The following is a 70,919-nucleotide window of genomic DNA, read 5'->3' as shown; positions in this document are numbered from 1 at the left end:
CACTGCACAATTTTTTCAGAGGTTTTTGTTCTTGATGAAAGCAGACTTCCCCTTCTGCCAGGCAGGGGCAGAAATGCTCGAGGGCAGAAGCACTGCCCCTTTCAAGCCAGTCACCCACGAAGGCAGCTCCAGATGACCCACAAGCAATGACACAGCCACATCTTGGAGCATAATGCTCTTGTAAGGCTGCTTATGGTAATAGAAACTTAGCATTCGCTATGAATAATCACAGATTTTATTTATAGTGACAAAATGAGAGGGCCTTTTATGCAATATTGACTCAGGTTACCCAGGTCAATAGCAGCCAAGTCATAGTGACTCATACTGTGGAATTAAATATTTTAAACATAGCACAGTTATAGTCTGAGCCTGACTTGCCTTCAGTAACTGCCTTGATCTCATTTTCCTCCTTCCTGCCCCAAAATAGACTAGAGAATTCAAAGTATCCCATGCAATACAGCACCTGATGATCAAAGACAGGCAAAGGAGTGCTCATGCTGTCTTTTGGAAGTCTTGCCTAGTGATCTATAGCAAACAGGGGACACATGTAGGATGCAGCTGTGATGCCAAGACACAATTCTTGCAGGGTCATGTTGTTGCTGCTTTTACAGTAAGGTTACTTGAGGACTCAGGTAGCTGAATGATTCATGCAAGGTTGTTGGGAAAACCAAACAGAGGAGTGGGGGATGGAGTTTTAAAGCTCTGAGTTCGAGGCCTCACCAGGGACTTGCCTGAAAGTTTTACAGTTCAGATGACTGAAGGGAAAGTAATGCTTGCTGAAGCCTTCCAACCTCTCTTTACAAGGTAATAAAGGACTTGTGCTCTTGGTCCTGGCATGGGTCCTGCTGTGCCAGTGTAGCTTTAATGATGATGTGGTAAAGAATCCCCCACTGGAGGCGCAAGTTGGTACCAGCAGTACCCTAAAGCAAAGGCTGGAACAAAAGCAACAGAGAAGCAGCACCACTGGGGCTGGAGGACTTTCCTCACCTGGGACCTGAGGCTTATGCTGTGAAAAGCTCAGACCCGACATCAGAAAGGAGCTGAGTTCTGTATGGTAAAAGCCTGTGTGCCAGTGTGTCCCCAGTCCCAGGAGGCTCCATCTGGCCTTGCCCATTGCTAGGAACAGAGGAGAACCCCTGCATGAATCTACCAGAAATAAGGAATTTAATGGGGACACAGGTTTTTTGTGATTATAAATAACCCTCTCTACAAGCTTTCATGCAATGACAGATAATACATTCTTTACCTTATGGGGTTAACTTTGGCTGTCCCTGAATACACAGACCCAAACTAGAGGCCTGAAACAACTTACAAGTCAGGGCAAATTAGGAATGACCCCACTGGATGCTGCAGTGCCTCGACTGCTGGGAGGCAATTCAGGCTCCGCTCGCCTCGTACAGCTTTGGGGCACTGATCGATGCCAGCGTGCCAAGCGTGCTCTGGCACAGCAGGCACTGGGGCAGAAAGTTCAGGGGCTGTGTCAGCCCCAGGAGGAGATGTGTGCTCTGCAAATGGTTTTTAAATATGCCATTCAACATGGCTTCACAAGACCACAGAGTCGGCAAGCTGCAGCCATTTTTCACACTAACGTGTTTTCAGTGTGCCTTTTATTTTTCCTCCCAGTAAAACTGACCAGAAGAGAAACTACACTGAGACAAGGACTAAATTGCTCTGATTCAAGTCTTTCCCATTTGGAAGGGGCATTATTGGAACAATGGATGTAATAAAGTGATTCTTGTTTACATGACTTTTCCATTAGCAGAGGAGGATTTGTGGGAGATGTAAGCTTCTCCAGACATTCAATTACAGCTGTTTAATGAAACATTATAACCAAAGCATCAGGGTATAAGAGGGTGATTTACCACAGCTTATTGCTTAGTTAGAGGAGAACACTTTAAGTGAGTGAGAGTAGGAGATGGAGCCCACAGTCTCTCTCCACACATCACAGTAGCTAACAGCACACCCAATCTTCTGTGACCAGAGAAGACCAGAGTCATTATTTCCCAGACCACAGTCATTATTTCCATGAGGCCCACGGCAGCCTCACTAAGTCTGCTCAGAGAAGGAAAGGCTTCACTCAGCAATCTCTGGTTACATGGCTAGGTCCTTCAAGGGCAGCAGTGTCTGTGTTGGTGAAGGCATCATTGCTATGTAGCAATGTCACGTAGCATCCTTGGCCTGAGCAGTGGAACCTCTCTTACTAAAAAAAATAACAAATGTTCAGCTAAAAACTGAAGTAATTTGTTCCCTCTCCAGCAGAGCCACTTCTGCAGCAGGGAGGTGCAAAAGGACTGTCCATTTATTCTGCTACCAAAACATTGTTTACCTCTGAAGGAGTAATAACTCCCTACAGCTGCCCTAACACAGTCAAAGTGGTGTGAAAACAAAACTTTGTCATAGGGCTTGAACAGCAATATGACACCCACCACTTGGGATCTCATTGAAGGGATTTATTGTGCTCTGTTCTGTCCAGCCAAGCCTGTTTGGCTGCTGAGTAAAGACAGCCCTCAGCATTTCTTGGGTCAGTGGGATACCAGGAAAAAGCTCTCTCCTACAGCAACAGCAGTCATCTTACAGGGTGTGTCAGTGCTCATTGCAGGGGAGGATGCCTAAAGCAGGAGGAATTTGTAGTTCACCATATTGATAAACCTATTGACAAGGCAGCATGCTGTGGAAGAGCCCAGTGCACGTGGAAATGGAGTCAGAGTGGGTCAGGATGCTCCCCTAATGGTTTGAGTATCAGAAAGCACAGATAGCCACCGTGCTACCATGTGGAAGCATCATTTGCTGCAAGTCAGTTATTGATCCTTCCTATAGCTTCTTCTTGTTTAATTAAGTCTCTGGAGATGATAAAGGAGAAAAATAACTTCAGAAATGAAAAGTATCAATAGCTGCAGCTGAGGTTCTGAAGAGTCTTATGAATTCAAGGCGATGGAATAATAAACACCATGAGCTTTCTTGCAGAAAAATTTTGTTCATACATAAAAAGTCACCTGGAAGTCAGATTAGGGCAACTGCTACTTCAAATGGAGTTATAAAAGGGAGAAATTTTACCTTTGGGAGGAATTTAGTTTTGCCTTTGGACATATCTTTATACAAGTTCTGCTGAGAATCTGCTGGATACAGCAGCCCATGGTTGGTCCGGCTCTCCCTGGAAGGGCAAAGGTGTTTTGCCCTAGCACTAGTATATGTTTCAGACCCTCCAAGCAAAGCTTCTGTGGCCTCTCTTTCAAGCAGCTTCCCACTAGAGTAACTCAATTCTAATAACGAAGTTGCACTGCAGCATCACCAGACTGAAAAAGTGAGCACTTCTATTCTAAAAGCCCTGGCTTTTCCACACCAGCAAGCCAGCAGCACTAATAGCTGCCATTAGCTAATAGCTCTTGGAACATCTTTGTGGGTCAGCTGTGAGTTTGTGTCTGACATCCATATGTGACATGAGGAAAGAAGTTCCCTGTATATGAAACTAAGAGGAAAAAATAGTGAAGAAAGCAATATTGGAAGTAGAACACATACAGGAAATACAAGTGGTAAGGTGACATCAACATGGCCAATGTAGTTCTCACACATTTTGAAGGACTTGATGACCCCACGGTTCTTACATTTGGCATTACAAAACTGGGAAATGCTGCCACAGGAAAAAAATGTTAAATGCACTAAGATGCTCTCAGAGTAAATGTATGAATAGCTTGATTTGTGTTGATGGATGGATAGACATTGTCACAGTTCACTTCATCTGACAGAACTAAGACTCATATATGGTACAAATTGATTCAGAAAAGAGAAGACTGTCACATGCTATTACTGCTACATTTGATCTTAATAACTATGTACTATAAACAGATTTTGGTGCACGGCTGCTTCCAAGGGAAAAAATGAGGAGTAGCCCAGCAAGAATCAAAAGCTCTCCTGACTATGTTCCCCTTTGCACACCCTGAGCACTTTGAAGGGTGGGAAGAATCCAGTTAAATCTTGTTCTGCTTTCCCCCTTTCATCCACCTCATCATCACTGAATTAGGATACTCCTAAAGGATTTGTTAAGGAACTCAATCTGTGCTGCATGTGTCTTCCTGATGTTAAAACCAAACACTCTACAGCTGTTAGTTCTTCTTCTCATGCCCTGTTTAGAGAAGAAATTCTGGGGTTTGTTCATCTTCTCATGCAAGACAAGAAGGATTTTAGGGCTTTTCCTGTATCCTCCAGCCACTTGTCACAGTTTCATATCCTGTACATACAGAATGGCTGCATCTTTAAGGAAGAGGAATTTAAATAAGGAGTGTCATTGAAGAGTAAATGTAAAGCTCTCAAACACAAAATCTAACAAAAGAGAAAGGAAAATAGGCAGTGACAACACAGAAGCCCAGGTAACAACCTCCACCCCCTCACTCACTGCATGTCACAGCAAAGGCTGGGCAGAGGAGCAAATTCTGCAGCTGGTGACATGGTTCACTGCTGGGAGATTTTCCAGCAGCTCAGGAGAAGTGTCCAGCCTGGCACAGAAAGCTCTCCCCTGTGTTCAAAGAGGTGACACTCTGTCCTTGGCCCTGCCCAGCACTTGCAAGGTGACTCTGGATGCATCATTGCCTGTCTCCTTGCCAGCAGTGGAGCAGCCTCCCATGAGGAATGGAGGGAAAAAAGACGTATTTGTTTTTACGGGATCAGTCACTGAATAGATTCGCTGCTTTTTTTTTTTTTTTCTCATAAATAGCTCTTATTTCTTCTTGGGTACTTCCTGCCTACAAGAGCAGAGGAGGAGAGAAACAAGGTATAATCTGAGTGCTAGCAAATGTCACCCTTTGTAATCAGAAAAGCTCTAAACATCTTCCTTTTTCTTTTTTCTTCCTTTTCTCTTCTGAAGCAAACAATCAAATGCTATCCACCGGGGAGTGAGATTCATAATAAAATCTCTCTGTCTAATCAGCATGCCCAAAAAGACTTTTGTCTTCTTATAATTACATAGAGCACAGAGGTTTTAGCCGTGGTCTTTCCCAGCGTACATGAGCCAAGCGAGACAACCCTTGAAGTCCCACAGCCCCTTATCTGATGGGCAGCCTCATTCCTGGTCACAAAGCAGAAGTTTAAATTGGTTTCATTACTGTCAAGGGCAACTGGTCTGATGCCAGAACATCACATTTCTTCCCTCTTCCTGCTCCTCTCCCCATCCCAACATTTGTGGACACAGCCACAGGTCCACTTGGACACACTTAGTTCCCTTATGTGGATCTTGACACCGACAGAGGCAGAGGCAGTGAGCTGGGCATCTTTACCAAGAAAAGCACTTAGCTGCAGCATGGCAAGCTAGAAGGTGAGGGAATTGGAAGGACATAATGAAGAAAGCATCAGCAAATGAAAAGATGGAGAGGATAAGTGGAGAAGAAAGAGCCTTTAACAAAAATGCACAGCAAACAGAGGAATGCGGAAGATTGTTTCTATGGCAATGTAAGTAAGACGGCGAAACTGCTGCCTGCAAGCAAATGTATTTAACATGAAACATGAGGTAACTGAGGTAACACAGGCTGTGTCATTAATGGCAAAGCAATTTAACATCACCAAGTCTTCAGCATCCCCCACACCATTGCCACAAGGTGCAATGTGACCACCCAGGTTTTAGCACAGGGGACATTGTCCGGGCAGCCATGGCCAGGGAGCAGCACTCAGGTCACAGGTCTGCAAGGGCAGGCAAGAGAAATGAGTCTACTCCCACATGGATCAGGCTTGTGTCTTGATCCAGCCATGCTGACTTCAGTAATCCCTTCCTGCAGTTTTTGGCAATCTTAAAAATTGAGCATTTTAGACTCCTGTTGAATCCCTGGTTGAATGAACTCTTTAATGGGATTTACTCCTCTCTCTCTCTGGCTGCTGCATTCTCAGCCAAACCCCTGCTTGTACCTGGCCTCTGGGGCCAGGGAGCCCTTCTGGAAAGGGGTGACAGGACAGGGAAGATGGGCAGGTAGCCCCATAAAAACAGGAGCTGCCTCCTCTCTCGTGACCCCAGTGCCATCAGCTCACCAGCTCCCTGTTGAGCCCTCCCCTTAGCTTGCCTTAGACAGGCGACAAGAGATTGTGAAGATCTTGAAGCTGTGTGCACATAGCATACTCTAAAATAAAACATGTTACTCTGTATGTGGTAGATTAGGATAATTTTTAGGTCAAATAGACTGAAGTAAAAGCTTAGAGGGGAAATGAACTCCAGTACAACTACCTGGCTGTATGAGCATGTTCCCAACCTGCTGCAAGGAAGGCAAGATTATTAAAAATTAAATCAGCATTTCTTCAATATGACCTTTCTTTGAGACCCTTGCCATTCTTTCCTGCAGACATACAAGACCTTCCTTTCCAAACCAGGACTCAAATGAGAAGCCATGCATGCACTGGAAGGCAGCTGCCAGCAGCTCCAGCCCTTCCAGACTCTCCCACTCACCCCCAGCAAGCTGTCTGTGCTACACCAGCATCAGAAGCAACAGGCAAAAGATGACAGGTACACTTGTCTAAATTAAATGTTGCTGAGTGGTTCTCAAGGAAAGGGCTCACAGCAAAGTGTAAGATGTAAATTGAAGTGCAGAGAGTGCCTCAACAGACCTTCTTATCAGTTGTGCTGCTAGACACCCTTTCCCAGCTACGTGACATTTCAGCTCCCTAAACTCTATTATGACCCATTTATTTCCATTTTCTGAATAGTAAAAGCTGTAACATAGCACCTCAGGCACTGGTCTGAGGCTTTGGAGAGTTGGGTCTGCCTTGTTGCTGTGCATGCAGCATGGCAATGCCTTTACTGAAAGAACAAGGATAACACATCCATGCTGCAACTAAATCCAGATTATAAGAGCTCCATATGAGGGCCCATTGAGTGCTGAGGGCTTATGGTGCTACACATATTGGTATGGAATAAAACTCAACCTTTTTGCTTTTTTTCTTTTTAATGTAAGATAGCTTATTTACTCTCAGTGCTCTTATTTGTGCTATGCCAATGCCATTTATCAAAATGCAGTTGGTGTCAGCTATATTTCTCTGCTGTTGACCTGAACAAAACAGCAGTGAATGAGGCCCTTTCCTTTAATTATCTGCCTTTTTTCCCCCGTCCAAAAAATCTGTATCTGGATAAAGTTTCCACTATATTAATCAAGGGGTACAGAGCCTTCCCACTCTCTCCAAGATGTTGCACAGACACCACTCAGCTCCTCTGTCTGTTTTCTGCTCAGTATGGAAGAGCTCCCATGACTATAAATCAATTATGCATGCAAGGAAGGAAGTAGTTTCAGAAGTGTTTCAGGCTGGTGCCTGAAACATTCTCAGGTGAGGTGATACCTGCTTTTGCTTCTCAGTGATCTGGAGTTCACCCACACTCTTCCCTCCAGCCTTAGAAGGCAAAGCTACCCTCACCTGCTGGTAGTTCAGGCTGGAAGACACCTCTCCTGGTAACATCAGATACCGCCAGCCCTCTCTTTCCGTCTCCCCTTCAAGTTCAGGATTTGTTTGGTAGCTGGGGTTTTCTGTTTAAAAACAGTCCTAGCGGAAGCAGCCTGCTTGACAGCCCTGCTGGCTAAAATCTGCTGTTTACCCACAGAATAGAACCTGGTGTGCCACAGAAGCTTTCTTATTCTCATCACTTACATGCCGCAGGTCTGCTCTGCCGAAGCACCTCTAGGGGTGAGCGCACGCTTCTGTCTCTAAGCTAAATTCAATCCCTGATCTCTTTGCAGAAATGAACAACAAGGGAGAAAGTTGGCATGACTGATGGGAACCAAATGAATAATTCATGGCAGATCATTTATTTTGATGAATTTTATCCTCTTTTTCTGTTTGCAAATTGTCTGCAAGTAGCTTATGAACATCTCAAATGTATATGGGATTTGAAATTAACTGCTGGATACTTTCCGCAAATAACTCCTAGCTTGTAGATTGCTCATGAACCATTCAACAGAACCACCTGAAATTTCAAATTCTAGCCACATCGATTAGCTTTGATTGCTTTCGTGAGCCAGAAGCTCATCTACAGCGCTGGTATAAATGCAAAGGAATTCTGTGGACTGCACTGAGGCATGACTCCAGGTTGACATTGGTGTTCCTAGCCCCACGGTCTGGCCCCAAAACCTTTCTGTTCTCTGAGCAGGAAGACAGCATTTGAAATCAAGTGTCCTCAGTGACTGGCAGAGGAGAAAGTAAAACAAAATAGTTTTATGTTTGCATTTATTTTACATGAAACGCTTTGTTCTAGTAACATTCCCTGCCAAGTAAATATCCACATCTTTAACATGCCTGGCTATCAGTCATGAAACCTGTCATTTCTTACCTGTTTACCTGATGCATTTCCCATCAGTTACTATGACATTTCCACTTCTAGAAATCCATTCAATTCGTTTGCTAAAGCAAATGCAGGACTAGATTCACCATCAAAATGTCACAGCTCCATGACAGTGATGCTGCACTGAAGCCAGGAGTGTAAAACTGGCAGGTTTCAACAGAAGATTCCACTGAGGGAAATAACTTTTATTTTAATATTTATCAATAGTCTTGTAGCAAAGCAGAACGAGAGAGCTTTGGTTGATGGGAAGCTATTTTGGGAATACTAAAACCTCTCATTCAGCTGGATAAATCTTGATCTATGCCCATTTAGTGAATGCTTATGCGATATTCATCTGAGCCTGGTGGTAGCTGCGCCAAATTCCTGCTGGCTTTCTAGGGAGCACCCTGTCTGTTCCGCACAATGCCATAAATGCCCAAGCAGCTGGTGGAGCCTGTCAGCCCCCGTCACGCTATTTGTGTGGAGTACATGTGAGCAAACACCCCGGCAGTGAAAGGCCAAGCCAACAGCTCCCAGCCTCACGGTTGTCAGCCAAGAGAACAGAAATGAGTTTGTCTTAACTTACAGCTGAAAATCAGACTGCAAATCCTCTCTAATCAGGTTCTCTCACTTCAGCAGGACTCCGGCTGCTCGAAAGGCAAGACACGCTATCACACACATCAAGACACAGCCCATCTGACCTCTGAGCAACAGCTGGATATTGGTTTTCTCCAAATTACTCTGGCTGCAAGCACTATGCAGCACAGTGAGGGGAACAGGGAACTCTTCATCAATGGGAATTAGCAGCTGATGCTGCTCTCCCTTTACCTTTCTACATCTCTGCACCCTTGAAATCCCTGACATCAGACCCGCTGCCAGCCCCCGAGTACTTTTTGCTTTTGCCACAGCTGTGCTTTGCCAGGCCTGCTGCATCATACTTGTTTTCTCACTCTGGTCCTATTGCATCAGAAACCCTGGGATGGAGGAGGAGGTAGGATGACAAACACAAGTACCCTTTGCTGCAACACCAACAGAGGCGGAGGAAGGTGCCGTGCCAGGGTGGGGGGGTGGCATTTCCTAAGGGCAGGGTAAAAGTTGTGTGGCACTCCCAGCCCACCCCACATTTGTGCCAGCCTTTTGCTGACATACTTGTAAGCTTGTCGTTGCTGAAGTCTTTTTGGCAGCCAAGTCTTAAATATAGTCTCTAATCACAACTGCACATGCTGTACAATCAGCCTAAAAACTGATTAACTTTTGTATAAGCTTATGTTCAAGGGGCAATTCAAGATTTGGAAGCTGGCACCAGCTCAGGGTCTGAGACTGTGTCTCCTTGACATGCATACCATAAAAACAGAGTATGGCAGACTTAAAAGAGAACCAAATAATATATAATGGGAAATTAAGAGGGAGAACCATGAAACAGCCTTCATAAATTAGGTGGACCATTGGCCTACATATACATAATACATAATCTGATGGAACAAACTGCTGTGAAAATGCTTATTTCACCTAGGAGTCTTCACATGTTTTATTATTCAGTAGGGTTTTTTTCCACAAACAGGAAGGTTTTTATTTAATTTTGAGAAAAAGGCAGGAGAGAGAAAAAAGCTCTCCAGTTCATTTCATTTCTGTGGAAGGAAAAGGATGGTGTGGGAGGAGGCATTTGTACTTATCCAAGCCCATCACCAAGGCACCCTGTGAGTTCAATTCAGACACATAGGGGAGATGTCAGTAACACAGCTAGTTAGGACAGCAGTCATACCTCATGACATAAGCTGATCTACAGCAAGGTCTACAGCTGAGGCCCAGAAAAATAATTCCCCTCTGGAACTGGACTCCAGAAAAATCTTCACCTTTGCTTGAAAGATTTAGCTCTCATCCTGCTGGGAGGCACAGAGTTTGACTGGATGGCCCTTTGATCTCTCCTGGTTCTCAGAAACACCATGTGTTTCTGAGCAACTGGATATTATTTTCCATGCGATTCTCCCTACAAAAACACCCCCTTTATTGGTCCATAGTTCCCACTGGTCATATTTCATATCCCAAGTCCCCAGTGCTCAGTGCCACTTGGTGCACCGAAAGTGAACTGTAAAGCAGCTAGTGTTTGAACAGCTGCCAGGAAGAGCTCCTACTCGAAGGGCTTGCTTTCCCAGGCAGTGGGTGCTTCATCTTTAAAATCAATCTGATGCATTGGCACAAGCCCAGAGAGTGTTAGTCCATCTGCTGCCTAACTCTCCCAGTTTGTTTGCAGAGGCTTGCTGTCAGCTGTTCAGATCCCTCTTTTTCCCCTCCAAGGAATTTCCTTTTTTTTTTTCCCCCCGCCCAAGCCTCCACCAGGATCCCATTAATCCCCACTTTACTTTCACTCTTTTAATCAGCTTCCTGAAAGCCAAGGAAAGAAGCTTAGGAGCACACAGAGCAATTAACACCACATCTTATTCAGCTGGCATGGTGAGCACTGCACAATGGGGTAGGTGAGGCAGGAGAAACTCAGGTTTCTGAGTTTTGCACGGTCAATCCTCAAGCCAAACACTATTTCCTTGTGGAGCTAGAGAACAGGATCCTACATCCCACACTTTCCTCCCACCTACTGCAGAAAACAGTAGACTTCAAATCATTCCTGGTAAGAAACCAGAAGCCTCTCACCTGCTGCCTGGTGGTGGTCCCAGACAAACTCCCACCACTTGGGCACTTGTCTCAGACAGTCAGCTCCTGCAGTGAGTGAGGACTTCTGGGGCTGTGGGGGAGAGAGCACTGCTGATAGATACAGCAATGTGTTCTGTGGCTGCTAGCCACAAGTCTGAGGGCATAAGCTTTTCACAATCCAGGGGTGCCTGGAGTGCCTAGGGAAAGGCTTTCCAAGCTGCATGACAGGTTAACCGCCTGCCAAAGCACAGCCAAGCCTGCTCCAACACAGTTTGGGGCAGCATCCACCACTTAACACCTGGCTGAACTCAGGTGTCTGCTAAAGGAACAAGTCTCTGCACTACACTTGGCATTCTATCTCCATCCCTACCATCCTTCACCACCTTCTGAAGGCTTCATCGAGGGATGAAACCATCTCCCAGGCAGGTTAGATTTACAACTCTTCAATCCCTTGAGTGGAGCCCAAGTAGCTGCAGGAGCAGGATGCAGCTTGTGCATGCCCAGGCTTACTCCTGAAAGACCTCTGGCCATAGTTCTCTGGGAAGAGCTGTACCCAACCCCTTCTCCCTGTTGTCTTCTTACTGCAGGAGCTCCACACTGTTGTCTCCTTATCACAAGAGTTTCACACCTTCTTGGTGTTTTCTCATGGGCATTTCCTCCAAGCACTGGCTCTTTCTTCTTCACAAAGCAGCCAACTGACTCCAGCTCCCTTCCTCACCCAGCCACCCACTCTTCTATAACACTCTTCTTCTCATTGTTTACAGCTGTAGCCTGTTAAAGTCAGGCCTGTTCCCAATCTCTGATAATTGGCCCAGATGCAACTCCTTAGGGGTAAGATTACTTTCTACACTATCTTTATTTTCTTATATTCTGTCCCCCGACATCTCCCCTTGTCAGTGCAGAGCAGAAGTGAATACCAGCATGGACAGGCCCTGGCCTCAACCCCACAGGGCAGCCACTGGAGGATGGCGTGGTTTTCCCTTTAGGACACCCCAAGGCTGCCAAACACCTCCCCTGGCCAGGAGGAGGGATGGAGCAGGCTATATCAGCACCCAGTTTCTCTCTCTCCACACCTCCCTTCAGTGGCCATGCTGTGTGACACAGAGCCTCAGTCCAGGCTGCAGAGCTCCTGCTGCCCCAGCCCTGAACAAAGGCGGCCATTCAGGCCTGGCCGTGCAGGCCTTTAATGCTACACATGAACATCCACCATTGTTGCCAGCACTGCAGCCCAGAGAAATTAAATGCAAATTGTCTTTGCTCCCGAGCACAGATCGCCATTTCTTCAGCCCTGGAAGCCAAACAAACACCCTCTGTACTCCCCATTTTTTCCCTGCACATCACCTGCTTGTCAGCTAATACAGGATTTAGCCTTGGGCACAGCCTGTCCACATGCAGCAGCATACAGATAATCTTCCAGGGCTGTAGCTGCACATATATCTGATACACTGGGATGTGTCTCAAAATAAAAATATCAAACATCAGTCAGGAGGTCAACAAACAACACATCTAAAAGGCAGCAGATTTCCTGCTTGTAAGGGCAAGCATCACTGCTTCAAAGACTGTCCATCCACAACTCCTCCACAGCAGGGGCAACAGTGGTACCATGCCTCCAAACCTTGATGCAAGAAATACTACTTCTCCTGCCATTGTTCCTTTTATCCAGAAATGAGAGGATAAAATTGAACCGATGAACTCAGGCTTGAGATCAAACAAAATTTCCCATGACAATAATCTTTAAAGGTAGGAAATAACTTCCTGAGGATACTGAGAAAGCCCTAGTTTTGGAGTACTTAATCCTGTGACAGAAAACAAACAGCATGCAAAAACTCCCAACTTTTGACAGAACAGGTGACACACCACGTAATTTAAAGAGTTTGGTCTGCCAAGACACTTCTGATGTAACAGAGACATCCATCTGTCCAACTGTGAGACCCCTAGATACACAAATGACTGGATTCCCATTCAACTGGACTTCTGTCAAATATTCTGAACCTCTGCCTACTGCAGCTCTGTCTCCTTGTGACTGGATGTCAATTACCACCGAGATTGTTCAGTGGCACAGTAACAATGATGTGCCCTCCACTCACAGTTCAGATATTTGATTAGCTGCTGCAGCTCAGGAAGACACTGCTTATCAGCCAAGCTGCAGCAGCACACTGCACGCACACTTAGCCTATCACAAAAGTGAGATACAAATGTATTTGCTGAAATCTTTTTCATTGTGGCTTATGCAAACATGCTTCTCCTCAGATTTGGTCACAGTGCACTCGCCTGCCTGAGCCTCCAGCTCATAGCAGGTTGTGCTTTTAGATCCACAAATCTCAAATTCAAGCCTAGATGATGATGATGCCTAAGGCCATGATGTACCAACAGAGGGCACAGAGCTGACAGCAAGACTAAGATTTGGATTTTATATCAGGCTTATCTCTATGGTATCTGATCAGCTCTATCCACTCCCTGCTATCACTTACCTCTGTAAAGCAACAACACTCAGCTTTACAGTTCACAAGCAATGAGGGAGACAAATCTCTAGTTTAGAATAGATGGATCTCCAAATGGCTGATGCATAAAACAAGAAGCGTAATTTAAAACAGCCAAATATGGGGCTTTCCCCCACACTTAGAAATCTTCATCACCTGCACACTACCTCTCTAGCTTCTTCAAAGACACATAGATATTCACTCTCACAATGCAACGAGGAAAAACTCCATTTCCATGAGTCAGATCCCGGTGGAGAGCACAGAGAGCTGGATAGTCCTCTGCCAAGAGGAAATGATTAAAGCCAGAAATCAGCCAAAACCATATGGTTACAAAATGTTGGGGTTCCCCACCCTCCCAGGGCAGGGCAGAGTTCTTGCAGATGTTGAGAATCTTTCCTTGGCTCACAAAATGAGATTAGCGCATCTGATCAACTCTTAGCTGTGAAAATACCCAACCCAAGACAGGAGGAACTAAAGGATGAACACAGTGGCATCTGCCTTGATGCAGATGGCCCATCATCAGACTGGCAAATGGCAGGGTTTATAATTTTCATACCACTGCAGAAGACCCCCAGAAGTTGTTGTCAGCAGAATCAGGGAAGGAGAAAGCATTTTGGAAGGTGCACATTGAAAATGAGTTTAAAAAATTGAAACATTCAGAGCAGGTGATGCTGCTCAGAAGTTTGCTATAGAGACTGGCTTCACCTCAAGTTGTCTTACCCACCACCTTCATTTCTCAGACCAGTTTAAGCTCTCAGAAGACTGAGAGTTATGGACACAGTGACCACATCTGGCTGGGGGAATATTTCACCCTCAGTACTGAGCTGCAGCTTTGCTTTTATTTAACAATCACAACAGCAGCCTGCATTTCTGGAACCTAAGGAATGCTGTAATGCAGGCAGAAATTATTTCTGTAAGCACTGTGCAAACAGAGGAAGTGCACGAAGAGGTGAAACACGGCAGATGCTGGGACGTGGCACTTGGGCAGGAGGACAAGCTGCCTGACAGGCGTGACCCTGCCCAGGGCTGAAGAGCAGCACCTGGGCAGGATGCAGGTTCAGGAGCAGAGCTATCCACAGCAGCTGAGCACAGAGCCACCTCAACCTTTGCTCAGTCAGAGAGCAGTGGAAGGCATTACCTTTAATAAAGGCTACAGGAGCACACACCACGTCCCAGCTTGTGTAGCTGCAGTTGGGTAGGGCTCCCCTCGAGTGCTCAACACCTTGAGAGGGAAAAGTGCCTCTTTGGGAAGTGGGAATCCAAGGCAAGGAGAATGCAACCACCCACAGTGTAACATATGCCACACAGTCTTCAAGAGCTGCTCTTCAGAGCTCTGGAAGGCCACCACACCAGCTATCATCTGTCAGCTGCAAGAAATTAGTCTCACTGTGGCCTTGCTCACCTGCAGCCGACATTGGCTCCAAAAGAAAGGGAAGACAGGGCTACCATGGCAGGGCTTTTTTCTTTTAGCTTTTTAGCCTAAACTTTTCCCATTCCATACTGAAATTCTCATCCCAGCTGTCTTTGAAAAAACAAAATAAACACATTCTTGAAGTACTATGAATAGAAACAGCAGGGCAGACCTTGATCTGAACTGAGTTGCACTGGTGATTTCTTCCAGGGAGATTTTGACTTTAACATTTCCTACTAGCTTGAAACAAAATCCTGAAGCAGACCTGCATCTGAACTTGTGAATGTTTCCTTTTAAAGTTGTCCCAAAAGGATGGACTCCCAAGCTGTCTGGTTCCTAAACAACAGGGGTATTATCACTGAACCTTGAAGTAATGAAGCCTCAGTGGTTTATCTCATTCTCTGAACAAGGCTTAAAGCTCAGTTCTAGCTATAGAGGGAAACTGCATTATAAGCCCTTCAACCATAAACTTTATTTTGTTCTGGTCCAGTTTCACTCCTCTATTTCTCTTTTGCTGCAGAACAACACCCATGTTGCTCTAAGAAAGACAATCCATTCCTGTGTGAAGTCCAAGGCAAGTCTTTAAAGCCAAGGCACGTCTGTTTTGCCACCAAAGGTGTAAATAACTGTAGTACATCTGGCTATCCTTTGGCCAGCTTTAAACAAAGTGTTTGTGATGGCAACCCCTGAGGTGCCAGGGTAATGACAGCTAAAGGGCACCCCCATAACCTCCAAGGCAATTAGTGGCCAGGATTGAAGCTTCACTTTTGGGCTTTGGCATCTGTGGGGAAACAGCCCAGGGCTAGTTTGCCTGCTGGTGCTGTGAGTGCCTCCATCTGCAGCACACACATAGTGTGGGGCAGAGTGGGAGGTGTGACAGGGCTGAGCTCCACCCGGAGCATGCAGGACCAGCAGTGCCCTGGCATTCCAGGGGCAGCTCCTGTTGGCTCCATTGACCTAGCTGCATCTCCTTCAGGTGCTACCTTGAGTTTCACCAGCTGTGTTTGTCCTGCCTGTGTGCCAAAGACTACCATCCCACAGCAGGGACAGCGAGAGCAGAAGTGTGTTACCTTCTCTGCAACTCAGCATTTTATTTTTAACCATCCTCTCCAGGGTTTTGGGGTAATAGATATGGCTTGGAGTTCTAGGGTCTGAGACAGGACCACAGCTTTGCTCCACTGATGCTGCCATGGGGAAAGTAACCTCCAAGTGAGTGCAGAGAGATTGATACAGCCCTGCACTGCTTTGGTTAAACCAGCTGAAGCTTCTCCATCCCAGGGAAGGGGTGTAGGAATTGCTGTAGGAAGCGATTGCCGTGGTGGAGGGGGGCACCGTTCCTGTCACAACAAATAAACTCCGGTCACTTCTCAGTGCACATGTTCATCTCACCCAGTCCCTTTGCAGCCTGCCTGCAGTCCATGGCAAATTCTAGACAGCCAAAGGCAGCAAGGGGAAGAAATGAGCTCCTCTGACAGCCAGGCAGGTGGTTAGGAAGGTTTCTTCCATTCCCATCACCCTGTCCTGTCACAAACACTTCTATTTTAAGTCAAGATTTTATTCCTTCAAGATTTCAGACTAGGTTAGCTCTTCCAGTCAAAGAGGATGCTGACAAACATCTCCCTGGTCTGACAGAGTCTGAGCAAACCTGTGGGCGTGTCAAATCCACATTAGCTGAAAGAATTCTCACAAAAAACCCCAACCTGCTCCACTTGGCCAGCTACTTTTCATCAAAATGGCACAGGCAGACTCCTTGATCCTTAAATTGGGAATTAAGAGATAGAAGAATAGGACTGATTCCCCATGTTTATTAAAATCTACATTTGAGACTCAGAGCATTTACCCTGCATGCCATTAGCAGTAACATTTTGCTCCCTTACTGCTGTATGGAGGTCAACTTACTCACAATCTGCATTGCTGGAGAGCAGCTCCTGGCTATGCTGGTTTTGGGGTTTTTTACAACCTCCTCCACTGCATTAAAGAGCCCTTCCAATAACTGGTCTGCTGATCTGCAAAAGTATTTGCATACCAGAATTGAAAAGCCACCTCTTAGTCTCCTTTCTAAAAGCTATGGTTCATATACAGTGGCTGGATTCACAGTTAAAAAGAAAACTCAAAACAACACAATCAACCTAACAAGCTTAACCAATAAAATATTAATAGATCTTATTATAATTAACATTATTGGTATTACCCTTGGTGTTATTTTTCTTGGTGTTGATCCTGGTTTAATAGCACTGCTGAGAATCTCTAATTAAAGCACAGATAAAACACAACTCCTGCCCTGAAGAGCTTAATGTCAAAAATTTGGCTTCATGGAAGATATGCTGCAATCACCCACAGGTTATTGGGTTCACTACAGCAGTAACTACATCAAGCTCAATCGACTGTGATGTGATACACAAGAGGTCTGGCAAGATGATCTAGTAGTTCCTCCTGGTCTTAAGCTTGTGAATCTAAATAAACAAGACAGGAAGAAGACAGAGGTGAAATCACTTGGCAAATGGCAGAGCACTGCAAAAAAATCACTAAATCTACAGTGCAGCATCCCAGCCACTAAGTCACTGAGTCTCTGAACTTTTTCAGGAGCATGTACTTTTGCAGAGAAAACCTTTTACATGTTTCCACCAACATTTACTGTAAGAGTATGAGCAAACTGCATGTGTATGACAGCAACCACATATCATGCATTTGTGTGTGCTTAAAGGGCATGAGCAACAATGCTTGAAGGACAAAGATGGAGAAAGATTTCATTTGCTTTAGATGACAGCTTTCAACACCTTAAACTCCCTGACACAGTCTTTCATGACCTTCCTCCACCCCTGCAGCTCACCTGCTGTGAAACACTGCTAGATTATACCAGTTCTCATAAAAACACCTAAGATACAAGCATATGTAAAAGTCAAACATTCACATAGGCTTTCTTCACCTTGCAATTGCAAGCTATTTTCATGTTCTCCTTTTCTGCAGATCCCAGTCATCCATGACCTCCTTTTTTTTTTTTTGCATTTGCAGGTGCTAGCATAAATGTTACATAGATGTGCAATTCCATGTAGGTTAGGGAAGGCAGTAGCAAGAAAGCCTGCACAGCTGTCAGCTGGGAATTGCAGGGGAGGTGGAGTTACACCTAGAATCAAATTGTTCCTCTCCTTTCACAGCACAGCTTAATTTGCCTTGGTCTCCTGTTCTCATCTCCCTGTTCTTTTTATGTCTTTGCTCTTAAAGTTATTAGGAAAATTATTCATTCAATTGCTGGTAGAAGCTGCCCAAAGATAAATACATTCAGCTTAATAAACCTAGTTAGCAGGATGGAAGGGGAGAATGCCTAATTAATGTATTAATTATTATAATGCCCTTTGAAGATGAAAAGTGCTGGGAGCTCTAAGGGCAAATTTCTGCCCTCTGAAGTCCGTAGGAATCATGTGCAGAAGCTCACTCTAAACATTACCACTGCTACAGTGTGGCAGCAAAAAAGATGCATGTACCACAAGTCTCCTCATCATCCCAACCTGGATGCAGAGGTGAGCCCATCTTCCAGATACTGCCTGCATTAAGGCAACACAGCTACACAATCTCCTCCAAAAACAGGATCAGAGGGGTGCCGCTATTGCAGGGAGAGGGCATGTGGGTCAAAGGAGGTTTCCAGCTGGTGAAGTTTCCATGGCTCAGAAACAAAACTATTTCTACTCCATAGGTTTATCCTCATCCACACAATACAGCACAGGCTGACATCTGAAGAACAGATTTGCCTCTTGCTGCAGTAAGAAATCTTCCTTTACAGCAAGGGAAAATAAGTTGCTTAGAAAGCCCCTTAGATGTCACTGCACAAACAAAATACAAGCTGCTAATAACAGGTTTCTTAGTCACACTTCCTTTGCATGCAGTACCAGGAGGCACATACTCCAGGCTCTCAGAATTATGGGCTTAGGTTATGGAAACTTTCATGAGCATATTTTAAATTTCAGTCCGAAGGAATCAGGTACTAGCAGCTGACATTTGCATAGCTGTCTCCTGAAAACAGTGAATAATCTCAACAAAGCCTAGAAAAGAGAGTAAAATGCACACTAAAACAAAAATTCACTTACATCTTGTGAGAAGACAAAAGGGGCAGAAATTATGCAGTCAGTCAACGTATTTTCTGGTCATCACTGGGGATACTGTGGCTCAGCTAAATAATGCTGTATCACTCATCTCTGTAGCGGTGTAAAAAAAATCTCAGCTCCCTTAGATACCCACAGAGCATTAAAAATTCTTCAAACTTCACAAATCTCTTATGGGGAAGACTCCTGTTTGTGTCAAAGGCCAAAGAAGGCAAGGCTCAGCAAGCAAAGCACACAGGTGACTGCAGCAGGTGCCACACCAAAGCCACCACAAAGCCCCAAGCTTTACTCCAGCCACAGGTGCCCAAAATCAGGTGCACTCCTGAGCCTCAGGAGCAGGAACAAGCAGCAGCCATTTTCATTTGGGCAGACCAGCTGTGCTCAAGGGGCAGTGGTTTTTTGCCAGGCTAAAATCAGCATCTGTTTGTTCTGGTGTCTCTCCTCAAGTGATAAACACGGATGGCTGCTTTCCCTTCAGGGGATTATGGGCTGACAATTACTGGATGAAGAGTGATAAATCAGCCTTCCCTCCATGAGTTAATACACTCTCTGATAAAGCTGAGGCTTTGTTTGCAAAGACCACATAATTTACCGATGGCACTATTGATCAAATTGTCTTTTATGGATTTGTCTCTTATGCCCCAACTTTTTTTTTTTTTTTTTTTTTTTTTTTTTTTTTTTTTTTTTTTTTGGGTAACACAGTCCTTTACTCTTCCTTTCTTTTCCTGGAATATTAACAATCCCCAAACCCAAGAATACTCTTCACTGGGGTTACTGGAGGGAACTCCCACGTGCTGCTCTAAAACTGGCATAAAAAACTAAACACAAATCAATCACTTCTTCCTACAATGTTGTTTCTTCTCCCACCCACTGTCTCTCACACCTGGCAGTGTGTTGGGACAGCGAGTGCCCGCTCACAGTTCACACTACTGCACACGTGGTGGCCTGCTGCCCAGAAAGGTTTCCAGGTGCTTGGAGCAGACCAAATAAAGCAATAGATGTTTAAGATGTACTGAAAATCAGGAGCAGCCTGGTTTTCAAAGCTGCTCTGCTTTCAGCTACCAGAAACCTTTTTCTGCCTTGTAAGCTGCTGATTCCTAATCAAGTCATCTCAGCAGAGTCTTGATAATGGACTGGATGCATCCTAGACCTCCATTCTTGATCTTTTCCTTCTCTCCCTTCCTACAGCAGAAGCAGCCCATGGTTGTCATGCAATGTGTCAGCTTTGTGCTCATTCCTGAGTAGCCCCAGCACGGCTCTGTGAAAGCCTGGAGAACCAGTCCCTCAAGCAGGGGCTGTAAAAACAAAAGCAGGGGCACCCGAACCTAACAGAAAACTTGAACGGATGAATTAACAGGGGACCTGTCCCCAGTTTTGTCTCCTTTTATTCTTTGCTTAATTTCCAAATCCTCTCAGCCAGCTACCAGCAAAAACACCCTGTCCTCTGGTTTTAGGGAAGAATTTGAAAAGGCATTAGAGGGACCTCCCAGCTGCAAAGAGGGCAGCCTCCACAAGAAGACATCTAATTCAGAGCAGAGCATCTATGGAACTTTTTCCAAGAAGCAATTCTGAATCCAACTTCTACAAAATTTAAATAATGACAACTGTTTTGGGGCAGAAACTGTTCTCCACCAGTCTTAAAAGAGAGGCCATAGAAGCACATGTCAGAATGAAGCTGCCCTGAAATAAACAAGTCTACGCCTAGAAAGGACCAAGCAGTCACCACTTGAAAGCTATGGCAGGCCTGTACCTCTTGCCACTCTACTCTTGCATCAGAAGATTCCTACAAAAGACAAAACTGCTTTGGTCATTTTTGTTTGCTACCATCTTCAGATATAGGTACAAAATGTGAGTATCCTTCTTTAGAAGTAAAGGGATGGCAACACAGCTGAGACACTTGGAGGGCATTTATTTATTCTTCCCAAATTCTGTTGAAGAACTGCCAACGGGTTTGCTGGAGGGCTCTCCTAGACTAAAACTTCTGAAAAGGTCACAGGGACACATTTTCTTTCCCAATTTTTCCACATTTTAAAGTCAATTTACAAAAAAATCTAAAAACTTTCATATTTTTAAAAAAAGATACGTGAATACAAATCAGTACTGCTCCATAGCAAGTCAGGTTTCACTTCCCCTTGTCTGTAACATAAATATTACTGGGTAGGTACAATAGGAGGAGCCTTCCTTTCTGGAAATTTTGACTGCTTGCAGAATACATCACTGATCATTCAGCAGCAAATGTCAGTACTGCCTACAATGCATGTTTCTCATTGAAAAAAAATCAAGCATTCATTTAGCTGGAAAAAAAAATTGTTCTAAGTTGAGGAATCCACCATTTCCCCAGGGAGATTATTCCAATGGCCAATTGTTCTCTCTGAAAAAATTTCCTCTTGCATCGAATTGGAATGTCCCCAGTTTTACCATTACCCTTTGTGTTCTCCATGTGATTCCTTGCAAAAAGAGAGTTTTCATCTCCTTTGTAGACACCCTTTAAATACAGGAGCACAGAGATAAGGTCTCCCTCTAAACCTTATCTTCTCAAGGCTAAACAAACCCAGTTGTCTCAACCTTTCCTCCCATGGAAAGCTTCCCTGTCCTTTGATCATTATTGTAGCCCTTCCCTGGACCTTCTCCAGCCTGTCTCCATCTCTTTTGCATAGTGGGGAATGAAATTGATCTCATTATTCCCAATGTGGCCTGACAAGCACTGAATAGAGTGGGATAACCACTTCTTTCCTCTGCTGGTGATGCCCTTGTTGATGGGATTGCTGACTTCTTCCCTCTGCTTCTCCCCACAAGGGCAGATCCCAGCCTGGGCTGGACTCTTGGATTATGTTTTCCCAAGTCCAAGACCCTATGTTTGTCTTTGTTGAACTTCACAAGGTTTTGTTAGCCCAGCCTTCCAGCCAATCCAGGTCTTCTTGCAACTTGGCTCTCCTGTCCCAAGTGTTCACTTCCCCACTCAGTTCAGTATCATCAGCAAACTGTGTCACTGGAAACATTTAATGGTTCGGTAATAATGGTGTAGAAATCTCTCAAAGTACTCCTTTATTCATATTATTATGCTTTAACCCACAAAGGTGGCTTTGGAAGGAGCCTTCTGTTATCCAGAAGCTCTGGAACTGCATCAAGTAAACAAATAGGAAGCTACTGATTCATTTCAAGCTTAAAGGAAAGTACTCAGTACATAGTCTCTTCCAAAAAGATATGATCAGGAAAAACAATTTTTGAACAAGTAACACAACTTCTAACATCTTAAACCATCATCTTTTTTGACATTTCTATCCACAATTTCAAGGTAAATCAAGTATTAAGCCCCACCGCCAGGCAAGTAGAAAAATCAGCTGATTTTCACAGCAGCTACACAAAAATAAGGGGTAAATAAACCCAGCATGATTTTTGTTGGTTGTGACTGTTCTTGCCTTTCCTGTTTCTTGCTATTTGAGCCAGTTTTGGCACAGCAGACTTGGGCACTGCCCATGCACCAGGAAAAACACTGCACACAGAGTCACAGGCTGAGCCAGCGGCACAGCCAGCAGGACCCTGAGATCCCAGCCTCCGAGTTCTGCCTACAGGAGGAATTTCTGTCCATGCTGCAGCAAGAAAAGAAGAGATGTGCTGCATCAACAATTGGAAACCTGGCCAAGAATATGTGTTGCAGAAGCCTGTAAGGCCTGGACATTCACGTGCACAAAGCAAATTGTGATTCCTGGCTTTTACCCGAGACGGTGTTTCTTCCACACCCTTTACCTTCCCTTTGCTCAGAGCCCGCAAACTAACCCAGCCTGGGAGGAAGGGCTCCAAAAGTGATTTCAGGCGGTGCTTTGTACCCTTGCAGGATGGCCCCATCGTGTGACAACAGAGGAAACTGCACCCACGTGGGAATGCGCTCGGAAGCACAAAGCCTGCTTTCTCAGCAGGTGGTCCTCTGCCAGTGATTTAATTTATTCTAGCTAAAAAAAAATCCGGAGCAGTTCTTGGACAAAGACCTGGGCTTAGCAAGTGAAAGACAGCCTTCCTTTTAACCCCTTTGCCACTTCTACACAGAAACGCTGCTTTGTGCTTCAGAACTCCACTGCTTGGCATGGAGAAGGAGGGGGGCTGTGGGGTAAGTGGCAGTTGCACGGGGTGTGTGAAATAAAGGTTTAATTGTGGCAGGATTTCAGATTTTCATTCATCCAAGCACTGTGCCCTTTTGACAGTGGGGGTTTGTTAATTCCATCACCCCTGTACATCTAAGTCAGTTACATATTTTCGCTTCCAAACCAAGAGGTTAAAATTTGTAATAATTTAAAAGTTAGTATTAATGAAACACAACTGATCTCAACTCAACTAGTTTACCCCCTCTGGCTAGTGTTATTTACTGTGGTCTGCACTCAGAAGCGTTTGAGCTGTGTGTGTGGCTTGCACCATATGGCTGCACCAGGGGAGCCCTGACACTCGCACGCCAGAGATGCTACCTCACTTCCTTCCTCCCTCCCTTCCTTCCTCCCCCGCTCCAAACCCAGCTCTCTTCTTTTCTGCTGTTCTTTCCACATCTTCTCCCAGTGCTCAAAACCTTCCTTCGATTTCCAGTGTATTAAGGTCTCCACCCCAGAGACCTCCCCTCTTTGGTGCCTCTTTGGATGCCCCCAGCTCCTAGATGATTCCCTTCTGTCACTTATGCCCCACTTCCTGGTGGGGCAGAAGTAATTCCCCTTCCCATTGCAGGCCCACACAAAATAAAATACAGAAGTGGCCCAGTGGCGCACAGGATCCAGCTTGGACAGAGTTAACTTGCTGCATGGCAGCTTATATGCCACTGTGGTTTGCATTGGGGACTGAAAAAGTGTTAATAACACAGCCCTATTACTTCTGAACATCGCTTCCACAGTACCAAAGCCCTCCAAGATGCTTTTCCAGGATGAGAGGAGGGTCATCCCCAATCCAAAGGATGAAGTTTAGCAAGCCCTGGTCACCTCCCTCACCTGAGCCACACGGAGTCTTTTGGCCCAGACAAACTTCATCCTTTGGACCTTGCTGTGAGGCAGATGGACCCAGAAAAGTGCTAAGCCACATTCCAGTCTCCCTCTGTCCACACCCTATTTATAGATTAAAGTAAATAATCGTATGAGTATTGAGTTCTTTCTACTACCTACATGTACATGTGAAGACTGTTTTACCGTGCACATAAAAATTAGATCTTAGTATGTATCATTAAAAAAAAAATTAACTTCTGTCATTTAGCCAATGAAAGAGAGTTATTTGATAAAACTTGATAAAGATTCCTGTCAGAAGCTGAGCTGACATGCAAGAAGTCGAGGGCTTACTCTCAACCTATAGTGAATAGAAAGCAACAAGGCTCAGCTTAGACCAAGAAGAGTCTCAGATAGTAACAGTGGTAATTAACATCTGTCACAAGCTAAGCAGAGAGTGACCACAGCTCAGATGACTAAGTGTAACTGCTTAATGACAGTAAATTGAACAGAGCTCCAGGTAGTCAGCCTTTTTGATTATCATGAGATCACAGGATAATACAGTTGGGAAGGAAATTCAATAGGTCAGACCAGGCTGCCCAGGGATGGCTGGACAACAAAACCAATCAAGCAAAGAGATATAATCTTCCAAATTTTTTACTTTTACTTCGGCAGGTTTGCTCAGTAACCTACTGTACGGCCGTGTGACACTGACAAAGTTCTTCAGTTACAAAATGTAAAATAACAGGGTACAAAATTAAGCACTTGAACTGCTTTAATTGTGCTTACCATGTAAGCAAAAGCAGGGGTTTTAGCCCTCAATGGCTTTTAGACCAGACTATTGCTTCCACAGGAAAGCACCATGACGTGCCAAAGCCTGAAGCCTGACATCTGCTGCCAAATTGCAGTGAGCTCCCCAAGGCTCCCACAGCGTTCACCAGGGGCCAGCAGAGGCACAGCATTTCTGCCATTTGTGGCACAATGCAGGACCAGAACCAACAGCACAGCACATCCATCCTCCCTCCCTCCCCAGTTCCCTTTTTCCCCATTATGAAGGCTGGCTGTATAGGGATAAATGCAATCCATGTTTAGGACCCTCCTCAAGTTCAATCTTAGTCTTTATCCCAAGCCAAACAGCAATCCAGCATCGTCTGAGCACTGCAAGAACAATTCATAACTGATCACGCAGCGCCAGGCAGGATTCATCACGCAGTGTACTTTTCCTCCCCCTGCTTTTTTGCTTTGTGGTAGTGGTTGTAATCATTATACAGATCCTTGAAGACCTGCCTCACACCTGCTGGGAGAGATGCATTTAAGAACTTGATGTCCCGTTCAATGCAAAGGTCAAGGATGTGATATATTCCCTCTGTGAGATGTGTCTTCACAGCTGGATGCAAAGTCACCTGCAAGAAGAACAAAATTGCCTTAAACTTGAAGACAGAAAGGCAACACAATACCAGTTCCACAGTCAGTATACATTAAATGCTGACAACATTATCCTTTGCATGAGACCATCTGGAACAGCCCATTAGATAAAATCCAAGATTTTGACTTGACTGCAGCATTTTCCTGAATTTTGCAAACATGTTCTGCAAAACAAGCACTCTTGCAGCAAAATCCACTGGAGTACTATACACATTGCTGAGGTGGCAAAGACACTAATCATCCTGGAATCACATGGACACTCCTCAGCACAACAACTCTAATTAAAAAACCCTAAAATACTTGCCTTGGATTACACATTTCAGTAGATTCTGTATGTCTTGTATAGCTGTATGCTATTATGTCAGTTTCAAATGAGCACTTCATTTACATTGTGTAGAAACAATTTTGACTTATCACTTAACAATTTCGTATTTATCTAACAATATTTTTCTGAGTACTTCAATGTGCACACCTTTATAGAAGAAGCCTTCAAAAATCTCAGAAATGTACATTTCCTTAATCTGTTTTAACACCAAGAATCAGGTACCTTGCCTGAAGTCATGCAGAAAGTTGGAGGAATACAAGAAATGAGTCAGGACTCAGCACCCTGCTCCTGACATTACCTCTGCTAAACCCCACAACCAGTAGAACTGCCACTAACAACCAGAAACATCAGCACTGACTCCAGAGCCCTCTGCTGCTCTAGGCTAATTGAAATTTGTCCTGTGCCCACAAATCACTTGCTAAATACTTCACTGCCCAAGACAGTAGTGGCCTCTGGCATCATTGCATTATTTTTGCTGCAGCACCATGTCTTATCTTTGCTGAATCCCAAAATTAGCTTTATGCCTTCAGATGTGAGCCTCTGCACTCCAGGCATAATGAAAATCACATAAAAAGCCGTCATTAAAATTCAGGCCTCTTTCTTCCTTAGGCAACTAATAAACTTTCTGCTAATGAAGTGCACTCCTCATCACTGTGACAGGCTCCCGCTCTCTTTCTGCCCTAAATGTGGAACAGATAATATGTTTTGTTAGATCCACTAACATAGCAGGGAAAAACATATAGCAGGCATTAAGGCACATAAAATTTCTTTTAGATCTGTGACCCTAAATAGTTTACATGTGCAAGGGGTTGTAATTTTTCCCTTCCCTGTCAGTTGATCAATTGGTTTGTTTACAACAGATGCTATTTCTCCCTACACTGCACAATACAGTTGGAGAACAGCTGAGCATCACAGCTCCCAGTGAATGCACTGGGCTGGGTTCTCCCTTCCTAGAGTAGAGGAATGACTGCAGAGAACAAGGACAGGAAAACCCACAGCTATTGACAATATGGACCAGATGGCCCACTTGGGATAAGCAGCTATCTCAGAGCTGCAGTTAATGGAACTGCATCCCTCACATCACAAATTCATCTGGACCCAAGCCTTACTTGGGCCATTCTTGCTTTGCAGTTTCCTATAAACACCAGTAACACCATGGGAAGCAGAGCCAAAGATTTAAACAGCTGCCACTACTGGCTGGCAGTTAATTATACTTGTAAGTGGTTTACGGTCTATACAGTTAGCACAACCCATTTGTCAAGCATTACAGAGTTCTTGATGTGAGACATTAAATGTGTGAAGAGGTATTCCACTATTGCTGAATTAAGCAACAGCTCACAGGCAACAAGCAGAGAGGACTGCCAACAGTATGAAAGAGATGCCACCCACTCCAGTAAGGAATCTTTCTAGATTAATACAAAATAATTCATGGTATAAAGAGGGAGGACTGAGGGACTGTTACACAACCAGTTTAGGGGTAAGTGACTGCTTAGGCCAGTAGCTTTCATCAGCTCTAGTTCACAGACCCTTAAAAAGGGTTCCAGTAAGTGTGCAGATGCCTACAGAAAGACTTATATCTACTAACATGTTTTTCTCAGTTATCTTTGATGGACACGCGGAGTCTTCATATCACAGGGAGAAAGCCACTGATCCTGACTCGGAAGAGATGAATGGTTAAAAGAGCTTTTCTCTCCCTCTGCAGAGCAACAGGAAAGATGTGTACATGCCCCATTTAAGACAGGCATCTGAGGGCCCTCTTTCCTCTGATATCCATCAATTCTCAGCAGTCTAATGAGCAAATAAATCATCACCTACATGTGATCTATCTATTCTGTCAGACAGAAAACACTCCTTTGCCACAGTGTCTAGAGGCTCACTACACCAATTTCCCCTTCCACACCCAAAGGTTCCATGCATACATTACTGATCTGTGGTTTCAGCTATCATCCATCACTTTCCATTTCCCAGTGAACATCTTGCACAAAACTTTCCTAGCTGTCTCATGAGACTGTGTACTCCTGCTAATACTGAGACAAGTGTCCTTTCAACTTAAAAAGGTCGTTTGACAATTCAAGTCAGGCTTTTATTCAGTGATGACCAGATTACAGATTCACAGATGGCTAAAGGGAACAGAAGCTGTCTTAACAGCAATTTTCCCTTTGCTGAACTACTACATTCACTACGTAAACAATGACCAACTAACCTCTGTAATAATCTTCACAGTTAGTTACACTGGTTACACCACAATCCTTCAGAAACACAGCACCAGTTAGGATTTTCTTTTTGTGAGAGAAAAGGCTACATTTCCTTTCTGTATTTCAGCCCATTCCCCGGGCCAGAACCACAAATAATCAGTTTGCAGGTACTTGTACCACAAGCAGCATTCAAACCCTGGTGAAATCTACATCTATTAGGCTAAAGAAACTGACAAGCTAAAGTTACCTCTGGGTGAGAGAAAATACTGATCTGGCTCTGGCATCCATAAGAGTAGAAGTGGTTGCTTTCACTAAGGATCACAATGATATCTTTGGTACAGAACGAGAATTATTGAAAAGCCAGCAATTCTTGCCTGGGCAACATTTTTTTAATTCATTTAATCATTTACACCATATTAAAAGATTCTTTCCAGGAGAATCTTCCACCATTACTTTGCCAGATTTAACTGCTATCAGTCCTGGAGACTATTTGGGAGATAAACTTAACTACCAGATGTATAAGGAAGACATTTTTAACAGTGATAGTGCCAAAACTCTGGAACATGTTGTCCAGAGAGGTGGTGGATATCTCACCCCAGGAAACATTCAAGGCCAAGTTGGATGCAGCTATGATCTATTTCAAGATGTCCCTGCTCATTGTAGAGAAGCTTGACTAGATGACCTTTCAAGGTTATCTTTCAACCTTTTAACCCAAACCATTCTATGATTCTATGAAGAAATGCAACACCCAACATGGCACTAAAGCAAAACAGCTTTGTACCTGGGCACTGTATGGTTTTACCTTAAAAGAAAAAAACCACAGCCCATACCTTCAGAAAAATTTCCAGGAGTTTGGTAAGAAAGATTCTCAAGAACTCTTGCATAATACAAAAGCCTGGATCAAGCCTGCATCTCTGTGAGGTATAACAGCTGTAACTTCACAAATTTTACAGAATTTAACAGAGTTGCCTTTGGAACAGAAACTCCAGAGCTAGCACAATACCATGGCACTTTCAAGATGGATGAGAACATACCTTCTGCAATTCAGTCACATAGTGAGCCACAATGAAGGCAGAAAACACAGTGAAGTCCTCCATTTCTGCAGCAATGTAAGTATACATCCGTTCCACCAAATGTGCACATTTCAGTATCATTTCAAACTCATCCATGTTGCCTAAAACACAAATTGAGATGCAGCTTGGCATTTGAGGCTTAAAAACATTAGGAAAAAAAACCCAAAGAATCATTCCATTTTCCATGATCCTTGAACAATATGAGGCCAAGGACAGCTTGCCTATTTTATCATCTTTTCTTATCAAACCACAGCTAGAGGCCCCCCACAACACACAAAATACATCTCCTAGAGTGGCTACTTTGTAAGAGCATACTGATTCCAATTTCATGTGCACTGCAAGACAAAAATTACTTGTTATAGATGTTGAAGTGCTCACAACGGCAGTTGCAGTCCCTTCCACAATTCAGTCCCAACCAGCACTGTGGAGGAGAGAATGAGGAGACAAGAAAATTGTATTCCCTGCCTAGAGAAAATCAGAAGATGTTTCTTAGAAACAGCATAGTAAGAAAGCTCTTTGATGAGTTCTATTATGTGGAATATAGCAGCAAAAGCTGCATCACTGGAGGTATCTAAAGTGAGACTGCTGAGATCAGCTGAGAATTAACTCAGTAGGCAGAGAATGAAGAGAGCTAGTACAAACAAGGGAGAAGGGAAATCCAGAAATTACTTCCATGTTATCTGTTACAAAACCAGAACAATTCTGCAAAGATAAACAGCATCATTTTCAACATGAGGATGCCATGTACCTGTAAGCTTCATGGGATGATTGCCTTATGCAAATACATTGCAAAAGCAAGAAAATTCTCCAAATCTGGAACCAGTTTAACATACCTTTTCCTCTATCACTGAGCCTCAGCTAATATATTCCTCTACAATGAATACATACACTTATATTTGCCCACAGTTGTGGGCAACACATCAGCTGAGATAAATCTGAACATGGCACAGGTTGTAGGACATCAGCAAAAAGCTGGGATACAATCAGTTTCAGGCCATGAAGTCAACTTGTCTCAAAACTCCACTATTAATGACAGAGTATCTGTGTCCTGACCATCTTAATCATTGTGGACATTTCTGACTTGTCTACTTTGACTATGTAAACTCTTTAATAACTTCCAGTAATAAGTCTGTTTTTCCCCCTTCCTTTTAGGATATTTAATTACCCTTATTTCAAAATCCTTGGCCATACAGATACATAATCTAATCCAAATTAATGCTTCAAATACACACAGAGTTCTTATACTTAGCATACAATGGTGACAACTCAGCTCTGTAGTACACATAGTTCCGATCTCAAAAAATTTCATTTAGTAGCATCCATTTGGGATTATAACTGACACATATTAGCATGAATCACTGGAGCTCACAGCCACCATGCTTGCAGACACAGGGGTTGATAGGAAAAGCAGAAATTGAGCACAGTAAGCCTTACTGCTTCCTGTCTGCTTGCCAGCCAGTCAGTGAAGAATAACTTATTCACCAAAAGCAATGCTGTCTGCACGCAGCACTCCAGGAGCCCCAGTTATCTTCCTAAACCCACAACCACAAAGATCATTTTTTCATAAAACCCCAGTTTTTCATAAAGGACAGGTAGAAATGACAGTTTCAATGCCACAGCTAGGTTTTGAGGACTTTGTCCTGCTCAGCATCTCCCCTTCTAAAGTGTATATATATATATAAAGCAAAGGTGGAGAAGATATGGTACCTCTGTCTCCTTTCTGACGCCCCTCATGCATGACAGAAACAACCAGACGATGGAAACTGCTCAGAAAGGATGGTGCTGCTTTCAACAGCACCTGAAAAACACATGAAACAAAAACATGTGAGAATACATAGTAGAGGGAGTGGAGAGGGTAGAAACTATCTTTTCATTCTGCACCCTGAGCCATTTGTCCTTCTAGAATCAATCACAGAAAAAGGAAACATTTTCTCCTAAATCATAAGCAATCCACTGCCAAAGAACAACAGTGCAGGCACAAGCAAAGCAGGAGAGCAACTGAAATTATGTGATTTTCAGATCCCCAGCCTTTTAAATGACAAGCAGTACAATGCACTTTCCTATTGTCAAGACAAAATATTTCAAAATAATATTAAAAGAAGTCTATCACTAATACATTTTCTCTTTCAAATCTTTCCCCTTCTCCCACCCAATCACAGATATACCTTTGGATGACACTGCACAATAGAGAAGAGCACTTCATGGACCCCCAGGAAGACACCATGATAGTCTTCTGTCTTCAGATGATCCAGAGGAACTGTTAGAAGAATGCTGAATGCCAATGAAACGTGATGTGGATTCACAAGAATCCCTTCTCCCTGCCTTAGCAGAGCTGCTACAGTCTCTAGAATAGGTATAGCTATGATGGAAATCAGTGCCTGGTCCTGACAGGCCTCTTTGGTTTGCAGCTACAAGACAGGAAACAGACAATGAGAAATGCATTAGCCACTTATCATTAGTTGGAACACCAGAGAACCCTAACCCTGACTGGAGTCAGTGGAACTAGACCTGTGCTAGCTGGACTGGCAGGGAGACTCCTGCACCTGAGCCATTTTCATGCACTTGTGCCCTGGGTGAGCATGCATATGATGCATTTCAAACAAACACTGCTGTGAGCATAACTGGAATGACAACTATTCCCCAGCCTCCTGAAAGCCAGCACCTCTTTGCACCTTTCGCACGAATCCAATGATGCAGCTCACTCCTTCACACGCATGCAGACCTATCAGAAGGGGCAGAAACTGCAAGCTTATGATTCCCAGGCACTGCAGAACCAGCTGCTGATAAATTCTTGCCTAGAGATATCATCCCAAGAGAAGAAAAACCTACATCACTAGCTTTATATGCTGTACAAACGAGGGGCAGGTTTGATTTGGCTTGATTAGTTTCATTTAAGTTTCCTTTTCATAATTCAGTGAATTTATATAATTACTTTTTTCTATAAGCATTTGTTTTGTTTTGCTGCTGTTGGCTTCGGCTGCAACACATGGCTGATGGTTATCTTTTCCTTTGGACAGCAGGAAGGATAGGAGACAGACTCTACTCTTCAGTCTGACAAGTTTCTCCCAAGCACCATATTACAGTGGAGTTCCATAAAATTACTGTGCATAAGAAATGGATGACCTGCACACTGCACTCACAGGAGATTTACTTGAGGAAGGAGGAGAAAAAGGGTCTACACAAAAACGTTCAGATGAATCTGGCATGGATGTGTTTAGTTTTTGTTCCTGTGTGCCTCTGTGCACTTTAGCTGTATCTACTAGAGAGTCTAAGAGACAGGAGGGGTAGGTAATGAAGTTACAATAAAGAGATACTTACAGCTAAAGCTGTGATTATCTGTGGGCTGGCAAACCAAAAAGCTTTCCCTTTGTCTCCACTTAATGGGCAGCTGAGCAACAATTTGGTTAGCGTAACAGCTGACAATACTTCCTGCAGAAAGCAGAGGGATCATCAGTCAGGGGTACAAGGCACACTGGCTCCTTTCAAGTACAGAAAAGCTCTTTCAAGGTCAGTGGCACTTCTGAGCATTACCAGAGCCCTGACACATGAAAGGCCTCCCACCAATACCTCTCTTTGGAAATTGTGAAGAAAGCAGCAGCTCAACAGAATTGAATGCACTCAGCAGCGCTGACCCAAATGTACTTTATGCCACATTTGCTTCACAATCAACTTACTGTACAAAAAAGCTTACATGACTTTTGAGAAGGAAAGCCCCCTCATACAACTGCCACTAGGTAACAGAGGGAAGCAGAGGCAATACAAGGATATCGGTACACTATAAATTAAGAGTGCTGCTTTTGGCAGCAGGGTTTTTTTAATTGCTAGTTGTTTATACAGACTAATACAAGAAGCATATTGCAAGCTACATTCAGGTGGCAGGAATTCTCTGTGCAGTTCAGGCCATTCTCCAATCAGTGGGTTTTCTATGAAGCATACAGCAGACTTTTTTTGCCAAGTGTTCCACACATCAGCACTGGTGCTTAAGCTGCTCTGAAGAAGGGCACATAATTTAAAGATACTAAGTGCTACCTGGGTATTGCTGAGTAGTCTTTAGAGCAACAAGTACCAAAAGCACAGGTGCAGTTTTGGTTTTACTTAAAAATGCCAGCACTTCTAAAAGTGCCCTTAACCTTGTACAAAAGAGCCACAGACAAACACTGACTGCTGGTATCTGTTGTGCAGGAGCTCTGAGCAGCAAGTAGGAAAGAGCTTTCAGCATGGCCTGTAAGACCACAGCTGTGTGATTTCTATTGACAATACATGGACTCGAGACTGCTGAGTCCTTACGACAGACAAAAAGTTTTTTGAGTAGGTTTCCATGATCTTTCCACCTCTCAATTTATATACAGAACATAACACAGTCAGAAAGCCCTTATCCATGTAAATTAATTTGACCTGATTACTGAACATAAAGCAGGAAGAACAAAAAAAATATTTACAAATCTCATTCAGCCAACAACCTTTTTTTCAAGATACAGCAGACTGCAGAAGGAAGTCGACAACACATTAAACTCATGCCTTACTTTAGCCTTCTGCTGCCAAATATTCCTCACTTCCAGTCCCTGCAGCACCAGCCTCATTATAGCGTAGAACTCCTCGTCAGAGCAGTTTCCCAGCACCTGGACCAGCACCTCTGTCAGCTCCATCTCCATACTTCGGATCACCTGGGTTGTAATTGCAGGACCTGCATATTCAAGAGACAAAAGCAATCAATTCCCAAGAGAAGGACTTCCACAGGTAAGAATAGGGCAAACTGAAAATAAAACAGTTCTGGGGGTACCTTTATAACACTCAAATACATAGAGGGCTTGATACTTTACCTTTCTCCCCACTAGTGCAATAAGTTGATGATCTCAAGTATATCCTACCCTCAGGTTCAGAGCAGTCATCATACCAATAGAAACTCTTCAGTAATACAGAAAGACAACACCAAAGCAGCTGCACAAGCCAAGGGAGCAGGCTAAACAAGCCACAGGTCTTTTCTACAAATGGTGGCCACAGATCCATCACAAATTATAAAAGCATAAAGCTTTTTCTATGACTACTTAATGGCAATACAAACACTGAGATCACAACTGGACTTCACTTGAACAGTAGTCTCCAAAGCAGGGTGTGCACACCCCAGGGTGTGCACATGACAATTTATTGGGGTATGGGAATTATAAGTAAAATATCTTTAATACAAAAAGATATTTTAAATAGATTTTACTTCACCTTTATCTCATGCTTTTGAAACATTTTCTGTATGTGTGCTTTACAGTATACATACCGGAGTAGCACATGTATAATTTATAAGTAACTTATATTCAGGCTGTGAGTTCAATTTCTTAGGTTTTTTAAATGATGGGTGTGTGCAATCAGAAATGTTTGGAGATCACTGCACCAGAGCATGCCAGCAATAAGTCTGACAAATTCCAGCAGTCTGAGGAAGTCAAAGAGAACAGTTATTCCGGCTCTGTGTTCATCTCTCTGAATGAGACAATGTAAAGGAGCCATTAGGTCACACAGCTGCCAGCAGAGGGTTTTCACGTAATTTCCAGCCTTGGCTTTTTATTTGGTGAGGATAAAGGAACCAACCTGCCAATATCCCACAGAATTTATCAGAATTACCACATGGTGTTCATCATCCACAACAGTTAGGTAACTTCCACTGCTCTATAAATTCACCTACCAGATACAAAAGCAGATGAGTATTTTACTCTAAGATCTGGCCTGGTGCAGATCAGCTGCTTCACTGGTGCCTACTACAACAATTACACAAGCAGGACACTGCACTTCAGCCCTACCTCCAGTAGTATTACCATGTTCCAGGTACTTTCAAAATGTTCTACCAAGGATGAGTAACTCAGGACCTCAACTTTATTTAAAGATGTTAACATCTATCAGAAGTTCATTGCCACACTAGATGGTGGCTGTGGTCCAGGTACTACAATATTGCCTCCTAGAAAATTTTCCTGTTATGCATTTAAAAAAGGATAGCCTGCTGTTTTAACACAAGTAAACAAATGCAGACTTTTAAAGAAACTGTATGCTTTGCTAAATGGCTTTTAACTCACAAAATTAGCAAAGGATATGGAGAAAGAGTTTTCATACCAGACAGAAGCTTTTTTATAGCAAAAACAACCATGAGTCCAGTTTCTCTTTCAGGACACAGCTCTGGCACAGAGCAGAAGACAGTCAGGAACTGCAATGCAAGCTGAAGGAACTGCAGATTGCTCCCTGCACAGGGCAGCTCTTTCAGTATCTGAGAGTAAAACTCTTGGTACAGTTTAACACGGGGCCTCTTCAAAAATCCACTGGGCTCCTTCTGCCAGTCCTTCTTGACAGGATGGCTCAGATCTGCTTTGAGGAGAGTAGTGACAGATGGTATGAATGCCACAGGCAAAGGCTGGTTTGGGGTGCTACTCTGAAGCCCGTGTTCAACAGTTCTGACCATCTGCAGAACCACTGGTTCCAACAGAGCACAAAACACATCCACAGAATGCAGCTTCTTTTCTGGCAGCTGCTGGAGGTGCAGTGTGACAACATGACAGAGTGTGGTGAATGCTGTGAGCAGCAACTGCTCAGCTGCAGGATTCCAGTTTTTCCAGTCTATGCTTTTGGCTGCACCTGTGTCTGGCCTGCAGCTCACCAGGAAAGACATGAACTTTTCCAAGTTGAGCTTCACACTTTGTCTTCTTTCAATAATCATCTGAAGAAAGTTTTCCAAAAACTCTTGGGCTTCCTGGACATATTGTGCCCAATCAGGACCAGTCAAGACATCAGTGAAGAATTTGCAAGCTGTAAGCTGGGAGGTCATGACAGCCTCAAGAACATCACTGGCATGTAACACCTTAAGAACAGAGCTGGAGTTCCTGCCAGCTTGCAGGCACCTCAGGAGGTGGAGGCAAGTACTTAAAACCTTCAGCAATAACAATTTGCTGCAAGAGACACTAGCCCTGGTATTAACTAGCAGGGACAGCAGCACCAGAAAACATCGAGTACAGTCAGAGGGAAGAAAACTGTCTAATTTCAGGAGAGAAACAATTTCTAGTAAATCCAGGCATCTTTGTAGCTGACGTTCTTTCAGGATGACAGGGCAGCCATTTTTTGCTAACAATACTATACATTGGGCAACTTTCTCCAGTGTTTTCCAAGACAAGCTCAGCTCATCCTTCTGCACTTTGTTTTCTGATGGTACTTCCAATGGGTCAACAGTTTTGCAAGAAGCCATAATTTCTTCATGCCAAGGAATATTGGTCACAGACAGCTGCTGCAGTGGCAGATCTACTGAATCCCTGGTAGCAGTGGGCAGCACCACAGCAAACTGATAAATAAGATGGGTCAGAAAAGCACAGTGCAGGACCCTCATTTCTGGTAGAAGAGAGCTGTGGATGAAACCAAGCGATATCTTTGCAATGCTGATGGAAGGCTCCTGATCCGTGGCAGCTTCCTGAGCTTCAGCCAACATCAACGTTTCTAGAAGCACCTTTGCAATGTACTCAACATCTTTTAAGGAAATATATGGCAACAGGATGGTCAGGTTGGACATGATGAGGTGCCAGTGTGCTGTGGGGTAGCTAAGCTCAGTTATTGCACTGATATCTCCATCCCACGGTTCAGATTCTCCTCTGCTCATGGTAGATCTCCCAGACTCCAGGATGAAAGCTGCGGCATGCTGCAAGGCCTGTAGGTCAGCTTCAGTCTGCATTAACATCATCTTCACTTTCTGAAGTGTGAGGAGTTCTAAGCAGTATTTACTAGTGGAGGCAAAACTACTTGCAAGTTCCATAACTCTCCTCCAACTCTGATCCTTCACACCAGGCAGAAAAGCTGAAACGCCCCAGTGCCTTGCAGCAGGCTCAGTAACAGCAGTTTCAGCTGCTGGAGACACGTATTTACTGCAGCTAACACCAAACAGAGCATCTACCTCAACCCAAGTGTAAACAAGGAGGAGAGCAGCATCACTGGCCTTTCTTAGCCAGAGCTCTGACTTTTCTCCCTCGCTCCTAGGAGCCTGCAGCAGCTCCATCAGTGGCAGAATTATTCCCTTCTGTATGTTTGCCATCAAACGCTGAGTGCGAAGCACCACAGGGGATGGAGTGACATCATCCAGGCTCCTCATGTTGAACAGAAAGGCATGCAGCACCGAGCACACTGACATCAGCTTCAAGGCCATGTCAACTGACCCTTCAACAGCTGGAATGATAAGGGTCTGGCATTTCTCCACGAAGAGACACAGAATGTCCAGAATCTGGTTGGGTGGCAGTTCAAGAAGGCACTCACGAAGCTTTGCTGTCAGGCCAGCAGAGAAGACAGGCGGCCTCAGTTCATCAACAGCTGGCCGGCAAATGACTGTTAGCACCTCTTCAAAGAGCCGTGGGAACTGCCTCAGCTTGGAGTAGATGTGGAATATGGTGCTGATGAGAACCTCCTGAGGCTTCTTTGTACGTGGCTCAGAGGCCTCTGCATCAATCCAAGCTGACGACACCAAGTCATCCAGGTCTGGCTCTACTATAAGGTGGTTTAATGACATCAGGAGTTTGAGACACCTGAACCAAGCAGGGATGGAAGCTTGGGAGTGTGTCAGCAGCAGCTGTGCTAGCTTCCTGTAAAACCCAAACTGCACCTCCTTGTGCCGGATACGGTCACTGGCGACATTATAGATGTCATTGCTGAGCACCAAGCTCAGAAGCTGCTCCAAAGCAAACAGTTCCACGCTCCAGTCCACAGGGAAAAGCAAATCACTCTTCCCCTCCTCTTGCAGGTCAGAGAGCCTGAGACAGCCAAAAAGCCTGCTGAGCATGTGGAAACACACAAGGTAGTTTTCTGCCTTACAGTACGAGTCCAGAAAGAGCTTATACAGCAGGGACACCGAACCAGCCACAACTGCTCCATGGAGGGCAGGTTCACACAAGTCACTGCCCAGCTTGGTCTGCACTGTGTTAACTGGTAGCAAAAGAGTTTTCCAAGCTCCTTTCTTCTTCCCCTGGGATTCCTGCTCTGACAGTAGCTCTTCTTTGTAGGATGAGAAAAGCTCAGGCTGAAATAACCCAGCATGCAGCAAAGTCTCTATTTGGCTTCGTATTTCTCTGCTCAGGTGCTGACACACATGGTTATCATCCGCTTGTGTCCAGCTCCTCACAGTCAGCAAGTGCCTCAAGAGCAAGCATGGCTGGAGCAAGTGACTCGTCAGTCGCCCAAACACACGGTTTGGGTTGGCTTGCTGCCTCTGGATCAGCAGGTACTGAGCAAAGGTAAGATGGAGGACGTTGAACAACTGCGAGCCCACAGCATCATCAGAAGCCAGCTGTTGACATGCCAGCTTGGACAGCTTGCTGAGGAGATCAACCAGAAGTTCACACTTTGCTGTGTAAATGATGGACAGTGAAGGAGTAGAAAGAATGCCACTGGAGCAGCTCAGCACAGTGCCAATGTTCTGCTGTGTCTTCTCAGAATAGGCCTCTGATAATCTTTTGTTTATGATCTGAAAAAAAGAAACAAAAACAAACCCCAAAACCAGTCAATTTAGCACACAAAGATAAAGCCCATCATAATGAACCAACAACACCTTGTGTGAGCTGCGGCTGCAAGCAAGGGGGCTGTGCCAACAGCTGCTGCGGAGCCTCTCACATCACAGGTTTCAAACTAGAAGCTCCACTGTCCTTGCATTTGTTTGCAGCACCAGATGAGTAAGGAAGCCCTCACACACACTACTAGCAACAGCATAAGACTATCCACACTTGATCCTAACAGTTCATCCTGCAGAAATGGAGTAGGGGAAAATTTCTTCCCTTCTTGAACGGTCCCCAAAATTACACTCCCAACAACAATAAACCTATATACACAACACATCCCTGCTCTGATACAGAGTTTATTTAATAAGAATGTCCATGACTAAATATCATCTTTGTATTTGAAAACGAGACAGTTTCTAGTCCTGGTATCTGGAATGTGAAGCACTATTCTCTTTTCTCTTTGAGGGATACACATTTCTAGAGAAATTATGTTGCATTTCTCTTCCTTTTCTCAAACTTTATGTGTATTTCCCTGCTGTTCTCTTCTTCAATCCACTTTTCACTCGCTCCCTTTTCTCAACTTCAGATAATGTCTGCAAACAAACTCAGTAACAATTTTAAAATCTACATCTATTTTGTTAAAAACCTTACCTGTCTCCTTACACCTTATTGGGAATAGTTCATCTCCTCAGCTGCAACAGTGATGGACTAAAACAGACCCTTAAATTCTTCCCACTGGACCCTCTATACCTCTGTCCTTGGTGTTCAGGGTACCCTGTATCTCTGACCTGATCTTCATCCAGACAGGTTTTCACACACAGACCACCTTTAAATTTGGCACACTTTCTGCATAACATCTCTGAAGCCCAGATTTCATCCAACCAATTCTTCATACTTCACAGTTCAATTTCTACATGTAAAGACAATCTTTTCTTGCTTCCTTTCAATCTGATCAAAACTAAAAGGATCATTTCCCCAGTCATTTTCACCGCCTTTGCAGCCACTCACTAATTCTGCCATTTTTAACCTTAGTGCTGCACAAATACAAAATGTACTGCAGGACAGAATTAGAGAAACTTTCAGTACAGGTCCTGCAAACTATCAGATTAAGACATATTTCATGCAACATCTGACATTGTGAGGGAGAGTCAAGTACTGTAAGAGATACATATTGCTATCCAGAATTTTTCCAGATATCCACAGTCATAGTTACCTCTGCAACTGAAAAACTGAGACCAACTGTCTTCCCACTCTTTAAGAGATCCTGTAGTCTTTTACTATGGATAACATTGTCAAGATATGCCCAGAGTTTTTCAACAACTTCATCCTCCAGTTCATGTTTCTTGTTGTAGTTGGAAACCAACGCTTGGGTTACCCAATCAAGTAAAACCTGTTAACAGAAAGGAAAACAAGAAATCTTTAACAACTCCCAAGCAAAAACAGGACAAAAGCAGTACCTCCTCATAGTTATAGCATTTGTACCTTGAGAACTGTGCTACATCCAAGCAGAACAGCTTCTAAGTGAGCAGAGAAGTCTGCTCCCAAAGGTTTCAATTCCTAAGAGCTTACGCTCTATACCAAATGTTGGACCTGTGCTTGCATGTACCATCCAAAAACAACTTTCAGGAGTGAACATCTTTACTCTCACAACATTCTAATTCTAACAGTTGATACTGGTTGCAAATGCAGTCTTTTAAATCAGTGCTTAGAGAATCAGCTGGTTTTAACTTTCTGACAGTTGCTATTCCACTCACATCCTTCTCTTCATATGTTTAAATTCACTACCTAGAAATTCGGGCCCAGGAATTTAGATGTGTGCAAACTGGAAAAGATTGAAATATACTAATTACTGTTTTAAAACTGAAGTTGTGGTGTATGGCTAAGTTTAATATTTTAAGTAACTTGTTATTTCAAAACTTCTTGTTTGAAATAACAAGAACCTGAAACACAGACCTCAGATGTGCAAACCCTAGGCCCGAAAGTACTACCAGGGCTGGAGGACCAGGACAAGACACCCCTAACCCAGGGAAACACTGCACAGACCTTCAGCAAACAGGATCAAAACAAAAGACTGAGGAGACGGTGTGGGTTCCATGAAAAGAAAGCCAAATCACCCTCCAAGCAGCAGTCCATGAATGCACTGTGTGCTCTCTGCTCATGCACAGCAAGTTCTGAGCACCAGAGAACACACACACAGCCTCAGTCTGTCCTCCCATCCTCAAGTTCTTGTTTATAACTATGCCCAAAAGCATCTGACTTCAGAGCATCCTGTACTGGACGTAAAACCAATGGCAATGACTATTTGAAAGATGATGATTTCTCATCTCTCTGGGAGACAGAACACAGGCACTACCCTCTCTTAAAGAAAGATTCTTCCATCCTGCACGAATGCAGGGCTTTGTGCTGAGGCCACCTGCAATATGTTGTTATAAAAATATTTCCTGTAACGACAAAGAAATCAAAAGCTGATCACAATCCTAAACCAGTGCTATATTTACAGTGCTAACCGCTAGCTAGAAGCTAGATCTGGATTTTAACAACTGATTCATTCATAGCAGTAATCCACCATCGGTATTTTCTTCTTTCATCACTGTTCGCCAGTGAAAAGTACTCACTTGCTCCTTATTAGGCAGGACGCACTGGTGAGAAATCCACGCGAACCGGGCTAGTTTGAGTTTGTCCTCCCAAGAAGTCTTGGCGCTTTTGAGCTTCAGGTAAATCCCGGAGTAGATGGCTGCCATGGGGGCGGCACGTGGGCACAGCGAGGCGGCAGACCCACGTCTGGAAGAAACGCCGAGTAAGGGGAAGGCGGTCGGACGACGGACGGACGGGCAGCGGCCCCGCACCGGGCACTCGCCCGGCACTCCCGCACGTGGCACCGCTCGGGGCCCGAGCGCCTCCGCCCGCCCGCCAGCCGCTCACGGCCCCGCTCCCCAGCGCCCACCTCTCCCCCACCAGCCCCCGGTCCCACTCACCTTCCCCTGCGCTCGCAGGGCTGTCACTGCCCGCTCCCCGCTCCCGGTACGGCCGGGCCCTGCCCGCCGGCCTCCGTCCCCGCCAAGCCGCGCCAGCCGAGCGCCGAGCCCGGGAGGCGGCGCGCTGGGCGAGCCCGCGCCCATTGGCGGCCAGAGGGCGCTTGCGCGGCCCCGGCCCCGCTCCCGCCCGCCCCGGCGTGTGTCAGCCGGGCCATGGAGCGGCCGCCGCCGCCGGCCGGGCTCCGGGCAGCACCGGCCGCGCCACCGGCACCGGCCCGCAGGGGAGGCGGCAGCGGCGGCGCGCCCGCCGGCAGCGCCCGGCTCCGCTGTGTGCAGTGACAGCGCCCCCCGGTCGCGCCGGCCCCCGCCTGCCTCCCGCCGCCTCCCGCCGCCTGCGATGCTCAGTGAGTGGGGACCGGCCCGGGGCCGCGGCCCGGGGCCCGCACGGGGGGGCGCGGGGGCGGGGCCGGCGGCGGGAGCAGGGCCCGGGCGTCCCGCGGGCCGCCTCGTGGCGGAGGCCCGCAGGCCCGGCGCGGCCGGCGGCTCCGGCGGCTCCCGGCAGGCCGGCGGGGGCACCTCGGGCGCGGGCGCGGCCCTGGGGCAGCCCCGGCTGCAGACGGGCCGGGCGCGTGCCCTGCGCCCGGAGGTCGTGGGGGGGCCTCTGGTCGTGATATCCTTCTTTCCCTTGGAAAGTGCGTGGGTTTAATAAGCCTCTTCTTATCGCGCCATCTCTCTTCCCTTTTCTTTTTTTTTTTTTTTCCTTTTTTTTTTTTTTTTTTTTTTTTTTTTTTTTTTTAATATTGACAGGAGAAGGCTTTAAGTTTGGCGTCCCTTCAGCGAGCGCCCTTCGGCCCGCGGAGCAGCCGCAGGACGGGCGCGGGCCCCGCAGGGCTCCCGGCCCCGGTGACCCCGGCAGGGCCCACAGGCCGGCAGTGCCGGGTGGGTCCCGCGGCTCCGCTCGGCCCAGGAAGGGCCCGGCGCTGGCGGAGACCGAGCCGAGGTGGTGTCAGGGGGGTTGGAGGAAAGCGTGTCCCGCAGGTCCCGCCGAGGACATCGGTGAAGCGCTGCTTGGCACCGACTTGGGGCCGCGGGGGGGTCGGGGGGAAACAATGTGGAATTGGCAAAGCGTCATTCGTGGATGGTGAGCCAGATCTCGGTCCAAATGCAAATGGATTCATGCTCTTTTAAAATCACAGCTGTTCCCTCTCTGCCTCTTCACATGAATGCCACTGCTCAGGCGAAAGCCTTCTCCGTAGTTCCTGCTGCCCTGTTTTCCTATTTTGCACCACTACCGTGCTCTCCAAGTCAACTTGTCATGTTTACTTGCCTGTTTTTGTGAATTGCAGCTGCTGCATGTGCGACATCCCTTGGCTCTTAGGTCATGGTTATCTCCATATCAGTTTATCCTTATGTCATTTATTCTGAAATTTTGTAAATTTCAGATTATCCTAATGTCACAAAATTAAAAATTGAGACCTATTATTGTTGGTAGGCCCCACATTTCACCTGCAGTGATAAAGGATAAAAGATTATTTTTTGCTGTCCAAAACTGAGGCCTGAGACAGAGTTCTTATTAGAGAATATTCAAAAGATGCTTTAGTTTTATGCTTTTATTAGTTTGGGGGTTGGGTGTTTTTTAATCTAGCTCTCTGATGCTCACAGGTCTTTCCTCAGTCTGTTGGACGAAAGAGACTGCTGTCCCAGTGTTGGGACAGGAATCCAGAGTCTTTAAAAGCAGTGTTTCCAGTGCTAGTTTTTAAGTTCTTTTTAGTGTGTCTGTACTGGGATTATTTCAAGGCCGTGGAATCTGCCTAAACCTGTACCTGAAATGTAGCATAGGCGGGAAAATAATTTCCTTGGCCCAATGCTTAGTTCACAACTAACTTCCAGCTTTTCCAGGAAGGAGGAATTTGCAATGTGTTTTGTGTTATTAGCCTCTGCTCTTTTTTTTTAGTAGTTCTGGTTCCTCAAAAAAAATTACCTTAACCTTTTTTTAGTGCTCCAGTTTGGAACACTGCAGAAAATGCTGTATTGTAGCTCTGCATTCTCACAATGTGATCTTTCTTCTCTCTTTTCTTATTTATTTTGCTTATCAGTAAAATTAGTTAGCAGCATTAGTATTTATTATTCTCTTTGGCTGTTCAAGGAGAATGAGACAACTGGGACTTCTGAACAATTGTTTCAAGCTTAATCCATTTTGTGAACAGGGAACTCTATATGCTTTCAGTTTATTACATATTTTGGAGATTATCCTCAGTTATGAGAGCTAGAATCTTAAAATTGATTGGAAGTTAAAAATTGGAGGCTTGTCCTTTAATGCCTTTAAATTCTGCATCATTGACGTGTTGTGAATTGGTGTAGCTTGGACCTTGAACCAGGCTGACAGTATTTTGGGAGGCCATTCTTATGTTTGTTTTATGATACACTCTAATTTTGATAAAAGGCTCAGTAAAGAATATTTGTAGGAGAGTTGCTTTTGCTCTTGCACTTTTCCTGAATGCTTTTCCTGCCTTGGTGGCATTGTTCTTTGTAATGCTGAGTGTGAAGTATAAAGGCAAAGTGAAGGAAGAAGCAAAGAGCTGAAATTAGAGTATGGGTGACTGCTGTTTCTGATGCTAATGGGTATTTCTTGATGAAGACACGCAGTTCCCATTGTGTCACCTGGGAGGAGGGGAAAAAATCTCCTTGAGATGCTGCTAACATCCCCTACTGTGATTGCAGAGGGGAGTACACAGAGGAGCAAGGAACTGTACAGATTGCATAAATGCCTCGGTGTGGGCCTGGGCAAATCGCCTGCACATGAGTCCGTGCAGCTGGCTGAAATGCAGAATGGTAACAGTACCTTGTGAGGCTTAGTTAAAGGGTGTTTTTTAGGAGGGTGCTACATTGCTGGTCCATCCTTGGGTCCACTCTGCGTGGTGTACTCTTGGTAAGAGTTCTGTCTTTCCTACGGTTTTGTGCAGCAGAAGTGTTATACTTGAGACAGTGTCTCAGATACAACTTCTTTGATTGCAGATGAAAAGGAAGTTTGCTTTTGGAGTGAAAGAAGGTGTTGAAAACTTTTTATTTTAATGGGTCTATCTGAAAATGCTTTCAAAACTCCCACCTGTTGATGCCCCTTCCCCACACTCAACAGTTACTTAACCTGTGGGAACAAATGGGAATCTTTTTACGGTTTTCACCCAAGCATGTGGATTTGCAATTCCACATATCTGTTGAAAGTGAACTATTGCTGAAACCTTGCATCCTCATCCACTTGTACCTAACTTCACAGAAGGGTTATTTTTCTAACAAGTGGAATAAGCACTAAAATGTGCATGGGTATTAGAAAAAAAACTCAGTTGTATTTTTAAAGCTGTCCTTTTGGTAGAAATAATGGTTCTTACAAAAGGAGGAAGGGCATCCTTGTCTCTCTCAGAGAAGTTGAGTTTCATCAGATTTAGCTGCTCAAACCAGGAAGCCTGAGCGCTCAGGAAACATTCATGTCGTTGGTAGTGGGGCTGTAAGGTGTTAAACTGTTTCCAGGCAGGCTTTACCTGGTGTTGTGATAGGAAGAAACTCCTGTGGCTTAGTTGTGCTTTTCAGGTTATCTAAACTTGTGTGTAAAGTCAATGGCTGTTGTGAAGGATTGGTGCAGTCAGCGATTACCCAAATAGCAAGGGAGCTGTAGCATTCATCTTACTGAGGTTCCTTTATTACAAGCCAGGGACTAAAAGGTAACCTTGGGCTCATTTTGATTTTGAGGTACTTCCAAGCGGTGTTTGTGAGGATGGGTTCCTAAATGTATATTTTAAAAAAAACCTTCAAAAGATTATTTCTGTTTCAAACTTCTGTAAGAGGGAAGCCTGCATAGGTCAAGGCAGATGATAAAGAAGGCTCTGCTTTTAATTTCCCTCTTTTTTTTCCTGGGGACCGTCTGAGTGAAGTGCCAGAAATCTAGCTCTAACCTTTAAGTTCAGCCAATAAGCTTTTGCTTCTTGGCCTCTCCAAATAGGTTTGCTATATAAAGCATTATGTTTCCAAAATTTCCATCTTTGTATGTTAATTTCTCATTCCACTGAATCTTCTGGAGGTTTTTTTTTGTTGGTTGGTCAAGCAGAGAAACCAGAAAGTGAAGATTACTCAAACTGCTGCTGTCAAAACTCAAGGAGGAGAGATATTCCCTTTTTATGAGCTGTTTTTAACAGAAATGCTTCAGTTCACCATTGTGGTTTTAGTTCAGAATCCTCAAAACTGTTTTTGATTCCTCTGTGAAATCAGTAAAATTAGGCAGCAAAATATCTTCATGAATCTACAAAATGTCTGGGCCATAGTACTGAGAGGCAAATCCCTGAAGGTTCTGTTTCATACCTCAGCAACAAAACTACAGAGAGGTTTGTTTTCTATCAGTATCAATGCAGCTGCAGGCTAAGTGGATCTCAGGCAGCCCTGCAAGAGTCTCATCACCTCTTTCCTTCTTTCGAGGTCATGAAACGCGTACGCACAGAGCAGATTCAGATGGCAGTGTCCTGCTACCTCAAGCGCCGTCAGTATGTGGACTCGGAAGGTCCCCTGAAACAAGGGCTGAGGCTGTGTCAGACTGCTGAAGAGATGGCAGCTAATCTCACAGGTAATCCTGTCGTGTTTTCCATGACTGCCTCTTGGCAGAGTTGTGAGCACGTGTGCTGGCAGCTGTATGAATTTATCTGCACATGTGGACATTTCTCCTTTGAAATTAAGAAATTTCTCACTGTTAAGTTGACGTGAATTGTGAACTTTGGAAGAATGAAAATGTGGGTGGAAGTGTAACAAGGTGACGTTCATAGTCAGTGAAACATCAGGCTTGAATGCCATGTGAGGGTAATGGAAAATACACGTTTTATCCAAATAACATGAAGTCTTGATGAGTAGTGGTGCTTTGGAATGGAAGGGAGAAGAACCTAGATGAAAAAGGAAGTAGAAGCAGGAAATTCTGCTGTACCTTTGTACTCCAGCAGAGTTATATAATGTGAAATTAAAGTGATAAGGCTGGGTCTTTTTCTGGCATAGTCAGCTTTGTAGTTGTGAGAAGTCTGCTCTTGTCATTTGGGGAAAAAACCCAAAACCTTCAGTGAATGAGAAAAGGCATGGAGGGAGATAAACTTCCTTCTCTTTCTTAAAGACTTCAGAATCCTGCCACGCTGCTTGCTTTCCAAATTGTGTCTATGACAATTGTCATCGTAATTATTATTTTTGTTTCAACAAACTCTGCTGCTGCTTGAGCACATAGAAGTATTGAAAGGATGAAAGCTATGTGGATGTTATAGAGATTAAATTTACTTGTAAAAGTAATAGAAAATACTGGGCTGACATTTTGGGTAAAAAAGCAAGGAGAAACTTTTTTCTCTCAATGAAACTGCCTAGATTATGACAGTATCTCAGACAAAGGGGAGTGGTGGAGTTACTTGTAATATGACTTAATTTGACAAAATATTAGTAGCTATTTAACTGTGTTTGTGGTTAGATAAGGTTGGATGCAGGAACAGATAAAATACTGTGGTAAAATAAAGGTATTCCTTACCTTTACATCTTAGTATTTTTCCTTACCTTTATGTCTTAGTACTTTTCATTTCCTTGCTTTTTTCAGCCTAACTATCAGAAGTTTATTGCAGTCTCTGAAAAAGTACTGGGAAAGATGGGGAAAGAATGAAACCAAAGTAAACTGCTGAATTGTTTTTCAGTGGGAGATTTTTTTGTGAGAAGTGGGTAGAAAGATCGGTGTCAAAACATGCTCAGAATGTGATACCAGCCATATGAGGAGGACACAGAAGTGTCTGAAGTAGTGGAGATGAACTGAATTACAAACCCCTTGGAAGAAAAAATCAATAAAGAGTGTGAATGAGTGTGTGTTTACATTTTGTCTTTTTTACTGAAAAAATAAAAATTCCACAAAATATTATTACTAAATTTCATGGTAGTCTGTATCCTCTTGCCAGTGCGTGTTTTTTGTAGATGGGCATTGAGAATTTAGTCATCAGTTTTCGTTAGAACTGAAAATGGGCTGCTCTCATGTGTTCAGCTGCTTACTACTTCTAGTCAGATGTGCTTGCAGTGAGCTGTCAGTGAGCATTCTGCAGTTCCAGCAGTGACTGTTAGAAAAATGTCTGTAAAAGTAAACCCAAGCCTGTTACTTAATCTGACAACAGATGCTGAAAATACTTTCTGCTGCAGTCATCTTAGTTTTGCAAACTGAGTAAAAACTGAGCAGATTGCAAAGCCTGCAGTGCTTTATTTTGGGGAAAGTGATCAAATGTGTTTTTCTGAAGATGTTTTTGCTTGTTCCTTAGCAAAGCTCACCTTCTGTTTTATGTTCAGCTCTACTGTTTGACTTTTAAATTTAACTAGCTTGTGTGAATGGGAGACTTGGAGGGGACCTCAGAAGGTGATCTGGTGCAACCTTTTCTGTGGGAGACAGAGCCCAGATGAGAATATCTAGAATTCTGTCTGATGATATCTGCAGTAAAATATAGCACAGAGCTTCCTTGTGATTATGCCGTATTTCTCTAGAAAACAAGAACAATGTCTGAGGACAGAGTGAGTGACCAAGGAACGCTGCCCATAGCACTGTGTATGAATATCTGTATATTGTATGTATGTACATAATAATGTACAAAAATATGTACATAAATAATGTACAATTATACATCATCATACTCACCTAAAATAGGAATCAGTTGCTGTTACACAACATTTACAGTAGTCCCACATTTGTTAGCTGGAAGCAATTCTGCTGATAGCCAACACACAAGACCAGGAGGGTACTGTCCATATCCCTGAGTTAGGAGTGAGCTCCTTTGAATTTCCTATCAGGTTGCATAGCTGGCTGCACTTACTGGATGTGGAGGAGCAGATATTTCCAATAGATGTTCTTATGACCACTGGGGAAGGTAGAAAAGAAACTGTGGTAGGTTTATTAACATATGAGAAAGATACAGCCAGTGTTTTATTTCTACCAGGTGGAAAATGTGCATGAAATTTTACTCTTGTTTTGGAATCAGTTGACTTCTTGATCCTTTTTGCAGTTCTCATTGGTTTAAAGTTTTGGGAAGGCAAAGAATTAGAATTTATTAGAGCTGTCTGCTGTGTAGGGTTCATTTAGCATTTGCTGGATGGGAATAAGCTCTAGCATCATTTACTGGAAGAATAGGCCATAATGGTTACCCAGTCAGAGTGTTTCAAGACAGGTAGACAAAGATGATACTCCACTTTCTGAAGCATGAAGTACCCCTTAATTTTGGAATTAAGTTGCTTATGCAGAGAAAGTTGTGCCCTGGAGAAAATACTTTATAAAGTCTAGGCCAATGAGTTGTGCTTGCACAGGATGAACAAGGTGGCGGGCCATTGCCATTCCTGCAGAAATGAGGCCCCCAGATCTCTGTGAAGAGTTGATTGTTGCATGTCATCCTGTGATAGACAGCATAAGAGACAGGCCCTCATATTTCTGTATTTCTTGGCTTTTACAAAGAGTTGTATGGGTGACATTGGAAACTGTCAGTGAGTATTCTAGAGTTACTATGTGTGCATACGTGCAGTTTACTTTCTTGTGCTGAATATTGATTATATGCAATTTTACATACAAATAGCAGAGCTTTTTACTTTAGGTATTGAGTCGTACCAGTTTGTGAACGTGGAGTTCTTACCATCTTTGAGTTTCTGAAGCAGCCAGGCTGTAGAAAGCTCAGTGTAGCTGTGCCTTTCAGCAAGTTATATTCGTTTATATCTGAACTGATTTAAGAGATGATATCATATTGGTGCTGGAATCTGGTTTTGTTTTGATTTTTTTTTTCCCAAGAGAGAATGATGAGCTCAGCCCATTTCTCTGTTTCAAGAGCTGAATTCAGCTTGCCAAACATACCTCCTGTATTTACATGAACTGAAGGAAGGTAAACCTGTGTCTTAGCAGAGAGAAAGAGAGAGAGGAGTGAGGGAAGAATAGCAGCAGGCTGCCTGTGTACCATGTGCTGATCTCTTTCTAATTAGAGGCATTGAGATGAGCTGGAGGCTGGCCTATCTCTCTGTAGCGTGTGAACATTTGATAATGTTGTTTATAGACTTCCAGGGCTGTCAGACTTGTGCCTCTGTGCATGAGCCAAATGCTGGAACAAAAAGGCCCCCAGTCAATCAAGAGTAGAAAGGCAGAGGATGGAAAGTGGTGCAGGGCAAGGAAGACCAAAATAAGTTGAAGTGAAAGTATTAAAAATAGGGGGTTTGGAGGGGATGAGAGTTATGATTTGAAGAAAAAAAACTGAAAGAGAAATAGTGAAACTCCTTGCTTTTTTGTATTCTACTTAGAACAGCAAAACTTGGGTTTCTCATCACTGGCATTTGCATGTGCCTGGGGTTCCTTGATGCATGTCTGTAAACTTGCATGAAGTCTCCTGTGGATTCCAGGCCATTAGCAGAACAGCAAAGGTTTGGTGCCAGAGAAGGAGAAGCCAATTCCCTTCCTAAACAGTTCAGAACCGCTTTTTCCAGAATCTGGTTCTGAAAAAGAGTTTAACATGGTCTGAGGAGATCGTAACAACTGGGCTTGTGGGCAGTTGTCAGCTCCCCCTTAACCTAAAATCCTCAGGGAGGAGGGAAGATTTTGGTTAAAAATTACAAAGTGTTTGCTTAGACACTCAGTGTTTTCTCCACCACCTCTGTAAGACTTAATAAATGATAATAATTTGTTGTAAATTATAATGACCGGGACAAGAAATTTGAGAATCTGAAGTAGTGTCACTTTAGACCTTTTCATGATGGTTGGTGCGACTCACTGAAAAAGAAACTTTATTTTTGGAGAAAGTTGTATGTTGCTTTCTTCATCTTTTCTGAGTGTAAAGTTGTAAAACCACAGTTGTAAAACTTCTAAGGGGTCTCTGATGGTTGTTACACTGAACTTCTTGGGAATTTAAGGTTGTATTTGAAAACTTGAAAATGTGTTCTGGGTGGAGCAGGTGAGTTGCTGAGATTTTTAGGGTGGGTTTTAGCTTTCAGTGAGCTTTCTCCTTCATGATCTGTCTAGGTGGTTTATGCCATGTTTAGATGCTTTGGACTATGTCATACCTGAATGGTTTTAAAGATGAAATGTCATCTGAGTGGCTGCATACCTTGGATTTTATGAGAAGCTTTGTTTTCAGACACATATGTAAAAAACCTTAAATCCTTATATAAGTTTTGCTTTTTTTATTTCACAGTCCAATCTGAGTCTGGTTGTGCCAACGTTGTGTCTGCAGCTCCCTGCCTGGCAGAGCCCCAGCAATATGAAGTACAGTTTGGACGATTACGCAATTTTCTCACAGGTAAATCAGAAAACACAGACTGATTTCTTTTGTCATTGAAATGAGTAAAGGGTAATATAGTAAAATTTGAAATCATGTCTCTAACAATGTTTTGATTTCTAGTTTTGAGATTTCAGTTAAAATAGAAATATTTCATTTTTCTGTTTTTGGTTGTTTTCTATGTGCTGAATAGCTTTGCGTTTTATAGATGGCTGGCTCTTTGCTCTTTCTTGTTCAAGCATTTGCACTTTGTAGGTCTTCTAGACAGCACCATTTTTACATAGGACAGGAAGGAAAATCAGTGTTTTATGTGAAAGGCAAGTAACTGAGAAAAGACTGTAGTTCTCTGTTGTATTCTAGTTTAAGGTTTTTAACTTTATCCATAATTGCCTTGTTTTTATGATGGTCTGGATTTCTAAGGGAGGATTTGTTCCTGTAAATTTAGCTGTACTAGCTTTGAGAGTGGAGCAATACAGCAAAGTAAAAAATATCTTACTCCATAATGATGCAGAAGTCAAATAATTATTTATTTTTTTTTATAATTATTCTATATTTTTTTAACAAGTACTCTTGGGAATGTCCTTATTTCTTCTATAAGTCTCCAGCATGGGAAGAAGAAAGCAGACAGAATTTTTAAAGAATAGTACCAAGGAAAGTGATGCTGTTGCACACAACATTTGTCCAGTGTAAGGATTTGATCCCACTGTGCATAACATTGGGATTATTATTTCTGATAGTTTTGGAAGGGAAGGGAGCAGGAAGGCAAAGGCAGAAAATAGTGAATTCTTGGAGCCTTGTCATCTACAGCAGTTCAATACCTTTGCACTTTAGTATTTGAAGTAAATCCTTATGGTTTAATAGATTTTTAGAAGTATGATAGCTCTGTTCAGTGCTTGGTGAAGTGCTGGCTTAATGTTTGATGAAATGCTAGGTTTTGGTATTCAGGTGGACTGCTTTCATCTTTTTTGTCCCTGTTGCTCTAGTTTGATATCTTACACAGATGAACTACCTCTGTTTGTTCAAGGGAGTAGCTTGCCAACCAGCCACAAGGCACAGCAGGGCACTTCCCATTTCTGTGATGCCTGCCCCACTGAGGAGTGGGCAGGGGATTAGTGACACGGAGTAACTTAACTAAGCAGTCTCTAGTTCAACCACCTGTTCAAAGCAGGGCAAGATGGGTGTTTGATCAGGTTGCTCAGAGCCTTTTCCAGTCAGATTTAGAAAATCAAACACTCTGGAGATTGCTGTGCATCTCTGGGGCCCTGCTGCAATTCAGTGAGAATTTCCCTTGCAGCAGCTTGCCTGTTGTCCTTCCATTGAGCACCTCTGAGAAGAGCTGGCTCCTTTGCCTCTATAATGCCCCACTGGGTACTGAAAGCAAGCAGTTGAATACCCCCTTATTCTTCAGGGTAGGCAGACCCAGCTCCTGTAACCTCTTCATATGTTCCTAGGGAACATTTTCTTTGTTCCTGTTTCTTCTAACTTCCCATCTCTTCCCTTTTTCCCCTACTGCAAAGTGAGGTCCTTCCTCTTGTTTCATTTTTGGGCTAGTGCCCCTGGAGAAAAAGAGACCTGCTGACTGCTTAGAATTTTTACTACATGCAGACCACTGTTTTCACTGGCTTTGGCCCAGTTTCAGTGGGACAGGAAGAAGAGTGATGCTCAAGTATGCAAATATGTATGCATACACTGCACTCCATGCATAATCTGTAGTTACTCCTGTAGAAATGAGACAGAGACACAGTATGGACTAGAGAAAGTCTGGCAGAGTGCTCAACATGAAGGAAAAATAACCTAATGGAAAGGGAGAAAAGAGATCATGCGTTGGTGAGTGGCAGGAGGGAAGAGCATGTTGAAAAACAGCAATGCTTTCTGCATTTTGAGGATCAGCAAATGTTTGAGGATCAGCAGTGCCTATTTGTTTTCCAGTAATTGGGACCATTTGGTCCTGTGGTAGTAACTCGTTGTGGCCCTGTTTGTTGCTATGGTGTTGGGCAGGCTCTGCTCCTCACAGCTCCCTGCAGCTGGCAAACAGCCCCAGAGAAGCTGGGGAAGGAGGGGTGGAGCTGTTGCACAGAGCAGCCTCTGCAAGGTACTGCACAGCCTAATCGGGGTTTGTTACACTGTGTACTAGGAATTACTGCTGGGATTTGCCTTGGCAGAGAGAGAAAAGCATGTACATGGGCAGGCACAGAAATAAAACAGGAGCACAGCATATTGCAGTACATTTTGGAAACTGTAGCTTCCTTTCCCCTGAAGACAAATCAGTTCCATCCAAAGCACCACTCATGTTTTACTGAAGCTGAGAGGAAAAAAAGCTCAGGCCAGATAAGCTAGATAAATAATTTTGGCTTAAACACTTAAAATACTCTTTTAAATATAATTAATACATTTTAAAGTTCATTTATCACAATAAACAAAGGATACAAAGAGCATGCTTTTTCTTTTGAAATAAATGGGGAAAATTCAACTGTCATGTATTTTATGAGGTGGTATATTATTAGTTGTCCCACACCTGAAAAGACTTCTTGAAATATCTGTATTTTGTTCTGACAAGGTACTTCACTGATGTGGAAATCTCTATTGTACCTCTTTTAGATGACAGAAGTTTGCTTAGATGTGACAGCAAATGTCTCTTTTTTGTTTGCTTTCCAATGTCACTGTCAGGGCTTTCTCAGTAGTCATCCTTGCTCTATTTTATTCCCAATAGGAAGTGGTTTGAGAAGTCATTCAAAGTTTTTTGTTTTTTTTAATATAGATTCAGATTCTCAGCACAGCCATGAAGTGATGCCTCTTCTATATCCCCTCTTCGTCTACCTCCATCTGAACATGGTCCAGAATGGCCTAAAAAGCACAGTGGACAGTTTTTACAGCCGCTTCCATGGCATGTTCCTGCAGAATGCCAGCCAGAAGGATATCATTGAACAGTTGCAGACTACCATGACTATTCAAGATATCCTGTCCAACTTGAAGCTCCGGGCTTTTCTGGACAACAAGTACGTCATCCGCCTTCAAGAGGACAGCTACAACTACCTTCTTCGCTACCTCCAAAGTGACAACAACAACGCCCTGTGCAAAGTCCTGACCTTGCACATTCACCTGGATGTGCAGCCTGCCAAGAGGACTGACTACCAGCTCTATGCCGGTGGGAGCTCCTCACGCAACGAGAGCAATGGCCTGGAGCCCAGCGACGTGCCAGCTTCCATTCTGCAGAATGAGGCAGCGCTGGATTTACTGCAGGACAGCATTAAACGCGTCAAGGACGGGCCCCCTTCCTTAACCACCATCTGTTTCTATGCCTTCTATAACACAGAGCAGTTGCTGAACACTGCAGAGATTTCACCAAATAGCAAGCTGCTCGCTGCTGGGTTCGATAATTCATGTGTGAAGCTGTGGAGCCTGCGCTCCAGGAAGTTGAAATCTGAGCCCCACCTTGTTGATGTGTCCCGCATCCGTTTGGCTTGTGACATCCTGGATGAGGAGGTTTGGATACCCTTTTTCCCCCTTCTTCCCCTTCTACTGGCCTGCTTTGAACATGGAGTGTTGAGTATGTAGTCATGTGCTAGGGAACTCTGAGGCTGTTGCACAACTTGCCTGCCTTGATGCACAGATTTGATAACCTACTGTCATCCTTGTTCTTCCCTGCAGTGGTTGTAAGTGGTAAACTGAGGTGCAATCAGTCTGTGCTTAGGTCATAGATTGTTAGTCCTGGGTGCTGATCCCCTTCCTCCAGCTGTCCTGGAAGAGATGACAGTAGACAGGCAACCCAGAAAGGACAGGTGACTAGAGTAGGCTCTCTTCTCTGAGGAGCATCGAGCCTTCTTTGGGATGAGAAGTAGCTCAGAACAGCCAGGCAGAAGGGTGGAGAGAAAGGCAGACGCACAGGAAGAGGAAAATATAGACACGGTAAGGAAAAGAGCTAAAGAAGTCTGATCAGGTGCCTGTGTGCAAAACTGTATTTCAGGTGTCACCTTAATTTACCAGAGGTCAAGAGTTATGGAAAAATTATGCAAAATGTCTCTGTTAAGGAATCTGAAGTAGAAACTTCTGAGGTTTCCTACTCCAGAATGCTGGAGAGAAGAACAGGAATGTGTGTACCATTACTTCACATGCAGTGCTAAGTGGCACCTTTTACTTGACCTTTTTTTTTTTTTTCTAGTCACAGCTTTTCTTCCCTCTCCACACAACTGCCCAAGCAGCAACTTCTATCTGGTTAGAGATCAAAATTTTTACTCTTCTGTTATTTAATCACTCTTCTCCTTAAAAAAAAAAAAACTAACTCATTTGTTCTTGTGTTGAGTGTTTAGCAGGAGAGACCCCCTTTTTTCTACTGTTTTTTCTTCTAAAAAATATTTAATGGCAAGGTTCTATTTATTTTGGAAGAGTGCCAAGAGCTTGGTGATTTAGGGATCTGTGATTAGGGATTGCTTTGTTAAACAACTTGAGAAAAGAGGCAGACATCAAGGTGAGACAGCACAGCAGCATGTTCACTGTTTCCCAGGTTAGCCTTTTTGCAGAGTGAGCAGGTAAGTGGGTCAGACTAGCCCAAAATAGAGTTATGGAGTCATTTTCATTGTAAACTGCAAGAGTTCATAGGGCATGTGCTTGTGTATTGCCCATCATAGAAGCCAAATATCAGCACCTGCAATAGAGAAAAGTTCGGTAAATCAGCAGGTCACCTTCTTTGGCTCTGGACTGTGGAAAAGTGAGATATTGCCAGGTTATCAGGAGTGTGTGTATTAACTTTTTTTGGCATGTAGTCATAGACTTGCTTATTATACATGTATTACGAGACAGCCATGGAATCCTGGAATTCATGGAATCCTGAATAGCTTTTGGTGGCTATTGGATGTTTTGTGTACAGGTCTGAAGCAAAAAACTGGTCAAAACCCAGCACAGATCAAAGTAATCATTGCCCTGAATAATTTCCACTACTGACAAAACAAATAGTCACCTGAGCAGGAGTTCAGAATTGAGGGAGGATACCAATACCAGCCTCAACACAAATTTGGTTACCAAATGCAAATGAAAGCTCCTTGACTACAAGGAAATAAAATCAGTTATCTGGGAGCCCTAAGTGGAAATACACAGGCACCTACAGCATTGCAGGTGGGAACAGGCCAGCAATTGCATCGATTCCATGGGAGAGGAAGCCACAGATACCAAGACCAACCAGACTACATTGACTGGGCTGCAGCTCAGTGTGAGCAGGGGCTGTATTTCAGATTGTCACGGCAGTCTGATCAGCAGCGATTCAAAGGGATAAAGCTGATTCACACTTTGACAAAGAACAAAAATTCTGAATGCACTTTGACATTACTTCTGTGAGTTCTATGGAATAACTTATGAGGATGTTAAAATTTGGTTTGGTTGATTTCTGTATTGTATAATTAGCTTTGGATAATGTATTTAAATAGTAATGAATTAAATAAGTAATCTTCAGCATGGTTTTTTATTTTCTGCAAGGAAACAGGTCCTTCCTTTTGTGCAGTCACAAAGGTCTAAAATCATGCTAGTTTCAGTGGATGTTGTTCAAGGTGGCACTAAAGCTACTCTGTTGGGTTTATTAATTCTTCTTATGAAGGAGAGTGTGTGTGTGTATATATATATATATGTAAACCAAGGTGAGACTTAGCAAATGTGTTAGAATAAGATTTTTCCTAGTCCATGTGAAGCCTTTTGGTCACTAAGGTCAAAATCATCTTCTAGGTGTAGTTTTACTAAATTTTGCTCAGTGTCATGCTGCAGTGTACTTCACTAATGTAGTCTTGCTTCTTGCAAATAAGAGAGGCTTATTATTTTGGAATACAGTAATTCTGTTTTCTTTATAGTAGCATCTCACAAATGCCACTTTACAGTCTCTCTTACTTTGGGTCCAGTATAAAAATGGAGTTTTGTAGCTGTACAAATGAAAGTGTTGTTTGTCTCTGCAATTTTACCATGCTCATTGCTGGTACTTCATAAATCAACATCAGAAAATAATGCTCTGTTCCAAGCGACAACAGTGCCAGCGTTTAAATCCTGTGAAGACTAAGACTTGACCCCATTTAGCTCTGCTTCTAAGGTTCTGCTTTTAAGTGGCAGTGGTCCTTCAAGTGATAATGAGTGGGGATGATGCTTGCTTGATGGCAGATAGGAGGGAATTCTGGAAGTAGCAGTAAAAAATGTCCTGCAAAGTGTGCCATCCTTCTTCTTCATTCCCTGCTAGGGCATCTCTGCTACAGGCAGATATGAGGTCTTCCTTTTGGCATCTTTAGAGCACTGCAGGATGAGAGAGATTCTGACGCCCAGGAAAGCCTGTTACTGGTTAGAAAAAAAAAGGGGAGGAATGTGAGCTTATGGTTTGTTTCTCCTTGAGGCTATCATTGTTGCTTTTTGAGGCTTGGTGGCTGCACTTGCAGCTGCCTTGCTAATCTGGTCAGCAGAGTAACTTGGATAGGGAGGAAACTGAAAAATATGGTGACTCAGAAGCATTATAGATGTGCTGTTTTCAGTGAGCTGTGACAGGAGTGTGCAGTTATGCTAAGTGAGTGTCAAACAGAAAGATAAGATTTGCTACCTGTGACCATATAGGAGTAGGAGTTTCAGTGCTGCAGAAGGTGGTGTCAAGTCTCCTGGTACAGTAATACAAGGAGGGAAGAGGAGGTGCTTGCAGACAGCCCATATAGCCTTGTATTTGAATGCACAGAATTAAGTACCTGGACTTGCAAAATTTGCAGAAACTGTAGTACAATACAGGCAGCTTGAATGGGCAGTGGTAACTTGTCAGAAATCTTATGGTCATAATTAAATAGTACAAAATGCTGCAGGTATCAGCCATTCTTCTTTAATGTGGCAACACAGCCTAGAGATGCTGTAGATTCCAGTAAGCCATGTTCTATCTGAGGTAGAAAAGCAATTTGAATAAGAATGGTGCCTTGCATGCCAGAGCCTGCAGTTTGTCTCTGCCTCACCTCCATAGCAGAGAGGAAGTTGGCTCCCAGCCCCACCATAGCTCCCATGGGCACTGAGGAGAAGCAGCATTGTTAAAGATGGCTTGCTGCCTACTACATTCTGTGCTGTTGAGATGGAGAAAGACAAGGAGATGGCCAAGTCAGAGTTTGCTCACCTCCAGCATGAAATTTGAAACCACTGGAGGAGAAGCACTTTCTGGGCTATTGCTAAGTCCGAAGCCAAACCGTCTGTGGGTCCTGAGGTCTGGGGTGGGGGTGTGGGAGATAGAGGGCTGCTTACAACACACTGGCTTCTGCTGGTTGTCAGCAGTCCAGCAGCCCTGGGGAATTGGGTTTCCTCTCAGGGCAGGAAGTGCTCCTTCTGCAGGAAATGGGCCAGTTCAAGATGATAAATGATAAAGGGGCTGCTCACAAACAAAAGGATGTTGTGTTGAATTTGATATGCAGAGATTGTCTGTGAATGAGTGTTACTGATTCAGTACTAAGGAAAAGTGTCCTCCTGACAGCCCTGAGGAGGGCTGGTATCAGGCTACTATGCAGTTGTACCCCAAGCAAGGGTCATCTTGTACTGTCAGTGAGACCCCTGCTTGTCAGGCAAGGACACTTCTGAGATCTCTTGAAACCTGTGTAGTCTGTAGCCTTCGAGTGTCAGGAGGTGCTACCTGAGTAGGCTTTTAGAGACTCTTACCATCCATCAGGAGATTCCTTTAGCTCAGCTCCCTGAATAGTCTTTAAACACAAAAGTCTTCACTTGTTGACTGTCTGCCCTGGTACTTGAATTGGAGAATAACAGGATAGAAAGGTTTCCAGTGCCATCATTTTTGCTATTGTTCATCTTCTCCTATGCCAAAATAGTTACATTGGCCTAAATAAGCTGCATACATTTGCTATTCTCGAAGGTGGTTCTTGGAGGGTGAGGATGTGAAAGCATCCTGATGGAGCTTGGAGGTAGAAATAGGTGTTAGAGCCTTGCTGCATTTCTGTTCACTTGCGGGATTGAGAAAGAGGGTTAAGCAGACAGCTTGTCAAATATGCTTTGTCTTTCCATCTCCTGCCTTTTGTTTAAGATGTCTGTGATTGTTTCCCTCCTCTGGGAGATTCACTTCCAACAATGACCACACAAAAAGAGTAGATGCCAAGAACTGCTTTCAACATCTTAGCCAAGTGTTTCTGTAGTAGAGTGGATAGAGACTATGCATATGTTTTGCTAAAAACATATTTTAGCAAAAGGAAAAATGTCATTAAATAATTTTTCCCCTCTGTGCCTGCAGTCTCAGGTTAGGATGCCTTCTGGACCGAGCATAAGGCTACCAAAATTGAAGTCTTATCTCACCATCTCTTTCAGTATTCACTTGTAGCAAATGTACCAGCAATGTTGGTGTCTCAGAGTTGCACAAACTGTGCCACATCTAAAGTAAATAATCTAACTCATTCTGTACTAGCACCCTCCTGGTTTCCTCGTGGAGGTTTTTATATTTGTTGAACAGATAAACATGCTTTCCTTCCTTGTTTCTTTTTCTTCTTCATGACCAGGAGGAAGAGGATGACAACGCAGGCACAGAAATGAAGATCCTGAGAGGACACTGTGGACCTGTGTATAGCACAAGGTTCCTTTCAGACAGTTCAGGACTCTTATCTTGTTCTGAGGACATGTCCATCAGGTACTGGGACCTCGGAAGCTTTACAAACACTGTGTTGTACCAAGGACATGCCTATCCTGTCTGGGATTTGGATATTAGCCCCTGCAGCCTGTACTTTGCCAGCGGTTCCCACGATCGCACCGCGAGGCTCTGGTCGTTCGATCGGACGTACCCGCTGCGAATATACGCGGGCCATTTGGCCGACGTGGACTGCATCAAGTTCCACCCCAATTCCAACTACTTAGCCACGGGCTCCACGGACAAAACCGTGCGCCTGTGGAGCACCCAGCAGGGCAACTCGGTGCGGCTTTTCACCGGGCACCGGGGCCCCGTGCTGGCGCTCGCCTTCTCCCCCAACGGTAAGTACCTGGCATCGGCAGGTGAAGACCAGCGGCTGAAGCTGTGGGACTTGGCATCAGGAACTCTTTACAAAGAACTGAGGGGGCACACAGACAACATAACTAGCCTTACTTTTAGCCCTGACAGTAGTTTAATTGCTTCGGCGTCGATGGACAATTCGGTTCGGGTCTGGGACATTCGGAACACGTACTGCAACGCCCCTGCGGATGGGTCTTCCAGTGAACTGGTTGGTGTATATACCGGACAGATGAATAATGTACTGAGCGTACAGTTCATGGCCTGTAACCTTCTTCTAGTGACTGGAATTGCACAAGAAAATCAGGAACATTAATTTTGCTTTTTGTCTTAGGGAAGTGGGTGAGTGTCTTGTATGCCAGAGTCCATTGCAAACTGAGATTACTGACTGTGAAACACTTCTCTTCCTCTGCCCCCTTGAAAGGCATGTTCAGAGTGATGCAAATGCTTTAAGATGTCACAAAAACGCCTGTGCTGTTGAACAGAATAAGGAAAAAAAGGAGGATTGATGAAAATACATACACATTTTAATTTTGTACTTTTAGGAATGGGAAAAAGGGGAGTAAATCCAGTAACTTGAGGAAACTGAAAGCCTGGCCCAGACAAGTGAAACTGCCAACCAGATAAGCTGGTGACCTGCACTTAAATATCCTTCATTGATTGATGGGCACATCTTATCTACTGTTAATTTGGCTTGAGTGTGTGGAGAACTACTGGCCCAGTGGTTTTTGTTCTGTTTTGCTTTTGCTTTCCTGGTATTGCAGACGACCAGCATTTTTAAGGCCCTTCTATTAAAAGAACATTATGTATTTTCTACAGTGATAGTAGTCCTAACTATTTCAGCTCCCTATAGCACTTCCGGAATATTTTGGACTAAATAAGTAGAAAATACCCTTGTTCTTTTTCAGTAAGGGCAAGGAAATCTGACCTCAGTTGGGGGCCATCTCTGCATTGTTGTTTGGGTTTGGTTCCTGGTACTAGCTGTGATTATGTGTATTTATGTTCCATTAATTAGGAAATTTTCTGACTCTGGTTGCACTGTGTTTTGAGGATGGGAGGACAGTGGGGACAGAGTGGTGGCTTTAAGAATAGCGAACAACTTGCCTTGTCTGGAGGGAGGGCACCATAGAATGGAAACAGCCACGTTTGGACTCCTAATGGAAACAGGGCATGGCAACCCACCACTGCACCTCACAGAAAGATTTCCATAAATGGAAGTTGGCAGTCTAGGGAGAGGGGGATGAGGAGAAACACACAAAGTGACATGGGAAAAATACTATTACTAAATTATTGTGTGTACACAGAGGCAGCTCTGCCAGTGTTGGATTTTTCTCAAATGTTGCAATACCGGTTTCATTAACATTTTGTGAGATAAATCATCAGCATTTACAAGGATCTGCAGAAAAAGCACGTTCTAGTTTGTCATTTGGAGAGATTAAATATTTCTGCTTTCTGGAAAGAGTTATTTTGTATTTTGTTTTCTATTAAAAGCATTTAGTTTAAAAAGAAAAATAAAAATTGTTTGGTCCCTTTCTGGGAAGTTCACTCTGACTTGTATGAGAAGAAGAGGGCAGCAGCTTCCCCTACACTGCATGAGACAGATGCCCTTTGAGGCTGAATCTGGTGGTCTTGCTCACTTGGTGCTGTTTTGATATCACCCTGCTTGCTTTCCACAGAGCTGATGGGACACATCATGGAATGGGATATTGATCCAGCTTTGTAGGCCAGCTGATATGTATGGGAAGGATCTAGGTACCCCCTGAGGTTAGCACTGCACCTGAAGGCCTCAGTCTGTAGTACTACATTACTTTTACTTTGTGGTTTGATGTGTCAAAATGCCTCTTTCAAGCAGATGTCTTCTAGACAGACTGTGGGTATTAAATGATAATTCCCATCAGCTTCCCTCAGCCCTGCTGGATTTTCATGAGAAAATTGTCTTGAATGTCTAAACAATCTAAGAGTTTAGACAACAACTCACAGTTGCCATTTTATTTTATTGTCTATTTACAAAACAGTAAACTACAAAAATTTTTTACCAGACAAGTGTTTGACCATTCTGGCATTAACCGCGGCATGTGCTGCAGCTCAGTGCTGGGAGTACCGAAACCCCTCCGTACCCCTTGGAGCTGAATGCTGATCTGATGGCTGCATATCAGAAGTGTGAAGCCAGATGAGAATTGGGCGTGTTGAGGAAAAATGTATGGAAGACAGTAGTGTTGCTGATGCTTTGTGCTATGCAGGTCTTTAGAGAGACCTCCTTCAGCTCTGTTGAGTCAATACTGACCAAACACATGGTATTTTTCAACCTGCAGTAATCCCTTTGTTTTGAGTGGTTTTGCTGGATTCTGTAGATTCTAGCCCAAAGATTTTACTGTGAAATGACTGTTTTGGCTGAATGCCTGTGTGAATACCCAGGAAGGATATGGCCCACCAGTGCTCACTGGAACTCATTTTGCTGTTGGTTGCCGTATGTCCTGAGCAGTGTTTAGATTTAGAGCAGCTGGAGTTTTGGTCCTGAAGGAGAGCAAACAACCAAAAGGGGAGGGGAGGAAGGGAAGGGGAGGAGGAAGGGGGAAAGAGTAGGGGGCAGAAGTAAGAGTGAGATGGGCTGAGAACAAAGTTTCCCTTTAACATCTTACTTCTACAGCAGAATTGGGCTTATTACTACTTGGGTTGCTCTGAAGTATTGCATGTAGAAGTGACAAGGGTAACGAGACTTCAGAAGCAAATCCTGTTATATGCACATAGGCTAAAAGATGTAAAAGTGATTCCTGAATTGTTGGAAAAACAATCATTACTTACGTGCTTCAAACATATAAGCAGTAGTGTACTGTGTGGAGAGTTTTTGGTGCTCTTTGAAGGAAGCTAGGAAATAATCTAAACTATGAAAAATGTCTGCAGTTGATTGACAGGCTGAATTTTAAGGCAGAATTGGGTGAAAAGTATGAGTGGAAGGAAGGAATACCATAAAGTCTAGCAAAATTTGGACTGTAGTCTCTATTAGCTGTCTAGTTCAGAAATAAGTGTACTTGCATGGACCACTTCCTATTCTAAATATATACCAAAAACCACAAAAGCACTTAAGTTTACATAGTTAAGCACTCAAATGTTAAGAAACATCATAGCAGGATCTTGCAGTTTGTGTGTCTATGTGCAACATAGTTCTCAGCTGGGTAACTGGGTTCTCCTTCCCTTGCAAAACTTTTACTTCATGTGCCTCCTGGATGATGCTCAGGGCACAAGGTGCTGCATGGTCCCAGCCAGTGGCTGTCAGGAGATACTCAGAGGACAAACAGACAGCAATCCTTTCCTGGTTTACAGAATCCTGTCTTCTCACAGTTAAGTGTGCTGGGGTTTGGGGTTTGTTATAGTAGACCCCTGGCACTGCATGCTATGTAACTGCTGATGCACTTAGTTTCACCTAAAATAGACTCATCTCTTTTATTAATCATCTATATACTTGTAGCTTCTTCCACAGTTTGCTGCAGCAAGAAGTTGTACACCTTGATTTTATGAGGGGGTAAAAATATTTCCTTGATTTTGACATTTGCTATCTGATAATTTTGTTTTGTTCCCTAACCTCTTGAATTGAAAAAGACAATGAAGAGCAAAACCCCTTTCCAGGGTGTAAGGTAGTCCAGGCCACAGCAGGCATAGACAAAGCTACGGTAAAAGTCCATGCTTAGTCACTGAATACTGAGGAAAGGAAAGGGTATGTGCTCTAATAAATTGTTACACCTATTCACAGGTCTAGACTAAAGTTTCCCTTCTCACTTTCAACATAGGCATCTCCCAAGCAGTGTGCTGCCACCCTGTTCAGTCTAAATGTCTTAATTCCTAAAATGGTAAAGTTCATCCTATTCCTCCCCATTCTTGTCACTTTGTGAAAAGATTGTCTCTTAAAAGTGTTTTTAGGTCTAAAAACATTTTACAGAAATGGTATTTCCATTAACAGGTCCCTTGGGTTTGCCAAGAAAAATAAAAAGGACATCAGGCCATGTTGCTAATCTTGTTTCAACACTTGCTGCCTTTTGTTAGACCTCTGGGCTCTGTGGGTTCTTCAAAAAAGTCCTGAAATGGCCTTTCTTCTGAGTGGTGTCTAGTTGCTCATGGTGAGCCAGGCTCTAAAACTCTACCCCTACAAGAGACCGATGTGACAGTAAAATTAAGTGCCTGGATGTCCCTTGCCAAAGACTATCCTGGCATGTTGCACATCAGCTGTGGATTTGGTTTTTTTTAAAGTACTGGATAGGAGCCTAAACTGAAATAACAACGTTCACCCTGCTCAGTGTACTTCAAGTACAAAATACTTGAAGTAATAAAACCTTTCCTCTGGACTCGTAATTTTTTGCAACAATTTTAAACCTCTGGCTTTCTGTTTCATGGACACTGCTATACAACAGCACTGAGCAGCAGGTGAACAGAGAAGGTGCTACATTCCAAGTGCATGGTTTAAGGCAAAGTGTTATCTACTGTGTGTTATCCTGAAGAAGCAGTCTCTCGGGACAAGTAGCTGTAGAAGTTATTTCTATAACTTGCTATTACAAGCGTTACTCTTGCATTAAGCTGAGGGTTAGGGGAGGAAAGAGACAATTTCAGAAGCCTACTTTATCAGTGGCCCTGACTTCCTGCCTAGTCCAGTTCCTTTTAGGATAAAATTGTCTTCTCTGCACACACTTGTGATCTTCATTGAAGTTGTGGTCTTCTGTTTATGACAAGCCTGATAACAATATTTTAGCATATACAGATGGGAGATCAGCTAACAGCAGGGCTTTATAGTGTTTAGTGCTGTACAAGCACATGGGCAGTGCTCCTGTGACACTTTGCCTGAGAACAGGAGGAAGTAACTCCATCCTAATCCCTCTACCGGGCTGCCAAATGGAGGCAGGAATCGCTATCCCAGCTCTGGAGAATGGCAAGGGAGGCAGCTCAGGAGCCATGAGTGTTAGGGCACAAGACAAGGATCGTGATGGTATCCAGTTCTATTTCTTTGCTATCACTCCTTTCCCCAACAGAGTAGCGATGCTCCTGTTCACTGCCACACATCATGCATCAGCACTTACTCCAGCAGCCCTAGTAGGGCAGCAGTGGGGCTGGTCTGGTCAGGCAGCTAATTGAAATTATCACCCTGCATTCCTTGTAAATGGCCTGTAAATATCAGGCCTGGGATTTGGGCTGGGGTGTTTCTTGTTTGTTGTTATTTTGTTTGTTCGATTTTTATTTACTTTTTTATTATTTTGTTTGGTTTTCCTGTGGCTTAAAATTATTTAACAGAGGTAGGCTGTAGCAGACTGAATTGCCTGTTTCTATCTGAAAGAAACCTTTGATCTTGGGATATTCTTTGGGATCTTGGGATATTCAGGGCTGTCTTGAACCCCCTATGCATAATTTGGCAGCTGCCAGATCAGGCTCCATTTTTACACTTAGGCAAGTGGGCTACCTAGACAGCAGTGAGTGTCGTAGCTCTATTCGTAGATACAGCAATACCCCACTGAAATATCCAAAGGCTGGATTGCACATGAATCTTGGGAAGTTCCTGGAAGGAACTGAGATAGGTGGACACTAAGGGGAGAAAGGCTGCTAGATAACAAACCACTCCTGCCAGAAGGTGTTCCTTGTTCTCTGGACAGCAGTGACACTACCTGTGCCTGGCTTTGCAACAGCCACTGGTGCTTTGTAGTTCATGGAGAGGGACGGGGCAAATAAGGGCAGAAGCTGCTGTGTGCCGCTGCAGCGATAAACTGGGGTCGTGCTGTAAGACAGCTCCAGACAAACTAGTGCCAACTGCATGTGGAGAATGGCCATTTGTCTGGCATCCAGAAAAGCACAACAAAACTCATGTACTGACAAGCTGCCCTTTAGAACTAGCACAGATCCTTCCGGAGCTGCATGTACTTCAACAGCAGGAATCTGCCAAGCTCTAAACACTCGCTCCCAGGGACTGGAGTCGTGAGTGCACGTGTCACTTTGGAGTATTTTAGGGTAACACGTCACAACTTCAGCCCATTACTGCAGTTGAAACAAGGCATGTTTGCACAGCTTTTTTTTTTTTTTTTAATTGGTGACTAGCTTAGCTGGAGACATGTGCAGGACTGCTGCTGCTTTTTACCATTTTTGCTTAAGGCAATAGCAGAGCAATCTGCATGCAGTTAACAGACTGGAAAAGAATAGCCAGAATTTTAGGCACTCTCTTCCCCCCTGGCGACTCCACTCCACTAGTGCAAATATTTCATGACCATTTAGGATGACTGTGGAACCATCTGTGAGTTTGGAGGTGATTGTGTGTTTATATATTATTTTTTAACTCAGAAATGAAGCCTAAACCAAACAGGAGTATAAAGCTGTGCTGCACCTAAACTTTCTGGTGCCTCTGCTAGGCAGATCTCCTTGACGTGCAGGAGGTAGGAAGTGCTTGGCTTTCTCTTTTCTTTTTAAAATTATTTAACCATAAGTCTCACTTCCCCAAAGTCTCTCAAGAGAAAACATCCTGGGTTTTCCGACAGCCCTCATCCTGCAACCAGCATAGGATAAACATGCTGAGAACCTGCCTTTCTGAAGCACTGTTTGTGTCTCCATGGATAGTTTTACTGCACAGAGAGATCACACACAATTTTAGTGACATCTACATGCAGAGATGCCAGAGCCCCACCTTGCACACCTCACTGCTCAGGTACCACTGGGAACTGCATGCTTCATTCAGGTTTAATTCCACAATAGAAATGTTTCATTTTCCTTTAAACGGCTCTTTGAAACAACATGTATTATGGGATTTCAATGCTCTGTTGCTTTTGTATTGCTTGCTTCACTCAATGCAAAAACTTTTGTCCTGAAGTGCCTGTTTTTCTCTCCCTGAAGATGCAGAGGCTACAAAACTATTTCAGTAACATGCAATAACTAAATAGAAATTTAATGTTTGCAGTTTAATCTACAACATCTTACCCCATCAGCTTTAGTACACCCAGTCAGATAACCTGGGGACAGTACAGGTTTAACAGCACCTGAAGCTTCACTGCAAGACACAAACAAGAAGGGTGTGCCCATCTTGTGGTGCTTTCACCTGTATCCTCCCCTGCATTCACTGGGTTTCCCCTCTGCACCTTCCAGCACCCCATATGGGCCAGTGCTGCAGCAGGTCTGGCAAGGCCCTGGCCCTTGGCATCACACCCAGGTTTGAAGTTTGCTCTCTCCTGTGTCCCAGACCCCATTTAATCCCCAGCCCCCCAAGATGGGGGCAGCCACCCTGGGGCAGGTGTGGGGGACGCAGTGCTGGGGGACATCATGGCACACAGCCTGCAGTGGCGTGAGGCTCCTCAGCAGGGTCAGTTCACCAACCCTCCCACTAAAATGCACTGAGTGTTTCTCCCTTTAACAGCCTTGTGTAGTGTTGCCCTAAAACTACACCAGTAGTTTTCCAAAACTAGGTTGTTTAGCCTACAGGAGGCTCAGGGGTGACCTTATTGCCCTCTACAACCACCTGCAAGGAAGGTGTAGCCAGGTGGGAGATGGCTTCTTCTCCCAGGAAGTCAGCGACAGGACAAGAGGACACAGTCTTCAGCTGTGCCACGGGAGGTTTAAAGTTGGACACTAGGAGGAATTTCTTCACAGAAAGGTTGATTAGACACTGGAATGGGCTGCCCAGGGAGGCGGTGGAGTCACTGTCCCTGGAGGTGTTTAAGGAAAGACTGGATGTGGCACATGGTCTAATTGACAGGGTGATGTTTGGTCGTAGGTTGGACCTGATGATCGCAGAGGTCAAACCGATTGATTCCGCCCCTCTGTTTGGGAAACGCAGGTTCGGTCGGGACAATCCCGCCAAAAGGCGCCGCCCGGGCCCTCTCCTGGCCCGCGGGAAGCGGCCACGCGCTGCACTGCCTTTTCCAACGGGAGAGAATTACTAAAAAAAAAAAAACAAATCGCCCTAAACCTGGGCATGGGGAGAGCGCAGCCCAGGCTGCACACAACCCCCACCGCCCCTCACAGGGAGGGCGGCCCGCCCGGCCCGGCCGGCCCCCGGGAGCTCGGCGCGGGAAGCGGCGCCCACAGGCGCCCCGCGCAGGCCGGGCCCTGCCCCCTGGCGGCCTCCGCGCCCGGCGCGCCGCGGTAACACCGGCCGGGCGGCCGTGAGGGCCCCCGAGCGCCGGGAAATGGCTACGGGATTGCGGCTCAAAACACCACTGAGAGGGGGCCGCATTCATGTGTGTAAATAGCTAAAGGGGGTGTGAAGAGGATTTAGCCAGGCTCTTCTCGGTGGTGCCAAGCGTGAGGCAGTGGGCAGATAGTGATACACGGGAACAGATTGTCCAGAGAGGCTGTGGGGTCTCCCTCTCTGGAGATGTTAAAGAATCATCTGGACACAACCCTGTGCCAGGTGCTCTAGAATGATCCTATTTGAGCAGGGAGACTGGACCAGATGACCGTCCATGGTCCTTTTCAGCATGACCCATTCTGTGATTTAATACACAGTACATACACCATTCCCTCCTAGCAGGGCCTGAGAGCAGCATTATGGAGGGCAGGAAGGCTGGGTGTGGGAAAGGAGGAAACCCAGGTACGGGGCTGAGGCTGTGGAGCTACTGCCCTTGCACTGCACGCCTTCTGCGAGGAAGGTTTATGGGAATTCACTCAAGTATCAAGGGAGGTCTATGCTAATTCACTCAAATATCACGGGAAACTGCTAAGGTGCTTTTCCCAGGAGGAGGTTTCATTCTTCAGCACTGTTGCTGGGTGTGCTAACCCCTTGATTTCCCTACATACTGGGAATTTGGCTATATCATTTGCAGTAGTAAAAGCCTGTTTATGTTTTCCTGTTATCTTTTAATACAATTTTACTCATTTGTAGACTTGAAAGTGTGATTGTTCAAACCACTGTGGCAAACCTAGTCTCACAAAATGATGTTAACTAATTTATACATAAGTTTGACCCAAAATTTTAAAGTACAGGTATCCCTGTACTGGGCACTCTGGTGGGGAAAACAGGACAGTCGGTTCCCTGCTCTGGCTGCAGGTACTGTGTGGCCTCAGGAAAGTTATGACTTGGTTTCTTTTTCTTAAATCAGGTTTGGGGCAGGAGATTGTTTGGTAAATTGTTCGCACCTTGAGCAGTGATATTAAAAAAAAAATAGTAACGTTAAAGGGGTAGGAAGGGACCTTAAAGACCATCTAGTCCCACCCCCCCTGCAACAGGCAGAGACACCTCCCACTGGATCAGAGCTGCATCCCAACTGGCCTTTAACATTTCCAGGGATGGGGCATCCAGAACTTCTCTGAGTAACCTGTTGCAGTATCTCACCACCCTCATAGTAAACAATTTCTTCCTAATATCTATACTAAATTTCCTCTCTTTCCATTTGATCCCCTTACTCCTTCTAATACTGTGGGCTCTAGCCCAAGCATGGGCTCATAAGGCCAGTTTATATCCATTCCTTAGACACCAGCCTGAGCATGGGATCAGGCACATAGTGTCCCCAAAAGGCAGCTCTCCTCTGGATGCACAGTTTCCCTTGTTTGGACTAAGACCAAACCCATGGACACAGGCCGGCAAGGTTCAGTAGCCAGCCTGAGATGGCTGGAGACATTGTGACCCATGCAGGCCTGGAAGGGGGGAACAAGGAACAAGGAAGGGGGCCAAGTCCCTGCTTTCTTCTCCTGGGATCAACTGCCTCAGCTCCCCTTCCCTTCCAGGTGGGTCTCTGCCATCACTGGGCAGGGCAGGGCAGGCTCAAACAATCATAGACTTGTTAGGGTTGGAAGGGACCGCTGGAGATTTTCAAGTCCAACCCCATGGCAAGGCAGTCACCTCGAGCAGGTGACACAAGAACACATCCAGGTGGGTTTTGAATGTCTCCAGATAGCTAAAATCCGCGACCTCCTCAGTCAGCCTGTTCCAGGGCTCTGCCACCTTCAACGTACAGTTCTTCCTCACATTGAGATGGAACTTCTTATGCTTTCAGTTACAGACACTGCTCCTCGCTGTCTCACAGGGCACCACTGAAAAAAGTCTGGCACCATCCTCTTGGCACCTGCCTTTAAGATATTTGCACGCATTAGCGAGGTCGCCTCTGTCCTCTCGGGCGCCATTTCGGCAGGCCCGGGCCCGCTCCCGTCGCTTCCCGGGCCGGGCGGCGGCAGAGGGCGCTGGCCGGGGCGGCGGGAGGAGGCCGCCAGCCGCAGCCTTATCAGCGCGCCGCAGGCCGGGCCGGGCCCGCGCGGTCGCGGGTTCCCTGCCGCCGGCCCATGGGCGGCGGCGGCGGCTCGGAGGCGCCTCCTCCTCCTCCTCCCGCCGCAGACCCGCGCGGCGGGGACCTGCGACCGCAGCAGCACCTCGGGTGCCGCGCCGGCCGCATGGCGGGCTACGCGCCGCGCCTGCCCTGGCTGCTGCCGCTGCTGCGCCGGGCGGCGCCGCCCCCCTGGGCTCGGGCGGCCGCCGGGCTCCGCGCCCCGCCGCTCCCGCCCGGCAGGTGCGGAGCGCACCCCGCGCCGCCGCCGCTGCTGCCGCCGCCGCTGCCGCCGAGATCCCCGTCCTACCGCCGCCGCCTCCTCCCCGCCGCGGCGGCGGCGGCGGGCGGCGCCCCGCGTTCCCTGAGCAGCGCGGCGGGCACGGAGCCGCCGCGGGGGGCTGCGGGTGCTCCGCCGCGCTTCGAGGCTCGCAGGCTGCTGGCCCTGGCGCACCCCGAGCGCCGGAGACTGACAGGTACCGGGGCCGCCCCGGGGCTTTGCCCGAGCGGGAGGGGGCGGCGGGCGCCCCGCCCGGAGGGGCTGCCGGGGCCGGGCTGCGCGGCCGGGCTTCGCCCCCGGGGCGGACGCCGCCGGGGCGAAGGAGAAGGTCGTGCTTCCCTGGAGAACCGGCCCTGCTGGCAGCATCCCAGCACAGCGCGGAGTCTTGGAGCGAGCCTTCAATACATGTGAAAAGCTAAAAACATACATTCTGTCCCCTCTTGTCACTTTGCCATCTCTTAATCTGTTCGTTTTTGAAGGGAAGGCAAAAGTTTTGGAAGTTAAAAGAACTCGGTTCCGTTTGTTTAATGCCTCTGTGCATGTTCAGCGCTGGCCTCACAATCTCCCTGAGATAAAATTGGGCACAAGACTACATGAAATTAAGTAAAAAGGGGAACCTGATGAGTTTAATTTTTAAAAATAAATTGGAATTCTCTCCCTCAAGAAATTTTTACTTAAAACTTTTGTAAGGTGTTTTGATGTTTTAGTAAGATATCTAGTGCCTGTGCGGTGAAACCAAAACACTGTGGCTGTATAAATAAATTAACACTGATATTTTCAGCATAGTATAAATGAACTTTTCCTGACATTTCTTCTCAT

General features: G+C 44.7%; 3 protein-coding genes across 5 annotated transcripts in view; 2 read left to right on the top strand and 1 right to left on the bottom strand.

Moving 5' to 3' along the window:
* Nucleotides 1-21,943: 21,943 nt before the first annotated feature.
* Nucleotides 21,944-41,438, bottom strand: URB2 (URB2 ribosome biogenesis homolog). 2 transcript variants are annotated; one of them, XM_063151657.1, is made up of 10 exons: nt 41,358-41,438; nt 40,998-41,163; nt 39,596-39,772; nt 34,979-38,351; nt 33,409-33,569; nt 32,204-32,314; nt 31,051-31,293; nt 30,593-30,683; nt 28,847-28,986; nt 21,944-25,270 (listed from the first exon to the last, which is right to left on the bottom strand). In XM_063151657.1, exons 2-10 carry the CDS (start codon nt 41,121-41,123, stop codon nt 25,073-25,075), a joined length of 4,620 nt encoding a protein of 1,539 aa, XP_063007727.1. In that variant the 5' UTR covers nt 41,124-41,163; nt 41,358-41,438; the 3' UTR covers nt 21,944-25,072. The 2 variants fall into 2 exon arrangements, with proteins under 2 accessions (XP_063007727.1, XP_063007728.1); XM_063151658.1 differs by lacking the exon at nt 32,204-32,314.
* A 246-nt stretch (nt 41,439-41,684) lies between these two features.
* Nucleotides 41,685-61,065, top strand: TAF5L (TATA-box binding protein associated factor 5 like). Of its 2 annotated transcripts, none has more exons than XM_063151656.1 (5): nt 41,685-41,761; nt 45,822-45,966; nt 50,555-50,659; nt 53,397-54,121; nt 59,125-61,065. In XM_063151656.1, the coding sequence occupies exons 2-5, from the start codon at nt 45,825-45,827 to the stop codon at nt 59,920-59,922; spliced, it is 1,770 nt and encodes a 589-aa protein (XP_063007726.1). In that variant the 5' UTR covers nt 41,685-41,761; nt 45,822-45,824; the 3' UTR covers nt 59,923-61,065. The 2 variants fall into 2 exon arrangements, with proteins under 2 accessions (XP_063007726.1, XP_063007725.1); XM_063151655.1 differs by lacking the exon at nt 41,685-41,761 and adding an exon at nt 42,409-42,498.
* An 8,882-nt stretch (nt 61,066-69,947) lies between these two features.
* ABCB10 (ATP binding cassette subfamily B member 10) overlaps nt 69,948-70,919 on the top strand; it is a 23,106-nt gene continuing 22,134 nt past the window's right edge. The window contains exon 1 of the mRNA XM_063151653.1: nt 69,948-70,296. Within this exon, the coding sequence (XP_063007723.1) occupies nt 69,948-70,296 (349 nt within the window). The remainder of the gene's footprint in view (nt 70,297-70,919) is intronic.

The sequence above is a fragment of the Melospiza melodia genome, chromosome 3 (assembly GCF_035770615.1).
Source record: "Melospiza melodia melodia isolate bMelMel2 chromosome 3, bMelMel2.pri, whole genome shotgun sequence".
NCBI classification, from domain to species: domain Eukaryota; kingdom Metazoa; phylum Chordata; class Aves; order Passeriformes; family Passerellidae; genus Melospiza; species Melospiza melodia.
The sequence above is the reverse complement of the archived record's forward strand: the minus strand, read 5'-3'. Positions and strand labels throughout refer to the sequence as shown.

What these genes read in the sequence shown, in the direction of transcription:
- URB2 (XM_063151657.1), bottom strand. Translation starts at nt 41,123, where the DNA reads ATGGCAGCCATCTACTCCGGGATTTACCTGAAGCTCAAAAGCGCCAAG. An exon ending in TTTGGCAGCAGAAGGCTAAA is followed by an intron (nt 32,315 to 33,408) that starts GTAAGGCATGAG and finishes TGCTTTCTGCAG; the next exon opens with GAAGTATTGTCAGCTGTTAC. An exon ending in AGATAATCACAGCTTTAGCT is followed by an intron (nt 31,294 to 32,203) that starts GTAAGTATCTCT and finishes CCTGTCTTGTAG; the next exon opens with CTGCAAACCAAAGAGGCCTG.
- TAF5L (XM_063151655.1), top strand. An exon ending in ATTACGCAATTTTCTCACAG is followed by an intron (nt 50,660 to 53,396) that starts GTAAATCAGAAA and finishes TTTTTAATATAG; the next exon opens with ATTCAGATTCTCAGCACAGC. An exon ending in GTGACATCCTGGATGAGGAG is followed by an intron (nt 54,122 to 59,124) that starts GTTTGGATACCC and finishes CTTCATGACCAG; the next exon opens with GAGGAAGAGGATGACAACGC.